The sequence below is a fragment of the Erinaceus europaeus genome, chromosome 6 (genome assembly GCF_950295315.1).
Source record: "Erinaceus europaeus chromosome 6, mEriEur2.1, whole genome shotgun sequence".
In the NCBI taxonomy this organism is placed as follows: Eukaryota; Metazoa; Chordata; class Mammalia; order Eulipotyphla; family Erinaceidae; genus Erinaceus; species Erinaceus europaeus.
In genome coordinates, this window is record NC_080167.1 from 67,620,471 (window position 1) to 67,691,313 (window position 70,843).

At 51.1% G+C, this 70,843-nt stretch overlaps 1 protein-coding gene across 1 annotated transcript; it reads right to left on the reverse strand.

Moving 5' to 3' along the window:
* Window positions 1-3,063: 3,063 nt before the first annotated feature.
* Window positions 3,064-57,043, reverse strand: CNIH3 (cornichon family AMPA receptor auxiliary protein 3). The gene is made up of 6 exons (XM_007526569.3): window positions 56,486-57,043; window positions 36,241-36,309; window positions 35,224-35,271; window positions 7,721-7,833; window positions 6,140-6,283; window positions 3,064-4,437 (listed from the first exon to the last, which is right to left on the reverse strand). Exons 1-6 carry the CDS (start codon window positions 56,564-56,566, stop codon window positions 4,410-4,412), a joined length of 483 nt encoding a protein of 160 aa, XP_007526631.1. The 5' UTR covers window positions 56,567-57,043; the 3' UTR covers window positions 3,064-4,409.
* Window positions 57,044-70,843: the final 13,800 nt, after the last annotated feature.

The following is a 70,843-nucleotide window of genomic DNA, read 5'->3' on the forward strand; positions in this document are numbered from 1 at the left end:
CTCAGAGTCCCCTCTCAGGAATAAAAATGCAGCAGAGGTCCTGGAGTTAACCCCGGGGGCTGGAGTGCAGGCCCCCTCAGCTATGTGGTACCGGATGGTTGGTTCAGCGTCTGTAAGATCTATAACAGCCCCACTGTGGTGGGCATGTTAAGTGAACACTCCCACTTCCTGGCATTGCTGCGGGGATGAAATGAGACCAGACGCCACATGTGGAGCATCTGCCGTGAGCATGACTGAGCAAAGAAGTTGGCATTAAGGAATCAGCCCTGCCCACCTGCCATTCAGGAGGAAACAAGGCAGGAGGGTGACACCCGGGCCCAGGGCCTGTCCCCTGCCTCCCCCGAGGTCACTTGACTTCCTTCCCTTTGGAAGCCCTCATCCTGGGCACAGGGCAGAATAAGGGGGAAACAGAACCTCGGCCCCACAGAGGGAGGCAGCACTTACCGTGAGTTAGCCTGAGTCCCTTTTGAACATGAGCTCACTTTGTCTTTGTAGCAAGTGCACATGGTGGGCGTGTGCTCTCAGCCCACTTTGTGAAAGGCAGATCAAACTCGAGTGAGTGCCCCCCAACCCTGTCCCACCCAGACCCTTCGGACAGAGTTGCGCCAGGCCCAGAGCACTGCTTCTCCAAGGAACCGGGCACCAGGCTTCCAACACCACCTTCACCTGCGTACTGCCCCCCCCGCACCCCAGGAAACTCCCCTTGGCACCCAGCGTGGCACATGTGGGGGTGAGTTCCCCATCACCCAAGGATGAGGATGTACACTGTGCAATTCACCCAGAGGTCACCGTCCCTCCCACTCCCTCTGGGCGTTACTGCAGGAGACACACTGACAGACAGAGGCAGTCCCAGTCTAGTGAGAAGAGGCAGGTCAGGAGCACAGCTTTGCTCTGCACACCCTGCCCACAGTGGGTCCCTCTGTGGGGCCTCTCCTCACCTCTGAGCAGAGATACTGACTCTGCGGTATTGAGGCCCAGACAAAAGAACAGGACACACAGAGAATTAAACAGCTGCTCTGGGCTGGCGGGGGTCACCTGGGGGAAACTCACCTTCCCTGAGAGTCACCTGTAAAGGGGGGGCAAGAGTGTGCAGTCTGGGAGCGGGGTGGTGGCACACCTGGTAGAGTGCACACTGCCATACACAGGGCCCCAAGGTCACAGCCCTCCCCCCACCCCACCCACAGGGTGGAGACTCCCTGAACAGTGGAGCAAGGCTGCCTCTACTCTCTGTCTCTCTTTCCTTCTTTCTCTGTGTCTTTCACTTCTAAAAAATAAAAATAGAAAACAAGGATCCCGGTTCGAGCCCCCGGCTCCCCACCTGCAGGGGAGTCGCTTCACAAGTGGTGAAGCAGGTCTGCAGGTGTCTGTCTTTCTCCCTCTCTATTTTCCCCTACCCCCTTAATTTCTCTCTGTCCTTTGTCCTATCAAAAAAAAAATCGTAAAAATGGCCACAGGAACAGTGGATTTGTAGTGCTTGCACCAAGCCCCAGCAATAAACCTGGAAGCAAATAAATAAATAATAGAAAAGATAAAAACGGGAAGCTGGGCAGTAGCGCAGCAGATAAAGCGCACATGGCACAAACTGCACAGACCGGCATAAGGTTCCCGGTTCGAGACCCCCGGTTCCCCACCTGCAGGGGAGTCGCTTCACAGGCGGTGAAGCAGGTCTGCAGATGTCTGTCTTTCTCTCCCCCTCTCTGTCTTCCCCTCCTCTCTCCAGTTCTCTCTGTTCTATCCAACAATGATGACATCAATAACAACAATAATAATAACTACAACAATAAAACAACCAGGGCAACAAAACGGAATAAATAGCCTCCAGGAGCAGTGGATTCACAGTGCAGGCACTGAGCCCCAGCAATAACCATGGAGACAAAAAAAAAAAAAAAAAAGAAACAAACAAACAAAGAAAGAAAGACAAAGAAATAAGAAGAAAAAGAAAAGATAAAAACAGTGACTCAAAAAGTTCATTCACATCAAACCTTAACAGGACCCTCAGTTGGGCCAGCCAGCACCCAGGTGTGACAGGAAGGCCGTGGGCTATTAGCATCAGACAGCTCGAGCCCAGGGGAGGTCGGTGATTGTTGTGTGATGGTCAGTCACTCAAGTACCCTCTCTGGGCTTCAACTGCCTCAACTTAGAATGTAAGGGTGGGTGGAGGGTGGAGGGGAGAGCGCCAGCTGCACAGGACAGTCAGGAGGGTCAAATGAGCACATTGGAAAAAACCTGTAAACATGAAGGGCTGAGATTTGAGGCTGAGAAAGACTGTACCCAACCCAATGCCCAGCCCCAGCTCACAGAGCTCTCCAGGGAGCTGCAGGCACTGTCACGTGACCTCCTCCTGTTTCCAGGATGGTGATTCTGGGGCAGCAGGACTATTATTATTATCATTATCATCATCATCGTTATTTTGTTTTATTGGTTAGAGGCAGTCAGAAATCTAGAGGGAAGGGGGAGACAGAGAGGGAGAGAGACAGCTGCATCACTGCTTTACCACCCGCAAAGCTTTCCCCCTATGGGTGGGGACAGGGGACTCGAACCTGGGTCCTTGCGCACTGTAACATGTGCGTTTAACCAGGTGTGTCAGCCCTACCCCCACCCCCACCCCAGACCCTGAGACCTGTTCTTAGAAGCCTCTGGGAATCTTTCTGGAAGGAGGCAAAGGATGAAAAGCAGCAAACAGAAGATTCTCCCTTCCCTCCCCACCCCACCCCCGGGGAGGCATGAAGGGACTCTCCCCCTTCGGTTTGGCACACAGCTGCGGGGAGAGCTTTGCTGTGGCAGCGGGCCTGCCTCTCTGTGCCAGGAGGAGGCCATCCATAGTCACCAGCCAGGGGTGCCTCCACCCAAGACAGTCTGCACCCCCAAATCTCACCTCCAAGTACCCAGTCTGTTTTTCTATCCCGCTTCAAAACAGCGAGCTGCATCTTGTTTTCTTTGGTGAAATGTTTTTAAGAAGCAAGATGCCTTTCTGAAAGCTCCCCTCTCCCCCTACCACATGCTGTCCATCTGTGGGGGGTGAGGGGCTGTAACAGAACAGAAATGAGACAGCCAGGCAGGGGCCACCATAGTCACTGCTGCCGTAATCATAGCACAGGGCGGGTTACAAGATGCCACTTATGAACCGAATCCAGGGCTGTGTCCAACAAAGGAATAAGGTCCAAACCAATGTGGCCACTTTCCACACAATACAAATCTTTACCTTGTCACCATGTACAAGGCCCTCCACATGCCTGGCCAATAGGGAGAAGCCACCAAGTGGCACATTTGACATCAGCAACTATCTCTGCCTTGAGCTGAACAATCCCAGTGGAGACGAAGCCACGTCACAGGATGAAGTCACCACCATGGCGGTTTCCCATCTCAAGGGGCCGTCAGGGTCCAGAGCAACCACTGCAGCATTTCCTGGCTTGTCCTGGCCTGGGGACTGTTCCAGAATTCTTAGAAAAAGGTGGCTTTGCCAAGTGTCCAGCAACAGATTTGCACCCAGTGGCTCTGTGGTGGCGACATTTGTAGGATTGCAGGACTGGCATGTCGAACATGTGGTCGGTGTTTGAAAAAACAATCCTTGTTCAGGGGGGCAGGTGGTGGGACACTTAATACCATGTGCAAAGACTTGGTTCGAGCTCCCAGTCACCCCTTCAGAAGGAAGCTTCACAAGCAGTGAAGCAGTGCTGCAGGTGTCTGACTCTCTCCATCTCAATCTTCCCTCCCTTCTCAATTTCTCTGTCCTAGCAAATAAAATATTATAAATAAATAAAGCAATTAAATTTTGTAATCTCTTTTTCTGTGGCCCCCACCCTCCACCGGCTCAGCACCCCCAGTTCCCATGACTCGGGACACAACTATTAGGAAGTACAGCCACCAGGCTGACTCGTGTCACCGGGCGAGTCCCACCAAGCTGAGCACATAGACAGACAGACAGATACTCCTGGGGCTCTCGGCTGGTCACAGGTAGCAGCTGATGAGAAACACAAGAGGTTTTGATGGGGGGTATAACATTCCAGAGGTCTGCAGTGACCCCCTGGACTCAGCCTTGACTGTGGGCTGGTCTGTTCCTTCCAGTGTCCGCCCTGGGGCCCGGAGCCAGGTGTGCACACGCAGAGTGCCTTCAGGAAGCAGCAATCATCACCACTCGCTCTGGAAAAATGCAGCATTTGGCCGGCAACTCTCCCCACACCTCTGCTCAGGGGCGTCTTCCACCCCAAAGTGTGGGGTGCGGATGCCACAGACTGACCCGCAGGGGAGCGGCATACGTGCACAGTTCACCAGGGCCAATGGCCATGGCATGGCTCAGCGTCCCCTTCCAAGCGTCTGCTGGCTCTCTGCTCCGGTCCCCTCCGGGCCTCCTCCAGCCCACAGCAGGAGTGGGCTCTGGGCTTTGTCTCTGTGGCTGCACAGGTCTCTGGTTAAGAGCTCACTAGAGTGTAGATCATGCTGAAGGTGAGGGAGAGACAGAGACAGGTCAGTGGATGTGCCCCCATGGTCCCGGCAGAGCACCAAGCAGAGAGCCCAAGCACATCTGATATTTACTACACCAGAGCTCAACTGCAGGAGCTGACCATCCTCAGCCTCCATCTCGACTGACATAGGACCCAGGTTATGAGGGTAGGAGCCAGGGGAAGCAGGTGCCACCCCGCCCCGGAGAGTTTGGGGCACCCACTGTAAGTTTCCCAAGACAGGAACCAGCTCGTGGGAGCCTTGCTTCACTGCACAATGCAGACCCTAAGGCTAAGAGGCTCTGATGCCCCTACTAGCATCGTAGAACTCTCCAGAGCTTTATCTTGTGGACCTGGGATGGAGGGAAGTGGGGAGTAACCTACACCCCATCTGGGTGATGGGCCCTGCTCTCAGGTCCCACGTTCAGGTGGGCGGCTTGCTGCAAAGCCTCACTCAGCACAGCTAAGCTCAGGCATCTCTTTTTGCAGAAGCACAGCCTGCCCACTGAGGCAGAGGGTCCAGAGATCACACTCTGATCAAGACTTCTCTAGAGGCTTCGGAGGATAAGACTTGAGTTGGGGCTTATCGCTGACAATTTGAACTGTGAAGGGGGGAGGAGGGTTTCGAACTTCCAGCTTCTCAGATACGGTTTTTCTCCTTTGATAACAAAGGACAAGCAGGTGGCTCTCAGCCAGTAGAGTGTACACGGCACCAAACACCAGGACTAGGGCCACCATATGGGGAGCCTTTGCTACATGGGTGGCATTGTGATGTCTCTCCTCTCTCTGCCTCTTCCCTCTCTGCCTCACACTCTTTTATCTAGAGCCAAAGGGAAGGAAAAAATGACTGCCAGGAGTGGTGAAGTTGTGCGGGCACTGAGCCCCCAGCAAAAGCCCTGCTGGCAAAAAAAAGAAAATAAAAAACACGTGGGCAGTGATAGCATTTGGCTCATAACTGAGTGATGCGTGTCAAGCTCTTAGCTGATGCCTGGCTCGTCTTCAAAGGCCTGGCAAACACAGTTCCTTCCCAGGCAACACCCGTCCATCAAGTGCCCTCACGTGCTTTTAAGGCCTAACACCCCACCTTCCTCTTTCTCCCCTGGCTACTGTCACCCCGTCCCTCCCGTCCCTTTGGAGACACTTGGAGATGCCGGCAGCCCTGCAACCGGCAGTGACAGGAGAACAAGGTGACCTGAGACACCCCAGAAGGGAGGCCACAGAGGGACCGAAGAAGGAAACTTATTCAGAGCAGTTCCTCTGCTGGGAGGTGGAGGAGCTGAGGGGGCTGCTGAGTCAGGCATAGATGGCTTCTTTCCAGCCACCTGCTTAGCTGGAATGTTCTCTGGGAGCTGAGAAGAGAGGGGATACCTGAACCCGATTGGCAAATCAGCACTTTTCTGCTTAATTAGGTGGCGGTTATGTAATATCAGGAGGCTCAGCAGCATTTAAGGGCCCAGCGTGCCCTGCTGTGGAGCATGGCTGCCCCAGTGGGCTCTTGACAACACCCAAGAGTGTGGCCACAGGTGAAGGCTGTGAGGAGGGGCTGCATTGGCAGGTAAGGCTTGATGGGACCTTCCGTCCTCTGATGGCCTGAACAACAAGCTGCCTTTATTCCAGAGCCCCTGAGCTGTCTGTCCAGAAGACCAGGATTCCCCACCTGCTGTGGGCTCTGGGCCCCCTGAGGAGGAGCCAAAACTCACCAGTAAAGGTAGTAGAAGAAGGAGAGGAGATAAAAGGCCAGCTTGCACCAGGCCTCCTTCTGGCAGTAGCTCAAGGTGTCCGCATTCATCACGGCCGGTGGGTCGTAGGCCAGTTCTGAGCTGTCGGCCGGACAGTGGAAGTACCTGCAGGGAGGCGGGGCTAGCATCACTGCCTCGGAGGTGAGGGTGACTGCTGATGCCCCCCAAAGCAGGGAACCCAGCTGCTCTGGCAACAGGAACAGCTTGTCACCTGGTCTCCCTGAGCCAAAGCAGGGAGCCTCTCCTGCAGGGGTGCAGGGAAGGGGTGGGCCCACACGTAGATGCCGCCCACTGCCTCAAGGGCTCCCCTGCCCATTCACTCTGGGTTAAGCCCACCCTTCAGACCCTCTTTCAAAACCCTGACTGCCTGGGGAGGCAATGGGGTGGTTTACAGATGCCTTGTGTCCTGCTAGAGGAATTCAGAGGAGCAGGAAGGGAAAGCTGGTGACTCCACAGACAGAGAGAAGCTGGAGGGGGTGGGCAGAGGGGAGGGGCAGTGGGTGTCCACTTCAGTGTCACCCAGCCCAAGGGGATTGGCCATGCCCAGGGGAAAATGTGAAGAAATGGGGGGCACAGAGAGGGGGTCTCTGCAATGGCTGTGAGTGGTAATACTGAGGACTGATTCTCTGGGATAGGACTCTGGCTCCAGGAAAGGTTAAGTCTCCTGATCATCTAAGAAATTTTCTGACTAGCGACAACTATCCTTATTAACTTGAATAAAGCATTTTACCTAAAGAGGGAAGGAAGAAAAGGGGGGAAGGAAGGCAGGCAGGCAGGCAGGCAGGCAGGAAGGAAGGAAGGAAGGGGAAGGGAGGGGAGGGGAGCCATTCTGGGAGCTGGTAATCAGCTTCCTGGCCCTAACCTCCGTCACTGGCTGTCCCTGCTGAGCCTCTCAGCCTGCTCCTCTGTGAACAGGGAGGGAACCACTGCCGGGCAGGGCTGCTATGACAATCCCACGAGGTGCCACGTGAGGGTATGAGGTGACAGGCGCAAACGAGTTGCCACAGAGCAGGTGCTGGAACAGTAAGTAGCAGACAAGGCCACTCAGACAGAGGACTGAGCAAGCAGCAGAAGGGGGTGGCTGTCATGCAGTCCTGTGGCTGCGTGAGACACTGACCTACCAGAGTTTGGGAGAAGGGCCGGGCCTCACCAGACAAGCTGGCAGAAACTGAGAAAGGGGGCTGGCTGGTGGCGCACCTGGGTAAGCACACGTTATAGTGTACAAGGACCCAGGTTCGAGCCCCCACTCCCCACCTGCAGGGGGAAAGCTTTGCGAGTGGTGCAGCAGTGCTGCAGGTGGCTCTCTGTCTCTCTCCTCTGATTTCTGGCTGTCTCTCTCTAATAAATAAATAAACAATACAAAAAAAAAAATAATGACAAAATTTTAAAAAGAAAGAAACTGGGAAGAAGGATCTAGGGGCTGGGGCGGTCCCCAGAGGGAAGGGCAAAAGGCAGGCACAAGGCGGCTGGGTTCCTGGGGGCAAGCTGCCCGAACAGGCAAGAGGACAGACAGACGCACAGCCCAGCCCCAGACAGACTCACCTCCAGAAGTGATAGAAGAGCAGTGGGACATTGAGGCCCAGGGTGAGCCACTCCTGGGCACACAGGAACATGACGCAGAAGAGGCTGTGGATGGAATATTCCGGCAGCACCAGCTGAGGGCAAAGCAAAGGCACAGGTACAGGCCAGGGTTAACAGGAGGGAAGGCCGCCCCAGCCTCTGTGAGCTGAGGCGTCACTGTGTGACACTGTGACCGCTTCTGGTCCTCTCTCTCTCTCTCTCTCTCTCTCTCTCTCTCTCTCTCCATTGTGATGCCTGACCCTCCATGGACATAAGCCCTCAGCACCCTACCTACCGGACTACTGAGCTTGCTGCAAGGGGTCACCCATGGGTCTGACCTGAGGCCAGAGCCTCCCCCCCCCACCTCAGAAGAGCCCACAGAGTCTCTCAGGGCTCCACACCCACCCTGCGCTGGCCCCTCTAGCACCTAAGGCCTGCCCACAGCACCTCTCCTGCCTGAAGCTAGTAGAGCTTATTTCAAATATAGGAGGAGGGGTGGCGCCCTGCTTGATGGTGGGGGATGGAGAGAGAATATACCAGAGGGTTCAGATGGAGACAAGGAAGGAAACCAGCCCTCACCAAGAAGGGGCAGATGGTGGACTGGGACTTAGCTCTATGCACCCACAATCTGCCCACTCGGGTAAATGGGAACAAGGAACTTCAAATAATCACGATCAAGGGCCAGGCATTGGGGCACCAGGTAGCGGGCACACATCATCAGGTACCTAGGTTCACGCCCCCACTCCCCACCTGCAGGGAGGAGGTTTCCTAAGTGATGAAGCAGGTCTACAGGTGTCTATCTCCCATCCCCCCTCAGGTTCTCTCTGTGCTCACCAAATGGAGTGCAATGGAGGAGCAATGGACGTTCTGCCCGCCCTACCCCACCTCACACCCCTTACCCCGCACCTCTGCGCCCCTGCATGTGCTCACTGGCCCCTCCCCCTGGATGCATCATGGAATCATTTTTTTTTTTCTCTGACAATCAGAGACTTGGACCATTTTTTCATGTGTTTCTCGGCCTTTTGGATCTCTTCTGTGGTGAATATTCTGTCCAAGTCCTCCCCCCATTTTTGGATGGGGTTATTTGTTGTCTTGTTGTTGAGTCTGGCAAGCTCTTTATATATGTTGGAGAATCATTTTTTAAAAACATTTATTTATTCATTCCCTTTTGTTGCCCTTGTTTTATTGTTGTAGTTGTTGTTGTTATTGATGTCATCGTTGTTGGATAGGACAGAGAGAAATGGAGAGAGGAGGGGAAGACAGAGGGGGAGAGAAAGACAGACACCTGCAGACCTGCTTCACCACCTGTGAAGCGACTCCCCTGCAGGTGGGGAACCGGGGGCTCGAACCGGGATCCTTATGCCGGTCTCTGTGCTTTGCACCACGCGCACTTAACCCGCTGCGCTACAGCCTGACTCCCCACATCATAACCCTCCCCCAACTCCAAAGTCCGAGAGTGCTCCACTGCCCCACAGACCAGAGTTGTAGGGGCTCGTTTGTGTTTGTTTGTTTCCTCCTCTCCACTTGCAAAGCACTTTGCCCAGAGCTGGAGCACTTAGAGCCTGACCAAGCATCTAGTAGCAGGAACGGCCCTGACCAAGGTCACTATCTGCAGCATAGGGAGGACAGACTGCAGCCACAAGCCAAGACTTGGGGGGAGGGTGCAGGGGCACACTCATTGAGCCCACCTGTTATCATGCACAAGGACCTGGGTTCAAGCTCCCAGTCCCCACCTGCAGGGGGGAAGCTCCGCAAGCAGTGAGGCAGGGCTGCAGTTCTCCCCCCTTCTCTCTCTCTCTCTCATCTCAATTTCTCCCTGTCTCTATTCAATAAATGAATAAATAAATATACTTGTAAAAGATTCCTCTAGGTGGGAGCTTTTCAAGCCCAGGCAGCAATGAGCTACACCCACCCACACTTCAGAATTCCCAGAGCATAGCTCCGGAATCCGAGCAAAAGAGTCATGGTTCTGCTAGCAGTGGCCCAGTGAGTGGCTGGGGCACAGCCAGGCCCTATGAGCCCCTCTCGGAAGGGGACGTCCCTGAGGCCTCACCCCATGCAGAGTTTTAGAGGTGCTCGCTGTGACTCCATGGCTCTCCTGGTTCTAATCACCAGCGGCAGCCACTGAGGCTGGGTAATTAACGTGTTCAGAGACGCCCCACCCTCTGGTGCCTGAGTCATCCCTGACAGCCCCAGCCTGGGGCAAGGCTGCATGATTACAGTCTAGATCCCAGCTCAGGATTAATCACCACCAACCACCCCAACCCTCCTGGGATGAATCTACAGTGGAAGCTGCGACCTCAGAGCAGGGAGGATTCATCGTTGTCACTGGGCTCAGGAAGGCTGCTTAGTGGGAGCCAGATGGCTCCTCGGACCCCCACACTTTGGAGGCCGGGGCGGGGGCGGGGGGAGCATGGAAAAAAAAGCTGAAGGAAACTCCGGGGCCAGCATGATGGCGGCAGAAGAGGAACAAGGATGGTTGCCCCTGCACCGCACACACTGACCCTGCTAATTCCCGGCTCTTGGCTTGTATCCAGCTCTGGCTTTCTCGGCAGCATGGTGCATGAGCCAGCGCAATGGCAGCATGTGGGCACAGGGTTCTTCCCGTGTGGGCAGGTCCACAAGCAGGTGTCCCTCCAACTCCGAGCTTCCCTTCCTGTAAAGGGCAAAGCCCTGACTCTCCCAGGCAGGCTACAGGAAACCCCACACACACACACACACCCAGCTCTGGGTCACCTGAGGGAAAGCTGCCAGCCTTGCAGAGGAGAAGCCTAGAGGGGAGAGGTACCAGGGCGCCAGCCTTGTTCCTTCACTCAACAAAAGGGCTGCTTCGCACACACGCACTCACAGGCCAGGCTACTGAATCCCCCTTCTTCTGCTAGCCTTTGTGAAGCTACAGTGACAGAGCAAGTGGTCTCACTATAGAAGGTGGAGAACTAGGGAGTCGGGCGGTAGCACAGCGGGTTAAGCGCATGTGGTGCAAAGCACAAGGACAGACTTAAGGATCCCAGTTCGAACCCCTGGCTCCCCACCTGCAGGGGAGTTGCTTTACAAGTGGTGAAGCAGGTCTGCAGGTGTCTATCTTTCTCTCCCCCTCTCTATCTTCCCCTCCTCCCTCCATTTCTCTCTGTCCTATCTAACAACAACAATAAAAAACAACAAGGGCAACAAAAGGGAAAATAAATAAATATTTAAAAATTTAGAAAAAAAAGAAGGTGGAGAACTGCTGAAAGGACTGTGGTTCAGCCTGATTTGGGGCAGAGGGACTCTTGGGAGAGGCTGTGGGACCAAGAGGCAAAGTGTGAGTCCCATCTCCTGAGATGGAGCCTCCTGCAGGAAGAGCCCAGGCAGGGAGAGGTGGCTGCTGGGAAGGGGAGGGGGCTAGTGCTGACCCTCCCAACAGGCTCATCTTGTCACCTTTAACTAGATTAGTTTTGCTCCTTTTTTTTTTTTGCCTCCAGGGTTATTGCTGGGGCTCAGTGCCTGCACCATGAATCCACTGCTCCTGGAGGCCATTCCCCCCCCACCTTTTGTTGCCCTTGTTGTTGTAGCCTTGTTGTGGTTATTATTGTTGTTGATGATGTCGCTCATTGTTGGATAGGACAGAGAGAAATCAAAAGAAGAGGGGAAGACAGAGAGGGGGAGAGAAAGATAGACACCTGCAGCCCTGCTTCACCGCCTGTGAAGTGACCTCCTGAAGGTGGGGAGCCGGAGGCTCAAGCTGGGATCCTTATACCGGTCCTTGAGCTTTGTGCCACGTGCACTTAACCTCTGCACTACCGCCCAACCCCCTATTCCTTTTTTTTTTTTTTATCAAAGCACTGCTTAGCTCCAGTTTATGGTAGTGCAAGGAATTGAACCAGCAACCTTAAAGCATCAGATATGAGATTCTTTATGCAGAACCACTATGCTATCTACCCTGCCCTCAGTTTTTTTGTTTGGTTGGTTGGTTTTTGGGTTTTTTGCCCCCCAGCTGGGGCTCAGTGCTGACACTACGAATCCACTGCTCCTGACGACCATTTCTTGTTTTATAGGATAGGGCAGAGAGATTGAGAGGGGAGAGGCAGACAGAGAAGGAAAAAGACAGAGACACATGCAGACCTGCTTCACTGCTTGGGAAGTGACCCCCTCCCACCCCCACTGCAGGTGGGGAGCTGGGGGCTAGAACTGGAATCCTTACATGTGTCCTTGTACTTTGTATTATGTGTGCTTAACCCAGTGTGCTACTGCCCCATTCATTCATTTGTTTGTTTTTCTTTTGCCTCCAGGGTTATTGCTGGGGCTCAGTGCCTGCACTAGGAATCCACTGCTCCTGGAGGTTATTTTTTTCCCTTTTGTTGCCCTTGTTGTTTATCGCTGTTGTTGTTATTATAATTGTTTTTGTTGTCATTGTTGTTGGATAGGACAGAGAGACATGGAGAAAGGAGGGGAAGACAGAAAAGGGGAGAGAAAGACAGACACCTGCAGACCTGCTTCACCACCTGTGAAGCGACTCCCCTGCAGGTGGGGAGCCGGGGGCTCAAACCCAGATCCTTACGCTGGTCCTTGTGCTTTGCTCCATGTATGCTTAACCCACTGTGCTACCGCCCGCCCCCTCCCCCCCACTAGTTTTTAAGATGTGCCCATTTTTCATGACAGAACAGGGCACTCACTGCTCACCTCCAGCAGATGGCGGTCCTGGGAACTGAACATGAGACTTCTGAACCCTCAACCCTGAAAGTCGAGTGAACTAGTTCTGCACTACCTCTCCTGGTCTTAATTCTTTTTTTTTTTTTTTTTTTGCCACCAAGATTATAGCTGGGGCTCAGTGCCTGCATGACTCTAACATTCCTGGAAGCCAGTCTGCCCTTCCTTCCTACCTTTCCTTCTTTCTTTAGTCCACTGTCCACCCCCCAGGCCTGTGCCGGGATCTGTCATGACCACGCCCTCCCCTGGCCCCACTGCTCTGACATATGTGAGGTCCAAGGTTACGCAAAGTCCTGAAAGCAAACCCTTGTCAGTGAACACCTCCTAAGGCTTGGCCCGCACCCCACTTCCCTGCCCACCCCACAGGAGCATGCACATGGCCTCTGGTGAGAAGCTGCTGCCCCGACTTCCTGCCCGGGGTTCAAGTCCTCACTTTCCATGTCCTGACAGATAGATGATCGAAAAGGGATAGTCCCCAGTCACTGTGGGCAGCACCCTCTCCCAGCATGCCCCACGCTGTCTCCTGAATTTCCAACAGCCATCTCAGACCCCATCTCCTCTGTTTCCATGTGGGTCTCTTGCCCAGTCTCCCTAATGTCTCCCTCCCTGCCACACCCATTCCTTCTCCCTTTCTACTTACACCTGCTTTCTACCCCCTGCTAATTCTCATGGAAGTCACCTGTTGCTGTCACCCTGGAAGGCAGTGACCTGGCCCAGAGCTGAATCTGGTTTCCTGAATCTCAATGCAGTCTTCTCTGACCTAATTCACACACACACACATACACACACACACACACACACACACACACACACACACACACACCATTATACCAAGCCCCCAGCTTCTGTGAGAGGAAAGAGAAAGCTGTGGTTAATGTCACAGACTGCCTCCCACGCCACGATCCACTTTCCCAAGTGTCTGCTCTAGTCTGGGGCTCGTCGGCCCACGGGGTCAGTGCGTCTGAAGAACAGGATGGTGCCTGTTTGATTTGCTCCCCCCCCGTTCCTGCTAGAACAGTCTCCAAATGGAGGCCTTCCTCCCTCGGGTGAGTGAGGGGAAGGCAATATTCACATCACTTGGAGCCCTTCTCCACCTGTCGCCAAATGGGTAAAGGTACATGTGCACCCAGTCAATTCCTGGTTAGCTCACACAGTGAGGAGGTCAGTGGAGAAGGACAGCTGGGATTTGGCTAAGGAGGACGCTTATGAGAAAAGTGTCCCCAAGCAACTTGGGTCTCAGTCCCTCTGCTGGACAGGAGCCTCTTTCTTGCCAGTCTCTGTCAGGCAGATGAGAGTCTTCACGTTGCAAGTCTCTGACCCCTTATGCTGGGGACTTGGTGTGTTGTCTCTCCCAGCATCCCCAATACGGAGCCCCTGCGAGCCCCCAGGCCCCCAGCTGCGGCTGCAGTGGCTAAGCTGAGTGTGTCCATCTTGGCGTGGCCCAGGAATGGTGGTCAGCCTCCGGGGTCCTAGCACCTCCCCCATCTTCTGCCTGGGCCCCAGCTGGCAAGCCACCCCAGCCCCTTCCTCTCGCAGGCTCCTCCTGGCTCTCACCTCCCAGGTGTCCCACTGGACACTTTTTGGCCCCGGGGAATAGCAGCTCCTTCAAGGACCAAACCTCTGGGCTCCAGCCCACAGCTCTGGGTCTCCCTTTTATCAGTTGTTTTTATGCAGTTTCAAGACACACTTGAATTTCAAAAGCCTCCCTGCCAGCCTCCTGGGGCTGCTGGTTAAATTACTGAACCCCCTCAGAGCCCCCACCCCCACCCCACCCCCTCAGGGAGGAGGTGAGAATCAAAGCGCTCTCTCAAATAACACCGCAAGTTCTACAACTTGCCGGCAATTCAGACACATCCTAACACTCGTAGCTGCCCACTCCTTTTCTGCTTTTCTTCAAGTCAGGGATGATGGGAGTAGGGATCATGCTCAGAATACAGGCAGCGATTAGACAAAAGTGCAGAGAGGGAGGCATGCGTCGAGGACGATCTTCTAGAAAGAGAAGGGCAGAGGGGGAAGGGTCCTACAAGCCTTCTGGTGCCTAACAGCCCCATTTGTGTTCTCGTTTCATGAGCCTTTATTACAGGTTATTAAAGCTGCTCTAGCAAAACTGAAGGGGTCCAAGACGGAGACAGAAGAGGTGCCGGCACTACGCTGTGCGGGAGAAGCGAGGGGAGAGAACACTCGTTCTGAGCAAGGGAGTACCAACAGGAGGACTCCGTGCAGGAAAGGTGCCTCTGAGACTTGGAGAATGAGCTGTATTAGAAAAAACAGAGAGAGGAGCCAGGAGACGGCTCCCCCAGGAGAGTACAGTCATTACAAAGGACCTGGGTCCAAGTCCCAGTCTCCCCCACATGAGAGCAGTGCTGTGGCATCTCACCTTCTCTCTCTCTGTGGAACACACTGTCTCTCTCTCTCCATATAGATGTATCTGCTTCTCACCTGGGAGCTGGGCAGTGGCACACCTGGTAGACCATGCATGTTACCATGTGCAAGGACACAGGTTCAAGAGCCCAGTCCCCACCTGCAGGGGGAAGCCTCATTAGTGGTTAAAGTAGTGCTGCAGATCTTTCTTTCTCTCTCTCTCTCCCTCTCCCTCTCACCACATGGCTGGGGGGACAAGAAGTGGCTGCTTTCAGAGTGAAGAGTTTTGTCCCTGCCACCACTGACCGGTCCTTGGCAGAGCAAGCCCAGTGCCGACCTGGACATAGAACAAAACACCTGCAGCACCAAACTCGAGCTTCTTCCAGGATGTGAGCTGATGATCACCCTGCCCCAGCTCTGAAGGGCTGCTAACTGCCTGTTCCATACAGCAGATAAGAAACTGGGCTCTTAGGGCACCAAAGTAAAAGCCCTGCGGTGAGGGGCAGACATGCAGCTTCCTGGGCCAGTGGGGGGTGGGAGTGGGTGGGAGGGATGGGTCATAGTCTTTTGGTGGTGGGAATGGTGTTTATGTACACTCCTAGCAAAATGTAGTCATATAAATCACTAGTTAATTAATATGAGAGGGGGAAAATCAATTGTATGTCTCAAAGTTTTTCAAAACACAAACTGAATCTTTTTAATATGTAGGCTGTGTAATTGATATGCGGACTCTCTCAAAAGCCTAGACCAAGTAGATCAGAAGCAACCAATAGCACAGCTATATACAAGATACTGGGTACTGTACAGCAAACCATAACAAAAGGACTTTTCAAAGTTAACCCAATTACCAAATAATGTGATGATAACATTAACTATCCATTGTCTTTTTGAACCCTAAGACTGCAGGAACCTCACATCTCTACTATAGAGCCCCTACTTCCCCCAGTCCTGGAACCCTTGGATAGGGCCCACTTTCCCGTATGCCTCTCCCAATCCATACCAAATAATATTGCATCCGCCGATCACAACCTAACCAACGCAACAATTGCCACCTCAACATGCTTCACCTCAGACTGTGTCCAGAGATTTCATGTGTGGAATGACAACCCTTCAGCTTCATTACCCAGGTAAGACCTTTCCTTTTATAGTATACTCTAATTTCATCTCAGGTGGTTCACTTTCTAACAAAGTCCCATAACCTAGATATACACCAGTTTCTGTGAGAGAGAGCTTATGTTCACACGTATCCATAAACTACTGCAAAATATATACCTGAAAGCAGAAGTACACTAGAGTTTGCACTCTAGTGTAAGTACCTCTCTAACACTTCCTCTCCACTATTCCAAGCTTTGGGTCCATGATTGCTCAACAATTTGTTTGGCTTCGTATGTTAACTCTCTTTTCAGTCACCAGGTTCCAGATGCCACCAGGATGCTGGCCAGGCTTCCCTGGATTGAAGACCCCACCAATGTGTCCTGGAGCTCCGCTTCCCCAGAGACCCACCCTACTAGGGAAAGAGAGAGGCAGACTGGGAGTATGGACCGACCAGTCAACGCCCATGTTCAGCGGGGAAGCAATTACAGAAGCCAGACCTTCTACCTTCTGCAACCCTCAATGACCCTGGGTCCATGCTCCCAGAGGGATAGAGAATGGGAAAGCTATCAGGGGAGGGGGTGGGTTATGGAGATTGGGTGGTGGGAATTGTGTGGAGTTGTACCCCTCCTATCTTATGGTTTTGTTAATTAATCCTTTCTTAAATTTAAAAAAGAAAAAAGAAACTGGGCTCAAAGAGAGCAAGAGAGTGGATGCCCAGGACAGGAAAGCAAACTGTCATCACCACCAGGGGCTGGTCATTTTTTGAGTGCCTGCTGCCTCCTATCCTGGGAGGCGGGCAGTTTGCTCACTATCAGGAGCTCAGACAAGAATGAAGACAGTGCCCCCAACTGGCCAGGTAGAGGAGGTGACTAGAATGTGAGCATAGCAGATGCCCCAGGCCAGCATGTGGCCAAGTCAGTGTTAACCAAGAGTCAGACTTAGCAGTGCTCTGAAGTAAAGACAATGTAGTATTATAGATTAGCCTTGCATGGCAGTGTCTTGGTAAAACCAGTATTCTATTTAGCGACGAGAGACCTGGGCCTGGCTGCAGTCCTCCCTGTCAGAAGCTACAGGAGACTATCAGAGGCAGGCAGATGGCTCCCCTCACAAATTAGAAAGAGCAACAACAACAACAAAAAAAATCACCTGGAAGCTCAACAAGCTGCAATGAACGGGATTTCTTGAGAAACTCACTTACGGCACAGGTGAATGCAGACATGTGTGGCCAGTGGGTGGAAAAGGGGTGAGGGAGAGACCCTCAGTACTCAAGAAGCCACGCTTAGTGAGGGCTGGCTCCCAACCAGGAGTGGAGCAGCGGGACACACTGCCATGGGGGGAAAGTAGGTCCGGGTGAAATGAGGGGGAAACACATCACGGTGCTGCCCACCAGGAATCACTAGTGACTAAGTGAAAAGTCTGCCTGTTGTTGAAGCCCTCAGATGGGCTCAGGCTAGAAAAAATGAATCCCAGACAATTTCCAGGTATCCCAGCAAAGGATTACCAACTACTGTACCTCACCTCAGAGACTGAGTTAAAGCAACAACAACTGTTTAAAAAAAAAAAATGGGGTAGTGCAGTGGGTTAAGCGCACATGGCACGAAGCACAAGGACTGGCCTAAGGATTCCGGTTTGAGCCCCCGGCTCCCCACCTGCAGGGGGGTCGCTTCACAAGCAGTGAAGCAGGTCTGCAGGTGTCTATCTTTCTCTCCCTCTCTCTGTCTTCCCCTCCTCTCTCAATTTCTCTCGGTCTTATCCAACAACAATAATAGCAATGGCAACAATAACAACAAGGGCAACAAAAGTTAGAAACACGGAAGCAGGCGAGGCTCAACTCAGGCGGGTCCAAACACTAGAGCAGACAGGTGTCGTCCTGGGGAGAAAATAGTTCTCACTTTTCTCTCCCTTCCAGCAGAGCCAGGCTGTCTGTGAGCCTGTGTGTTGGTTGGCTGGATAAGCATTTTGTTGCAAAGTAGAGAGCTCAGAGAAGTGAAGGCAACGTGCCCCAGGTCACCCAGCCCTCTGGTTACTCAGCCTGACCTCTGACCCCAGCAGCACACATGGGCCTAAGCTAGCAATGCCAGGGCCCACACGCCTCACATACCTGTGAGCACAAGAAACCATCAAAATAAGACAAGGACCATGTGCCAATCACGCTGCGAATTCTTAGCCTTGGCAATCAAAAATATCAAGTACTGCACAGCAGCTGTATGGTTTTCCCCCCCTCCCTTCTGTTTGTCTTTCACTAAACTCAGAGACATGTTCTGGAAGCCAGAGGTGCAATGACAAGAATGGAAACTACCAGACTGGGAAGAAGCGTCTCCCAGACGCTGTTTCATGCCTGTGTACTGCACCGAGGAAAACGCTCTTTCTGCAGATGTCCAGATTCAAATCAAGAAGGGGCCATGCAACAGTGGTGCTAAGGAAACTGGGACTTTCTCAGGGAGCTGGAGGAAGCTGTGAGTAAAGGAGGCTATTGAACGTTAACCTTTCAGACAGGGCACTGTTAAAAAAAAAAAAAAAAAAAGGTAGTGTGGCAGTTTGAAATCTTAGAGGTGCAGAAACTTGTGATGAAGCTTTTCTTAAGTTCTCAAGGTGGTTGCCAGAGCAACCTCAGGGACCAGATCCTGGAAGAGCTACAAAGTCTATTTTAAAAACACCCAGTTGATCATCAGAGAGGCAGAACTGAAACAAGCAAATAAAAGGATACGGATTGGCAAGGTTTAGAAAGATGAGCGTTCTCTCAAAGCTGGAACTTGTCAGGAGAAACAGGATACAGCTGGCCCTGGAAGCGAGCAGACCCACCTGCATGTTGCAGAGAAGATGGAATTCAAAGCTCCCTTTCCACCTGAACCTCCTCTCAACTAGCTCCTGCAACAAGCGCCCCCTACCCTTCAGGACACAGTTTTCCAAAAGAAGACTCTGGCACGGGCTCGCTGGCACACAGGCATCCCACCAACTCCAGCTGAGGGATGGAGAGTGCTGTCATAATCCTGCCCTTAGAAATAGAACACTCTAGAAGGAATGGCCAGCTGGACCCATATCCACACATTGAAGCACCCTGAGGTCATACTATATGATTGTAAGGTCCCAAAAGTCACTAGTTCCTAAAACAGCTGTACATCAGAATTTGAGGGTAAAGCTTTATAGAAAATGTAGCTCTTGGAAGTTGGGAGATATCTAAAGCACAGGTCTTACTAGCAGCCCAGGGTCCAAGCCCCGGCACCACATGGGAGCACCATGAAGGACACCCGAGGGGTTTCATGGATGGTGGAGAGGCGCTATTTCATGGATGGTGGGGAGGATTGGGCTGTAGCACAGCAGGTTAAGCACACGTGGCGCAAAGCTCAAAGACCGGCGTAAGGATCCGGGTTCGAGCTCCCGGCTCCCCACCTGCAGAGGAGTCGCTTCACAGGCGGTGAAGCAGGGCTGCAGGTGTCTGTCTTCCTCTCCCCCTCTCTGTCTTCCCCTCCTCTCTCGATTTCTGTCCTATCCAACAATGAACAACATCAACAACAACAATAATAACCACAACAAGGCTACAACAACAAGGGCAACAAAAGAGGGTAAAAATAGCTTCCAGGAGCAGTGGATTCATGTTGCAGGCACTGAGTCCCAGCAATAACCCTGGAAGCAAAAAAAAAAAAAAAAAAAAAAAAGGAGGGAGGGGCTGAGTGCACAAGGACTCAGGTTCAAGCTCCCAGGCAGGGGGCTTCTTCCTGCAAGGGGGGGAAGCCTCATGAGGGGTGAAGCAGGGCTGCAGGTATCTCTTTGACTTTCCCTCTCTAGATCCCCTTCCTCTCTCAATTTCTCACTGTCCTATCAAATTAAATGAATATTTTTAAAAGGCAGAAGAGGAGGAAGAGAAGGAGGAGGAGGAAGAAGGAGAGGAAGAGGAGGAGGAAGAGTGGCACTTGGCTGACCTGGGTTGAAGATGGGGAGAAGCAGGACCACAGCCTGGAAGAGGCCCCCGAGGAGAGCTACGAAGAACTGGAGAAGGTCTTCAGACTCGATGTGACCGCCAGCGAGGAGCCAAGGGCTGTGAGCTCCAGAGTCGCCCAGAGCAGTGCTAACAGTGACTGGGTGGTCCTGGCAGACTGCTTAAAGAAGGAGGCTGCTTCTGGAGAAACACACACTTCAGGCAACTTCCGTTCTCGAGAGCAGAGGGGGAGAAGTCTGGGCTGATTGTAGTAGGGAAGAACAGCCAGAGACGAAGAGATACTAGTTCACACTTTTATGTGCTGTTTTATTTCCACACAGGTTGTGGGCGGCTTGCAGACACATTGTTAATTAATCCCGCCGTGTCTGTCCCTGCACGGCTATGTTTAGCAATACCTAGGATCATGCTGAATTGATGTCTTTAAATACTAGATTTGTGTTTGTTTGTTTGTTTGTTTTACTTTGGAGAAAAAACACTGCTCTGAGGATTCCTCAGGGTCTCCCATCTAGCATGAGGTGCTGGCCCAGGGAAAGATGACCATTGACAAGAGGACTCAGACACACAGACAGGGTGGAGCTAAAAGCAAGAGGATACAGACCCAAGCTTTGAATACTAGTTTGGTCCAAGAGTTAGAAGCAGAGAAGGGGGAGGGAAGTAGACAGCAGAATGGTTCTGCAAAGAGACTCTCATGCCTGAGGCTGCCAAGTCCCAGGCTCAATCCCCTGCACCAACATAAGCTAGAGCTGAGCAGTGCTCTGGTAAAATAAATAAACTAATTTAATAAATAAAATTTTAAAAAGAAGAAGGCAAAGACAGACAAGAAAGAGGAAAAGGAGAAGAAGAATGGGGCTGGGGGTAGTGTTAGGAGATAGCTCATTTGGTAGAACACGGGGTATGAAGCCTCGGGTTCGAGTCCTGACACCACATGGAAGCACTGCACGAAAGCTCCACGGGTGTTGGTACAAAGCTATTGCTGATCTCTCTCTCTCTCTCTCTGTAATATAAAGAAGAAGAAATTGGCCCCGGAGTGATGGGGCTGCATGTGAGTGAGGCCCTGACCCCTGCAAAAGAGAGACAAGAGAAAGAAGGACTGGGCTGGCAGTTTGGTAATGTCCACTTTATATATCAACAGTGTGTGCCTTTCCAGTCACAAGGAGGACACACTACCTGTATAGTTAAAACCATAAAGAAACGCCCAGGGCTCAGCTCTGAGAGAAGCCAAGCTGGCTTCCCACGTGAACTTTGCAGGCCGGCCTTCTAGTCCCTCACCCGCTCCTCCAGCCTCCAGCCCCACCTCTGTCCCTGCATCGGTGCAAAGGGGCCTGGGATGACATACTGCTGGGGGGTGGGGGGGCGGGGAGGCTTCTCCTGCACCAGGAGGAGAAGGACTATGCTCCTCTCAGCTCAGGGAAGCCTCTGCCCACTGAATCAGCGTCTTCAACCTGCAGGGTGCGGTGGGTGGCCGGGCTTTTTCTTACCTCCTCTCTCCCGCCCCCAGAAAGGTGCCTGCTGTCCTGTCCTGCCAGCAAGTGACAGTTTCTGGGCACAGAAGTGCCTGGGGTCCCCTGGGAAGGACTGTCCTATAAACAAGAATAGCCATGCGTGCGGTGGGGTTACGTAAGGCCAGCACACTCCCTGTGGACCCGGGGTGGGTCCTGCCCTCTATCTGCAGGGGAGGCAGAAGCCAGGCTCATTAGAAGGATGAGTGACTGGCTGCTGACTCAGCGGTCCAGCCTGTGGGCCGGGCCTTGCACCCCGCTACCTGCAGGGGGCGTGAGTGAGAACAGGCAGGAAAAACAGTTTTTTGGTCGTTTTGTTTTTCTTTTTTTTTCTGCCCACATAGAACTTCATTTTTAATGGGAACAACAGTAAAAGACCAAAATGAAGTGTGGCAAGTCTAACGGGACAGGATACCAAGAAGTTCATAGCAAATCTACAGGAGGAATGGGAATAGATTTGCTGGAGTTACTGGCCACCCAGGACTATGGGTTAGGCTGACCTCCCTGGGAAGATGACATCACCAATGTGTCCCCAAGTTTCAACCTCCCCAGAGCCCTGCCCCACTAAAGAAAGACAGAAACAGGCTGGGGGTGTGAATCCACCTGCCAACATCCACATCCAGTGGAGAAGCAATTACAGAAGCCAGAACTCCCACCTTCTGCACCCCATAAAGAATTTATTCTATACTCCCAAATGGATAAAGAATAGGGAAGTTTCCAATGGAGGGGATGGGACACAGAACTCTGGTGGTGGGAACTGTGTGGAATTATACCGCTATTATATTATAATCATGTTAATCATTATTAGATCACTAATTAAAAAACAAGAATTTATCTCATGCTCCCAAAGGGATAAAGAATAGGGAAATTTCCAATGAAGGGGATGGGACGCAGAACTCTGGTGGTGGGAACTGTGTGGAATCATAACCCTAATATCTCACAGTCTTGTTAATCATTATTAAATCACTAACAAAAATTTTTTTAAAAAAAATAAGAAGAAGTCTGCCAAAGTCACTAGAGGTAAAGTGCTGCCTCCAAAGGTCAGGTAACATGTAAGAAACAGAACCCTGGATGGTCAAACTGGGAGTGTGGCGTTGCAGAGTCAGCATCTGGACTGCTTACAGCAGCCAACCTGTGAAGCCTGGGCTGGGCTTTGTTCTACTCATTTGACTTCTAGCATCCGACGGGATCTGAGGGGTTTATGACTAGTTAGTAGTTTATGACTAGTTAGTAGTTTATGACTAGTTAGTAGTATCTTATAACGTGGACTCTTTATCGGTGTCTTGCTTTCCTTAACAGTTTTTACATTCATTGAGAGTATAGAAACATGAGAAAATTGGTAAATATTTAATTAATTAATTAATTAATTGGATAGACAGAAGTTGAGCAGGGAGGGAGAGAGGGAGAGAGGGAAAGAGACAAAGAGACATGTCCAGCCCTGTTTCACCACTCGTAAAGATTTCCCCCTGCAGGTGGAAAACAGGGGCTTGACCCCAGTCTTTGTGCACCATAATGTGTGTGACTAACCAGGTGTGTCACTGCCTAGCCACCGAAGACATGAACCTTACAGCTTCATGTTACCTATGACCTCTAACACTGTGCTATCTAGGTAATGGCTACTTCTTAGACGTTTGTGGGGGCCAGGCGGTGATGCACTTGGTAAAGTACACCATGTGCAGGGACCCAGGTTCAAGCCCCAGCTCCCCACCTACAGCAGGGAAGCTTCATGAGTGATGAAGCAGGTCAGTGGGTGTCTCTCTGTCTCCTTGTCTTCCCCTTGCCCCTCAATTTCTCTCTGTCCTACCCAATTAAAAAATAGAATTTAAAAAAAAAGGAAAACAAACATCACTAAGCCTGAGTGATTAACACTGGAGGCAGGGGGAACAAAGGCTTTTTTCTCTTATAGGCTGAATTCTATCTTTCCCTGATTCCACACAGAGTAAGGTCTCACTGAACACTGTGGATAGGTGGAACTGGGGTGGGAGTAGGTAGCATAATGGTCTTGCAAAGAGACTCTCATGCCTGAGGCTCCAGGTTCAATCCTCTGCACTACCATAAACCAGAGCTGAGCAGTGCTCTAGTAAACAAAACAAGAAAGGAAGAAAGGGAGGGAGGGAGAGAGGGAAAGAGAGAGAGAGAGAGAGAGAGAGAGACGGGGGAAGGAAGGAAGGCAGGCATGAAGGAAGGGGGAAGAAAAAAGAAAAGTAACTGGAATTTTAAGGAAAAGACTCGAGAGCAGGGATGTCACTGCTGAGACTACAACAGCAGAGCTGTGTCCCACGTCCCTGGGCTGCCAGTGGTGATCACCAACCCTCTCCCCAGCCAGCATCCTCACCACGGTTTAAACCACTTGGCAGATGCAGACCTTTCTGTCCCCTTATAACAATGGCTCTTTGTCTTTGCATAGGAACCAGCTTACTCGGTGTGTTTTCTTATCTAGGGCCTGGTCTTGGCCTAAGACAGCACAGCTTTGTGTATTTTGTAATTGTCTGGGCTACAGAGACAGCTTAGGAGTCACCAGGACCAGAGAGAAACAGAGCTCCAGGAGAACCAGAGCCCCCAACTGCCTAGGGAACTGCAGCTGTCTTCAAAGTGGGGTATGGTAAGGCTCAGCTCGTCTGACGGCTGGGAGCCCAGGGGGACTCTCAGCACAGACTGAGGCGCCCCTGAGCCCGAGCCCTGAGCACAAGACAGCACTGGACTTGAACTTCAGGGAAGGTTGAGCTGGGGAAAGTGAGGGGGAGCCTGCATCTATCAAGGTCTAGTGCTTGGGGGCGGGGGGTGGCGGGGAGCACTAGCGCAGCGAGTTAAGCGGACATAACGCAAATCATAAGGACAGGCACAAGAATCTTGGTTCGAGCCCCCGGCTCTCCACCTGAGGGGGTCACTTCACAAGCACTGAAGCAGGTCTGCAGGTATCTTTCTCTCTCCCTCACAGTCTTCCCTTCCCTCTCAATTTCTCTCTGTCCTGTTCAACAACAGTAGCAACAATGGGAAAAAGATGGGCTCCAGGAGCAGTGGATTCCCAGCGATAACCCTGGAGACAAAAAAAAAAAAAAATCAAGTGCTATTGGCAGATCCTGTGGCCTAGAAACCTGACCCAGAAAGGCATCAGTAAGCGTGGAAGAGAACAAGAAAGAGCATGAGGGAGGCTGGGAAGCAGAGCCTCCCCTTCTGAGCACCTCTGGGAAGAGGCAGCAGTTGGAGGGCAAGTTCCAACCAGGAGAGCAAGTGTTTCCAGGAGGACAGGCACCACTGGACAAATTATCACCTTTGCCTTGGTGCCATTTGGAGAACCTTGCCCCCGGTGGTGGCACACCCAGGAGAGTGCACACATTACACTGAGCAAGGACCCAGGTTCAAGCGCCTGGTCCTCAATTGCAAGAAGTGGGAGAAGCTTCACAAGTGGTGAAGCAGGGCTGTAAGTGTCTTTCTCCCTCCTTATCTCCCTCTCCCTTCTCCCCTCTCAATTCCTCTCTGTCTCTATGCATAATAGATAGATAAATGATTTAAAGAAAATTCTGGGGTTTAGTGTGCAAGGACCCAGGTTCAAGGCCCCAGTCCACACCTGCAGGGAAGAAGCTTCATATGTGGTGAAGCAGGGCTGCAGGTGTCTCTCTGTCTCTCTCCCTCTCTATCTTCCCCCTTCACAATTTTCTGGTCATCTCTATCCAATAAAGAAAGATAATAGAAAATTGAAAGAGAGAAAGAAAGAAAGAAAGAAAGAAAGAAAGAAAGAAAGAAAGAAAGGAAGGAAGGAAGAAAATTCTGTCCTGTGAATCAAACACAGGAAACCAGTTCCCACCGGCTCTGCTGAAGCCCCCTCCCCATGTAGCGGCCCTCAGCTGGCCATGTGTGTTCCTGTCCCGTCAGCTTCTCTGGGTGGAAGCTTTCTCTCTCTTTCCCTCTCCCTACTTGGACCCTATTCTCCAGACCCCGAGGACTCCTGTGGGGAGCTGTTTATAAAGCAGTGACACACCCATAAGACACCACGGGCTTTGCAGGGGGTCACCCGGGTCCTGGAATGGTCCATCACTGCTCTCCTATCTCATCTGACACTGCACTGGTTGTCAAGCTCCCCCCCCCCCCATGATAAACTCTGAAGGTTCCACACAAATAAGCCTGTGTGTTCCCACTTCCTGGAGCACAGAAGCAATGGGAAGGCAGCTTCCGTCAGACATGACAACCCAGCGCCTCCCAGAGGGATCTGACCCCCCACACCTAGGAGTGTAAGCTGCCACCCCAAAGGGAAGCAGCTTCCAACCCCAAACCCTGGTCCCCCCTTCCACTGACGACGCCCAGGGCCTGCCTGTGTCTGCCAGGCGTTTGGCCTCTACCCAGCAGACCTTCCGTCCCAGGGGACCCTGGGCTTGGCCATAGGGTTCACTTTCCTCACCAGGACACTAACAGGTGGGCCGCAAAGTCAAACTTGAAAGGTGCTCATGCACGTCTAGTCTCTGACCTCTCTGTGACGCTGTGGCTGGTCGATGGAGGGTGAGACGTGTAACGGAAGCAACCACCCCAACTCCATGGCCGTCCTGGACTAATCCCTGATTCACTGATGGCTGGATGCAAACAGGGGTCTGGCTTGCTCCTTGAAGATAAAAGCCACAGAGAGCCAGCAGGGCCAAACACGGCCAGCCGCAAACCCAAGGAGGAGCCTGAGCCCCGATGCTGGGCACCTACCGCTGCCTCTACCGCTCCTTGGGCACAGAACACACCCAGGACCAGGCTCTTCCCAGTGCCCCCACCCCCGCGCCCCTCCGCCAGCTCCATCATTTACACATCCCAGCAAAGGTCCCTTCATGTCCTCTGCCTCACAAGGAGTTTGTCACAAAGAGTGCTGAGAAATAAATTATACATGAGGAACAGTTTCAGGACTCGTTCCAGGATATTTTTACCTTGCTTCAAGCACCCACTCCAGGGTGAAGTGCCCATCAGAGAAGCTACATGGGATTAGGAAAGAGCCGGAAAGGGGTCCACTCGGCGCCATCTCTGGTGAGCCAGGCATGTGTGGGGTCCCTGAGGCTCTAAAGGCTTCTGGAACCCTTATCTCCACATAAAACAAGCAGTATTCCTGCGGCCATGGTCCTTACTGACAGCGTTTTCCAGGGAGCTATTTCTCCCATAATATATATAGTTCTTAAAAATGCAGAGACGCAATTACAGAAGTCACACGTTGTACACCCCTAACCTGAATTTTGGTCCATTGCCCTCATCAAAAAAGGGCAATGATAGGGACTTTCCCAGTCTTCCAAGGGAGGTTGGGGTACCCTGCCCTGCCACTCGAGGAAGAAGTGGTCCTGCAATGAGTGCAGCCTGCAATGTTCCCAGCTGTGACCATGAGCTGCGAGCTCAGACCAGTAGGGACTCAGAGGCTACACAGGCTTTGGTGCTAAACATCTATGTGTCTTGGGTTGGATGAGTGGAGGTAAGTAGTTAATTTTACTCACAGAATTTTTTCAAGAATGGGAGCTACTCATTGTAATTCACCTTTCTAGCCCTTCTCTCTACTCTGACACCATTTTCTCAGACAATATTTTTATCCAACTTCATGCTAGCTATCAAACTCAAGCAAAAACTACCATAGTCATGGGCCCCTAGAAACATGCCTCGAATAAACTTCCTAGTTTTCTTCCACCCTAAGCTCCCTAATCTCATCTGCTCTGTTCCTACGTTTTGGTTCCTGTTTATTAACCATTTGTCTCAACTTTATGTCCTACCCACTTTGCAGACACCAAGTTACAGATGCTGCCATGATGCCATCCTGACTTCTCTGGGCAGACGACCTCACCAGTGTGTCCTGGAACCTAGCCTCTCCAGAGCTCTGCCCACTAGGGAAAGATAGAAACAGCGGGTATGAATCAACCTGCCAATGTCCATGTCCAGTGGAGAAGCAATTACAGAAGCCAGAATTCCTACCTTCTGCACCCCCCAAACAATTTTGATGCATACTCCCAGCAGGGGAGAAGTGATAGTGGGAAGAGGATCCAGCTCCATCAGCACCAAGAGAGAGAAGCGGAAAAGGAGAGGGACATCTAGAAGTAGTAATAGTGTCATGAGTGGCTCGGAGAGGAAGAGAAGATTGGATCAGGAAGAAAAGGGGGTACAATTATGTACAAATGTAGACAGATAGTTGTGGAGATGACAGCCCATGTCTGCAACCTTGGGAGACCACTATGGTTTGCAATGGAGGGACTGGGGATTCAGGACTGTGGTGGTGGGAACAGTATGGAGTTATAACCCTGTTGACATGTAACCTTGTAAATCAATATTAAATCACTAATTAAAAAAGAAGGAGGAGAAGGAGAAAGAGAAGGAGAAGAAGAAGGAGAAGGAGAAAGAGAAGGAGAAGGAGAAGGAGGAGGAGGAAGAGGATGAGGAAGAGGAGGAAGAGAAGAGTTTTGGTCCATAGTCCCAGAGGGGGAGAAATACTGCAGTTTCCAAGGGAGGGATTGGAGATACAGAACTCTGTTGGTATGAAAGGTGTGGAATTATACCCCTATTATCTTATAATTTTGAAAAGAAATATTAAATCACTAATAATTTTTTTTAAAAAAGGGGGACTTAGATCATGCAGACTTGCCTTCAAATCTCACCAGCTCTAGTGACATAGGAAACATGAGGCCTCAGGACCCTCAGTGCCTCAGTGTCTGCATCTGTGAAATGGGGTCCCTGTGAGCAACTGTCTCACAGAGCTGCTGTGGGGACTCACAGAGCAAAGACCTTTACCGGCACATAAAAGTCAGTCAAGAGCTGCAAATGGACACTGTCCCTGTGACACTGTGGAAATCCTCCGAGCCAGAGGGAATCTGACCTGACAGCTGCTCTCAGTTGGTTTCTAGAAGGCATTTCACACATCCGTCACAGAGTTTCTGTCCCTTCCCACTATGTCACCTCCCTCAGTTCAAACACGCCGTCCTCGCCAGGAGAGAGCTGCACTAACAGCCAGAAAGACTGGAGATTAAGTCTCTCCCTGGTGGCAGAGACTGCTGGGGATGAGAAAAAAGCAGTTGGGGTTGGGTGGGAAAGCACATATATTATACCATGCACAAGGCCCCTGGTTCAAGCCCCCGCCCCCACCTGCAGAGGGGAAGATTCATAATCAGAGGGCCAGATGGTGACGCACCTGGTTAAGTGCACACATTACAGAGTGCAAGGACCGAGGTTCAAGCCCCTGGTCCCCACCTGCAGGGGGAAAGCTTCATGAGTGGTGAAGCAAGGCTGCAGGTATCTCTCCCTCTCTATCTCCCCCTCCTTTCTCAGTTTATCTCTGTCTCTATCTAATAAATAAATATTTTTAAAAGATTCATAAATGGTGAAGCAGTGCTGCGGGTGTCTCTCTGTATCTTCCTTTTCCCCTCTCATTTTCTCTCTGTCTTATAAAATAAAACAAATAATAAATATTAAAAGATATATATATATATATATATATACTTTTTAAATCTTTATTTATTTTGGATAGAAACAGAGAGAAATTGAGAGGGAGGGGAGATAAAGAGGGAGAGAGACAGAGAGACACCTGCAGCCTTGTTTCACCACTTGTGAAGCTTCCCACCTGCAGGTGGGGACTGGGGGCTCGAACCTGGGTCCTTGCACGTTGTAATGCATGTGCTCTACCAGGTGTGCCACCATCCAGTCCCAAAAGATTTTTTTTTAAAGAAAGAAAAGCACTGTGTGTCATTCTTCCAGCATGACAGACACCATGCTCTAAAGTTGCATGGGCCTCTCCTATTCCACCCACCCCAGGCCCCCGTCTCTCTCTCTCTCTCTCTCTCTCTCTCTGTTCTCATGCACTTTGGAAGTTCCTCTTAGGTCACAGAAATTGGGGCAGAGCTTGAAATGGTCTGCTTGTAAATTCACAGAGTCAGCAAACGGCTGGACTCTAGCACAGAACAAAATAACTTAAAAACAAAAAACTCCCCTTGTCAAAGTGGCTGAGGCCCACAGCATCAGTCAGGGAGGGCCACCAAGTGCTGCGTGACAAAGGATGTTAGTGTCGTCTACGCTTGCTCATACCCCGGAAGATGGCCGTGGGGGGTGGGAGACCTGGTCTAGCAGATTGGGGTCCACACCAGATTGGAGTGACCTTGGCAGCGTCAGGGGTGCCAGAGGGAGCTCACATGGGCTCAGGACAGACTCGCAGGCCCAGCCCGCAGTCAGTGGAAGTGGACCGGCCTCTCCCTCCATCAGGTAGGGTGACAAGATGCCCCTGCAAAGTCATGGCTTGGTCTACCTGTTATCAGATTCCCAGTCAGAGAGCTGGGACACCCGAGGCTTAAAGGCAGGAGGCTGTGTCTATTCTGCTGGCAGCCCCAGCCGGACTCGTGTCCACTGGAGACTGGGCCTCAGCACAGTGGCTCTGGCCCTTAATACAGTCAGCAGCCTTCCCTCAGCCACTCAGCAACAAGCTTCACAGGTGACTGTTTCTTTTGTGTGCACAGAGAGTGCCACTTGTCTGGCTTGTCAGCAGATTCCTGGGCAGAAAGAGCAGATTGTAAGGCCACCGGCCAAGGCCACTTGGAGAAAGCCCTGTGTGTGCTGGGAGGAGGAGGGGAAGATGGCCGCCAACTACAGTTTTCTTTAACTAAGAAGTTACCCCTTGCTTTTCTCTTTACAAGTTAACCCTTGCTTGCTTCATACCAACATTGCAAAAGTCCCTGGTGTCCTGCCATGGCCTCTGTCACTGGACCCTGTGAATTGTGGCGTAGTGCCTGGCACTGGGGAGGGCAGAGCCTTGGGGACCATGGCGCCATCTTCTCATAAGAAAGGCTCATTTTGCTCCACTTCCCCAGAGACCCACCCTACTAGGGAAAGAGAGAGGCAGACTGGGAGTATGGACCGACCAGTCAACGCCCATGTTCAGCGGGGAAGCAATTACAGAAGCCAGACCTTCCACCTTCTGCAACCCACAATGACCCTGGGTCCATGCTCCCAGAGGGATAGAGAATGGGAAAGCTATCAGGGGAGGGGGTGGGATATGGAGATTGGGTGGTGGGAATTGTGTGGAATTGTACCCCTCCTACCCTATGGTTTTGTTAATTAATACTTTCTTAAATAAAAAAAAGAAAGGCTCATTCTGATAAAAGTCTGTCATCCTGTCCCCAGTCTCACTGGGGCCCGCTGTCAAGACCACAGGGAAGCCAGTCTCCACCACAGCCTCCTTCCAGAGGGGTTCTGACACTGTGACTGGGGGGGGGGGCACATAACAGGAAGGGCTGCGGGTGGGCACACCAGTGGGCATCGCACCACCATGTCCTCTCCAGACTTATCCCTGGAGCCCTGCATCCTCCCACTGGCCTGAAGATCCCCTACACCCGAGAGCCCAGCGCCCCACCTCTGCTCACTCATCCTCTCTCACGCCCCAGCACGAGCACCTAACAGAGAGAGCAGCTTCCCCCTCAGCAGACACTTCATCCAGATGCAGATGTCAGAATAGTACAAGCTGTGAGAAGACAGACACACTCCTAGCAAACTGGGGTTGAACCCAGGGTCACAGGGATATCTCAGGCAGACGGCTAAGTGGCGCTCTCTCAGGTAAGCTCGGTCTCTTGCAGAAGGAGGTGACAAGTCACAGACAAGCCTCTGGGACTACTGATGGCTGAGTGTGAAGAAACCTCTCCGTGAGGGACAGATAGCATAATGGTTATGCAAAGAGACTCACACCTGAGGCTCCAAAGTCCAGGTTCAATCCCCTGCACCTCCACAAGCCAGAGCTGGTATCTGGTGAAGAAGGACAAGGAGAAGTCTCTCCTTATTTTCCCAACAATTCCAGGCTCTCACTTGAGTTGGTGGATGCCCCCACAGCCTATCCCTCATATAGGGGCTCCCCCAGATGACCCTTTTTATGTACAGAGGTGGCAGACACACCAGCCTGGGCCCTGCTTGGGGCCACCCACTTCCCTGGCAGCCACACAGAGCCCTCGGAGCAAGGCCACAGGATGGCAAGTGGCTGCTGCCGTAAGAACTGAGTCACAGGCCTAAGCCGACGATGACTATACTCCTGCCTGCCACTCAGACAGCCAGCCCGGGTGTACGGTTCCTGGTAATTAGTGAGCTAAAAGCAGATCCCCTCTGAAAAGCCCTTCCTGCCCCCCCCAAGCCCCCCCCCCAGAAAGGAGGAGCAGCAAGTCAGCCGCTCAAATGCATCACAGGCGAGGCTGTTAGAAGAGACAAGTTCCAAGAAATTTCTTGGAAAGTACAGACCCCAGAAGGTGCTGAGGTGAACTAGACCCCAGAATACTCCCTCGGCCCCCGGCTGCTTGGAAAACTCAAGCCAGAGGCCCATTCAGCATGGAAGACAGGCAGGAGGAGGCCAGGCCATGTGGTTCTTAGTCCTTGGCTCAGAAAACAAGATGGGTGGGGCTGAAGAGAGAGCTGTGCTGTGTGGGGCCCCCAGTGTGAGCCCAGAACCACAGGGAAGCCCACAAAGGGCATAAGAGAAGCTCTGTGAACAGTGGGGTGTGTCTTTCTGTCTCTCTTTCTCTCTCTCTGAAGTTTAAGAAAAAATAAAGATCTACTAGAAGGTTTGAGGCCTTGGTGAGAAGAGAAAGAGAGGGAAAGATGGATGGATGGATAGATAGATGGATGGATGGATGGATGGACAGAATGGAGAAAGAAAGGAAAGAAGGAAAAGAAAAGGGGCCAGGTGGTGGTGGAAAATCCAATAAATTACACAAGTTTCCACGTTCAAGAACCCAGGTTCAAACACCTGGTTCCCACCTGCAGTGGAGAAACTTCATAAGCAGTGGAGTAGTGTTGTAGGTGCCATTTCTTTCTATCTTGCTCTTTATTTCTTTCCTTAGAGCAGATATAAAGGGAGGGTGGTGGGTAGATAGCATAATAGCTATATACAAAGAGATTCTCATGCCTGAAGCTCCAGAATCCCAGGTTCAATCCCCTGTACCACCATAAGCCAGAGCTGAACTGGTAAATAAAACAAAATAAATAAATATAAATATACATATTTAAACAAAAACATTAAAAAGGAAAAAAGGCTACTGGGAATGGTGGAGTCATGAATGTACCCAGTCCCAGAGATAATGCTAGTAGTAATAATAATAATTATTATTATTTTACTTAGCATCTCAATGTTTCCAACAAGAAGAACTTAATGAAAGAATCACCAGAAAACTAACATTCATTAATTTACTTGGCAAGTCTTTATCAGTCTCCATGAGCCACCTCAGCCCAGTTGTTGTGTTAGCATCGCTGGAGAGAGAGGAGACCAGGAACTTGTGGCTTATCGGGAATGCAATATGCCCTCTTTTATTGATCAGATACATCGCCTTTTATGCATCTCTTCACCGGAAGTGGCAAGGGGAAAGGAAATGACTAGGAGAGGGGGCAGAGCAAAAGAAGAGCTTGAACAGAACATAGAAAGCTTCCATCTAACCAGTGGGGATTAAACCAATACCCTGCAGGCAGGGCGGGTCTCAGGCAAGACAGTGATTATGTAAATAGACCACAGCATCAAGCAATGCAGCAGACCTGGCGTAATGACCAACACCCAGTGATGTGAGCAGGTCAGAGTCATCCATCCAGAACTTATGTCTGAGCAGGAGGCGGAACCAGCACCTACAATGTGTCTGTCAGAATACCGAGGTTGACCAAATCAAGCTAACCTGTGAGAGGTGAGGATGAGAGGTGGCAAGAATGTAGTTTCCAGAGAGTCAGAAACACCCAAAATCTGAATGAGAGAAACCACATCAGCACTTGGCAAAAAAGTAAGACGTGTGGGGCAGGAGGAAGGTGCCCAGAGCAGGAGCTATAAGGACAAAGAAACCCTCCTGCACTGCTTGTCGGAATGTCAGTGGGTCCAGTCCCTATGGAAAGCAGTCTGGAGAACCCTCAGAAAGCTAGAAGTGGACCTACCCTATGACCCTGCAATTCCTCTCTTGAGGACAGATCCTAAGGAACTAAACACACCCATCCAAAAAGATCTGTGTACACCTATGTTCACAGTAGCACAATTTATAACAGCCAAAACCTGGAAGTAACCCAGGTGTCCAACCACAGATGAGTGGCTGAGCGAGTTGTGGTCTATATACACAATGGAATACTGCTCAGCTATTAGAAATGGTGACTTCACCTTCTTCACCTCATCTTGTTATGCCATTTTCTTAGCCATTCTCTCTGCCTTGCATCACAGGTGTTTTCGTTTTCTCAGCATAATTCCCTGCTGGGACACCAAGATGTGAAACTTGAACACTGAGTTTCTTGTAAATCATTAAAAGACAAGTAATTAGCTAGAAAAAAAATAGCAGACATCTTGACTAAACTCTCTCTCCTAATAAATGAAATGGCTCATGGTGGAACTATGCAAATGCTTGGTAGAGCTTAGGGAAGCTCTCCCATCCTTGGATGGAGGTCTGGAAAGACACCCTGCTTGTCAGCCTCTCTCCTTATAGAGATGAGCCAAGAGGGAAAAGTCTCCCAGACTCAGTTTTTCGACTCAGTTTTTCCTTGTTAGTCTCTCAAGCTCACAGAAAGCCTACAAGCCTTTCACACTTAGTTCCCCTGCTAGCAGCAGGCCAAATGGCTGCCTGCTTTAGGGTTCACTCGAAGTTCACACATCCACTTCACCTTTTGATCACAAAGGAGAACACACTCTATCAAACACCTCCCCAACACCAGACAATGAAAACCCCAAGTCCTATTTCCTTGTGCTCTTTGATATCTGTGATTTACATCAAGTTTTGTTTTTCTTCTCCTCTACCTCACCTTACTGGTTTAACCCCTGTGCTTCTCTCAAATGCCTTTGGATAATTAAACTGCCTGCATCAGGAGACTAATTGTCTTGACCTTTATGTATCACATCAATTCTTGTCATACCAACCCCCTACCATAGGGGCAAGCTGACCTTTAAGAAACCTGTAATTTCTGACATATGTGAAAATGTTCTTTGTTAAACTCTCTATATAAACCTGTACCCTTCTCCAAATAAATGAGTGTTTGTACCAGAATACTCCCCAAGGCCTCCTTTCTGAATCGTGTGGTCCCTAGAGCCAGCGAGGGACGGTCAGTGGCTTACCCCCTGGTTGGAGCCACTCCACGTGAGTGCCGGAAACTCATTATTGAAAAATAGGGGGTAAAAGTCAAAGCATACACAGTTGCCTGCCTTCTCCACCTGCCACGGTGGCCTTTGTCCCCGTGTTAGTCACAAAGGCTCAGGATTCAGATGGCCTTCCTATGGCCGGCAGCCTTCTGCTCTGTACAAGTGACAGGGACGCCCTCAGCTCAAGGCTATGAGCACAGCTTACTTGACCTGCAAGCCGCTATCCTCTGTAAGTCACACAGATCAAGCACACACGTAGCTGTCCACAGAGTGACAGGCGTGTCCCTCTGCCCTGCCCCCTTGCCCCCCCTGCCTCTGAGTCTCAGAGTTCTACTAAACTCCAGGGCCGAGCAGCAGGTGCACATGTGCGCTGCCTGAAGACACTGCAGGCAGCTGAGACCTACCACCTGGCCACCCTGAGCACCCCTGAAAGCCCCGCCCCACCCCGCCCCCGCAGAGGCTGTCAGTCAAATGGACAAACTGAGTGGCAGGCCGCCGCCTCAAAGTAAATTGGCGCCCAGTGGAAAAAACTTCTCACAGTCCAGCGGGAGTGTTTCTGGGAGGAACAGAGGCCGTGTGACAGCAAGAGCTGTAGGTGATTTCCATCACAGAGCCAAGACAAAAGCCTCCAGACAGAACCCCATGGAACCTGTGGAAGGGTGGACACCGGGGCTGATGGGCTGCGTCTGACATGCTCCTCTGGTCTTAGCAGCTTTGACAGAGCCCTTGCCTGCGCTCCCCATCAACCCTCCCCCATGCCACTGGGCTCACGGGGCAGAGCCTGTGCCTCCCCCCAATGTCCCCCACTCCCCCAGGCGGGGCTGGGCACCCAGGACGGGGCAGTGAATACCTTGCGCAGAAGGAAGCAGATACGCTCGATATTCCTCAGTCGCTCTCTCTGGAAGGAGGCAGGAGGCAGGGGAGGAGAGGAAAGACAGAAGGGCAAGTCAGGAGCAAGGCAGGAGGCAGGGGAGGAGAGGAAAGACAGAAGGGCAAGTCAGGAGCATGGCTGGAGGTGTGAGGAGCCCCTCCCGCTGGCCCCACTCCACCCCACAGCTGGGGAAGGAAGCACAGGGGATGCTGGTCATGGGCAGGGGGACAGAGCTAGGCTGTGCTGTGTCAGGCCTGCCCACCCTGGGACCTGAGTGAGTACCCCCCCACACCAGGATTAGGCACAGCCACTTTAGCCAGGGGCATCACTAGGCTGTGTTTTAGGGCACTGGCTGGCTGCCAGCACTCACTCTGGACCCAGAACCCCTGCCCCTCCTAGGCAGAGGAGTCTCCGTCCTCCCACTCTAACCCGGCCCTGTGTTCTGCAGCTGTGGGCTGGAAATACTAGTCCTGGGGGCCTGACAGTGGCACACCCAGTTGAGTGCACCCATTACCAAGCACGAGGACCTGGGTTTGAGCCCCTACTCCCCACCTGCAGGGGGGATGCTTCATGAGCAGTCTCTCTGTCTCTCTCCCTCTTTATCGCCCCCTCCGCTCTCACTATCTCTCTGACCTATCAAATAAAACAAAAAAGGGGGGGATGCCAGGAGTGGTGAATTCAAAAAGCCAGCACTCAACTCCCAACAATAACCCTGGTGCAAAATACAAAAACAAACAGGCAAACAAAAAAGAAAGAAAGAATGTAGGAAAAAATTGAAAGATGTGCAGCTCTAGGGACAACCTTCCACAGGGGAGGGGGCCAAAGCTGGGTCCCACCCAACAGTCACTTGGAACCTTGCTGAACACCTGTCCTTCCTCAGAGGCCTGCAGGGAGTGGTAACAGGCTCCTCAGACCCTGACACTGAAATCAAGACATCGTTCCCTGCCTTCCAGGAGCGAGCGGAGGCTGACATCCACGCCAGCAGCGGCTACTCACCGCGTGCACAGGGTTGCACTGGTCTATGGGGCTCTTGAAATCCGTCCTTAACTCGTCAAAGGCAATTATCTGCAAGAGAGAGGACACATTATCTCACATGGGGGCAGATGCACAGGCCAGGGGCTTCGTGTGTTCTGCAAAGACATAGAGAGACTGTGTCAGGCTGGGGTGTGTGTGGCCCAAGGCATCTCTAAGACTTCAAACCCATGCGCACGTTCAGCTTCTCTCCTCCAGAAAGGGCTGCTTGCTCTCCCACTTTTAACTTGGAAGCGATGTCAGTTAGAAGCCAAACGGACAGAAACTGTGGTGGCTGGCTGGGTGGTGGCACATTTCCCCATACGCAAGGGCCTAGGGTCGAGCAGCAGGGAAGTTTCACGAGCAGTGAATGAGTCTGTCTAGTCACTACAGAATAGCACAGAGTGTTCTCTGGCAGGGCACCACTGTTTTGGAGATGCACAGCACACCCTTCCTCGAGGAACCCCTGCAAGTCGTCCACTGCTGGGACTCCATCACATTTCTGGCAAAGAAAAAAAAATTCTAATATTTTTATTGGGCCAGATGGTGATGCACCCCCAGTGGAGTGCACATGTTACAGCGTTCAAAGACCTGAGTTCAAACCCCCGGTCCCCTCCTGCAGGGGGAAAGCTTTGCAAGTGGTGAAGCAGGGCTTCAGGTGTCTCTCTGTCTCTCTCCCTATCTCTCTCTTCCCTCTAAATTTCTCTGTCTAAATCCAATAAATAAATTAAACAAATTAAAAATATTTTATTTATTTTAATGAGAGAGGTGGGGAGGTAGGGACGGCAGAATATACCTCAGCTCTGGCTTATGGTGGCACTGGGAATTAAATTCAAGATCCTGGTGCCGCCAGCAGGAAAGTCTTGCAGAAGCATCGTGCTGTCTCCCCAGCCCCAGGCTAAATTTCCAACACTGGTGTCCAGCTGCCTCTCCACCCTGGCAGAGCCCCACTGGCCTTGGCTGTGGGTTATAAATAGCTCTCCCTATTAGCTGGGTCCACACGCCTGAGCTGTTGAAACGTGACCTATCCTCCCCCCCCCCAACGAGAAGTCACAGTGAACACCATGCCCTCAGCATCTGCAGCCCACCCAGCCTGATCTAAAGGTCCACAGAGAGGACCTGGGGCAGAAGCAGAAGCTGGTCACTTTTGGCTCTTACACTGTAGGTGTCAGCAATTCTCTGGCAAAAAAGACAGAGAGGAGCATTGCTCCATCACCCACGAAGCCTCCCGTTGCTTGGTGTTCCCCTAAGGTGGCCAAGGGCTCAAACCCAGGTCCTCACGCATGGCCAAGTATGCACTCTACAGGGCAAGCTACCTCCCACCCCCTTAACTATTTCTTAGGACTCGAGTTTTGTAGTTTGTGATCTCAAGAAACTAAATGTTGAGGCCTGTCTTCATCCCCACTAGGTTCCTACTAACTCGCCCCAAAGATCCTGCCCCCACGCCACCCCACCACAGGGTCAGGGAGTAGAGGAGGGCCCATGTTATGAGCCTGCACCCAGCCCAGCCCCCTTCAGCCCGAGCCCCTAAACACTGGGCAGGTGGAGTGCCTTAGACCCACTTCAAAAGGTAGGGAGTCACAGAAAGGCTCTACTGGGGGCTGGTTGGTAGCGCAGCAGGTTAAGTGCACATGGCAAAAAGCACAAGGACCGGAGTAAGGGTCTTGTTTCGAGGCCCTGGCTCCCCACCTGCGGGATGGGGGAGCTTCACAAGCAGTGAAGTGGGTCTGCAGGTGTCTATCTTTCTCTCCCCTTCCTCTCTCAATTTCTTTCTGTCCTATCCAACAACAGTGACAATAGTGACAATAATAACAAGCACAACAACAATAATAAACAACAAAGGCAACAAAAAGGGAAAAAATGGCCTCCAGGAGCAGTGGATTTGTGGTACAGGCACCGAACCCCAGCAATAACCCTGGAGGCGAAGAAAGAAAGAAAGAAAGGAAGGAAGGAAGGAAGGAAGGAAGGAAGGAAGGAAGGAAGGAAGGAAGGAAGGAAGGAAGAAAGGCTCTACTAAAGCATCTCAGGGCAGAGGTGGGGCTGGGGCAGGTGGCAGTACCCCTGGCTGACTGCATGTTACAGTGCACGAGGACCCGGGTGGAGGCGAGGGGTTCAAGGCCCTGGCTTCCGTCTGCAGAAGGAAGCTTCATGAGCAGTGAAGCAGTGTTGCAGGTCTCTCTATCTCTGTCTCCCCTTCCCTTTTCTCTCAGTCTCTATCCAAAATAAATATCTAATAATATTTTTTAAAAAGCATCAGGGGGCTTCTAATCTAATCAGGAGGTCCTCACCTAAATGGTTTGTTAAAAATAAACACAAGGTGTTACAATGGTCACCTTCCACAAGAGTGGCAAATGACGGGGCATCTCGAGGTCATGGAGTTAATGAGTCCCTTGAGCTTAGTTAGAATCAGGGCCATCTGCTCGGTCTCTCTCTCTCTCTCTCTCTTTCCATCTCTCTCTCTCTCTCTCCTCCTTCCTCTCCCTGTGTCTGCCCCATGGTGCTTTCTGGCTTCTAAAGCAGCTGAAGCTCTCATCTGTGGTCTTACACTTACACCATATGATCTTGTCACCACAGTTGCTCTGCACCAGAGTTAAGCGCAGAGCACCCCTGACCTCCACCTAGCGCGAGCCCCAATGACACGCTCCAGCCTAGACTGCAGCTGGGGGAAGAGACAGCCCCCAACGGGACCAGAAGCTTCAGATCCTGAGTCAGAGCTGCTCCACCCAACACACTGTGTCGTCTCTCTGTGACTTGAACAGGCAGAAAGGGGACTGGGGAGACAGCACAGTGATTCGTGCCTGAAGCTCTGAGGCCCCAGGTTCAACCCCCAGCTCCACTATAAGGCAGGGAGGACAGAGTGAATGAAGGGAAATAACGCCCCCCACCCTCCCCTAAGCAGTTTCTCTTGACAAATTCATCTCCTCATGTGGGGCTGGAGGGGGTTCTCATTTCTAGACAGATAAACCCCCCCAGCAGGACAGCTTCACTCTCTGCCCCGCTCCAGACCTCCACCTCTACATGCCCAGGAAGGACTCATCAGTGCAGGGTCCCTAGAGCCCCATCCAGGTCTGGAACCCGTGTCCCCACCGGCAGAGACTCTGAACTCAACCTGCTCTGAGCTCCCTTCTCATCCACCTGCCAGAGACCAGGAAGCCAACTCACGCTGCAGTCAAGGCTCATCTGGGGACACCAGGGGACAGTCACCTCTGACACAATGCTCTCAGCCTGCTTTGTCTCTGTTCATTTTTTTAAATCTCTTTATTGGGGAATTGATGCTTTATATTCAACAATAAATACAATAGTTTGTACATGCATAACATTTCCCAGTTTTCCATTTAACAATACAACCCCCACTAGGTCCTGTATTCTCCCCCACCCACACAGCCCAGAGTCTTTTACTTTGGTGCAATACACCAATTCCAGTTCAGGTTCTACTTGTGTTTTCTCTTCTGATCTTGTTTTTCAACTTCTGCCTGAGAGTGAGATCATCCCATACTCATCCTTCTGTTTCTGACTTATTTCACTTAACATGAATTTTTCAAGGTCCATCCAAGATCAGCTGAAAATGGTGAAGTCACCATTTTTAATAGCTGAGTAGTATTCCATTGTGTATCTAGACCACAACTTGCTCAGCCACTCATCTGTTGTTGGACACCTGGATTGCTTCCAGGTTTTGGCTATTACACATTGTGCTGCTAAGAACTTATGTGTACACAGATCTTTTGGGATGGGTGTGTTGGGTTCCTTAGGATCTATCCCCAGGAGGCTTTGTCTCTGTTTAAAAACAGCCTTGTTCATTCTGATGTGAGAGACCACAGCACTGCTCAGCTCTGGCCACTGCTGGCGCTGGGACTCAGACCTGCGTACTGCCTCCCCAGCCCCACCCCCAGCTTGCTTTCTTTTATCTTATCTCTGGTACTGGTCACAATTTTTTGACCCTGGGATGTGGGGGTGTAAAATCTCAGCCCAATTTCAGCTTTTGTCAACTCCAGAAATAAAGTCAACACATACTTTTCTGAATTTTTTTTAAATAGACTTTGTTTTTTATATTCTGAGCTATTTTAGGTTCTCATCAAAATTGAGAGGAACATACAGAAATTTCTTTCTTTCTTTCTTCCTTTCTTTATCATTAGGGTTCAGTGCCTGCATTATGAATCCACTGCTCCTGGTGGCCTTTTTTTTTTTTTTTTCATTTTATTGGATAGGACAGAGAGAAACTGAAAAAGAATGGGAAAGGGTGGAGGGTAGATAGCATAATGGTTATGCAAACAGATTCTCATGCCTGAGGCTCTAAAGTCCCAGGTTCAATCCCCCGCACCACCATAAGCCAGAGCTGAACAGTGCTCTGGTTAAAAAACTAAATAATAATAATAATATAAGTTTTAAAAAAGAAAAAGGATGGGAGATAAATAGAGAGAGAGAGAAAGACCTGCAGACCTGCTTCATCACTTGTGAAGTGTCCCCCAGTGCAGGTGGGAGCCAGGGGCTCGAACCTGGATCCTTGTGTGGGTCCTAGCACTTAGTACTATGTGTGCTTAACCAGGCGCATCATCGCCTGGTCCCTGGAACATACAGACATTCCCACACGCCCCCAGCCCCCACAGAACAAGCTCTTCCACCATCAAAGCATTTGAGACAGAGAACACACATAGACACACTGTCAGCCAGGGTCCACAGCAGGCATCCCAGCTCACTCTTGGTGCTGTCTGTGCTCTCTGTTTTTGGACCAAGGGAGAGTGTCACGTGCACAGGATATCTGGGAAACCACACAGTTTCTCTGCCCCAGAAGCCCCTACTCCATCTGCTCACCCTTCCCCACTCCCCATCAAGTCTGGCTGCTGCCAATTTTTTTCACATTGCCACTGTTTTCCACTTTCCAGACTGTCATAGAAATGAGCCAGGGAGTCCAGCAGTAGTGCAGCAGGTTAAGCGCACATGGCGCCAGGCACAAGGACCGGCGTAAGGATCCCGGTTTGAGTCCCCAGCTCCCCACCTGCAGGGAAGTCGCTTCACAGGTGGTGAAGCAGGTCTGCAGGTGTCTTTCTCTCCCCCTCTCTGTCTTCCCCTCCTCTCTCCATTTCTCTCTCTCCTATCCAACAATGATGACATCAATAACTACAACAATAAAATAACAAGAGCAACTAAAGGGAATAAATAAATAAGAAATGAGCCAGTGGCCCTTTTCAAACTAGCTTCTTGGTCACACACACACACACACACATACACACGTTGTCATTGTTACTGTTGTTGTTATAAAGTGGTTCCTTCAGGTCTGTTCACCACTGGAAAGCTCATTTCTTTCTAGCCCTGGGTGTTGGGAGACTTTGTTTCCTCTCAGGGATCCTAGCAGGCTCTCTGCTTCGGTTCTTGGGCTCTTTTCTAAACCTTTGGCCCTTGGGTGAGAACTTACTGCCACAACCCTGACCACACAGACGCCACTTCCTGACCCACAGCCGCTCGGTCCACCTCTGTCTGTGCCCAGCCCGCAGGCCAGGCCTTGCTTCAACTCAGCATTCCCAACTCCAAGCTCAGGCCCCGTGGACCAGCCAAAGCCAGGCCACTGCAGACTTATCCCCCGAGGGAACAGGGTCCACATACCCTGCACTCCGCCCCAGGGAGAGACGATGCTGTTTCTGAATTAAGCAGGCTTGGAAGTAGGGCGGTGGTGCACCGGGTCAAGCCCACATAGTACTAAGCATAAGGAGCCACACGAGGATCCTGGTTCGAGCCCCCTGGCTCCCCACCTGCGCGGGGTGGGGGTGGGGGGGTGCTTCCCAAGCAGTAAAGCAGGTCTGTAGGTATCTACCTTTCTCTTTCTCCCTCTCTATCTCCTCCTCCTCTCTCAATTTCTCTTATCCAGTAAAACAGAAGGAAACAGCACCAGGAGCCGTAAATTTGTAGTGCTTGCACTGAGCCCCAGAGATAACCCTGGAAGAAAAAAAAAAAAAGTGAAGCCAGCTGTGTGTTTCTCTTCTGCCTCTCCCACATGGCGCCCAGCCCAGTGCTCCTCTGGTCTTCGTCAGCTTCCACAGAGGGGGAGGCTGGGGAGAAGAAGACTGGGCATAGCCCCCCCACCCCATGGAGAGGGGCGTTGTGGTAGGGAAGAGGACTGGGCATTGGCTCTGCTTGTCTTCTCCATGTCTAGACGGGGCTTCCTGTCACCACAGCAGAGCCTGGCAGACTGGGTCAGGTCCATGCTCTCGTCCAAAGCCAGAGGCCAAGCCAGGCACACGCCACAGCCAGACCTTGGAGCAAATGGCAAGCTGCACAGAGCACCGGGGTCATACCAAGCCTCTCACCTCACTTTCCGATTTCCCTTCCAGAGGTGGCCCAGCCACCCTTGGGGGTCTGAGTGCCCATAGCCACATGCCGGGCTAGCATGGGGAGGTGCCTCTTCCCTGGGCACGTGCTCTCTGGGTTGGAGAGAACTCCACTGGAGCCACCCTGGGCTGCTACTCACTCAGCAACTCGGGAGAGAGAGTCTTGAACTCGTGGCAGGGTGGTAATGCAATGGTAATGGAAATGGCTAGGAAAGGGGGGTGGAGAAAGGCAAAAGGGGGCTGTGAAGGTAGAAACTTCCTTAGCAACTGTTGAGAGGGTTTTAACTTGTGGGATTAATGTTACCCTGCAGGCAGGGCGGGTCTCAAAGAAGACAGATCAAAGGAATGGGATGGGTGGGGATCCTTCAGGCAAAACAATAATCATGTAGCTATGCCATAATATCAGCAATGCAGGGGGGGGGGTTGGCTTAATGCCCGACAACCACACCCATCCTGACCTGACACCCAGCTGTGCAAACCCCAAGAAAGTAACACAAGTGGGGGGAGCAGGGAGGACAAAGAAGCAGAGAAGAAGAGGCAGGGCAGGGAGAGAGGAGGTGAGAGGAGATTTTTTTTTTTAATGCATTTGTGGAGGCCGGGTGGTGGCACACCTTGGTTGAGCACACATGTTACAATGTAGGAGGACCCAGGTTCAAGTCCCTGGTCCCCACCTGCAGGGGAAAAGCTTTACAGTGGTGAAGCAGGGCTGCAGGTGTCTCTGTCCCTCTCCCTCTCTATTCCCCTTCCCTCTCAATTTCTCTCTGTCCTGTAAAATTAAATAAATAAGGTTAAAAAATTAAATGCACTTGTGGGAAGAGTGGTAATGCAAAGACTTTCATGCCTAAGACCCCAAGGTCCCAGGTTCAATCCCCAGCACCACCCTAAGCCAGAGCTGAGGTGTGGTCTAGTTTAATAAAATGGTCTAGTAAAATAAAAAACATTAAAATTTTTAATGGGGTTGTATTGTTATGTGGAAAACTGAGAAAGGTTATGCATGTACAAACTATTGTATTTACTGTTGAATGTAAAACATTAATCCTCCAATAAAGGAAAATAAATAAATAAATGTCAGGAGAAAAAAAAACAGGGAGAGACAGAAACTAAACTCTGAACCTCTCTCTTCAGTCAAAACCTCACTCCCTTCTCAATATTTCTGCTCCTTTAAAATGTAAAATGTCACAGAGGACCCGGCCCTACAGTCAGAGACCTGGGGGCTGTGCAAAGCCTCTGCCCTCTGGCGGCCACTGGGGAGCACTGCAGCTCATCAGAGAGGAAGACAAAACCTAGCAACAAAAGGTGTGATCTGTGCCCCACAGACAAGTCACTCGGGAAGGAAACGTGTCACTATGTCACTCTCCACTGTCGTCGGAGCTGCGGCTGGGGGGTGACACACTGACTGACGGCCTTGTCACACACACAGGCGCAGGCTGAGGAGAGCTCACTCACTGGCTGCTCAGCATTCAGACTGAAGAAGAAATGATTCAGCCCAGACACACACAGCGCTCAAGGGAGGGTGAGTCACCAAGCACAGGCCCTGGAACCCTCTGAGGGGAATGGGCAGTGCTTCTCCCCTCTAGGGCCAAGGTGCGAAAGGCCACCGGGCAGTGAAGTGACACATGGGGTGGTGTCTCTCTCAGGCACAAGGAGGGCTCCAGCCGTCAAAGCTGATTAGCACCCTTTGGCTGCGTCTCCCAAGGAGAACGGAGAGAGGACTGTCCTCTGCTGAGACCTGCATCACCTTGGAGGTGAAAGGGAGCCCCGAGTCGGAAGGGAAACCAGTGAGTTAGGGCCCTGGTGGCGGCACACCTGCTTAAGTGTACAAGTTACAGAGCCCAAGAACCTGGGTTCGAGCCTCCGTTCCCCACCTGTGGGGGGAAAAGCTTTGCAAGTGAAGCAGGACTGCAGATGTCTCTCTGTCTCTCAATCTCTCCCATCCTCAATTCCTTGCTGCCTCTATCCAATAAATAAAGATAACAAAGTAAAATTAAAAAAGAAAAGAAAAGAAAAGAAACTCAGTGAGTTAGAAGCAAATCCAGAAAGATTGCCCGGAGTCCCTTCTCCCACAGAGAAGGTCCTGATACCCCACTCTTTCTGGGTCCCCCCTCTACCCTCATGACAACCCTGATGGGCAGAGGGGCCCTCTGAGCAGAGGTGCTGCCGGGCACAGGCTGAGCCACCGCCTCCCCATCTGCCAGCCAAGCGTCTTCCTCATTCAGCACAGGTGCTGCCGGCTCTGCTGGCTGCAGTGGCCCCCTCTGGGCAGGCACAGGGGGCACAGAGCAGAGTTGGGGGGACGGATGGCCAGCTCCTTGGAGAGCAGGGGGTTGAAAGTGAGCACACCTGCTCTGCAGAGCCTCCCATGAGAGGACAGGGACTTGGGGGTCAGCGCGTGCCCTTCCAAGGGGCAGGATGCGCTGACTCACTTTCCCTCTGGAATCTGGTCCAGGCGCAGAGGCAGAAGATGCCCAGACACCAAGGCAACGTCTTCTCAGTCTTGGTTTGCGTGACAGGTGGAGGGGCGTGGGGGCAGGGGAGGCACGAAGGACCCAGAGACAGTGGAGACGTGCCTGGCTAAGGGACCGACCAGCAGTCAGCACTCCATGGGGAAGCAGGTGCCCGGCTGTGAGGCCAGCCAGGCCCGCCACCACTGTCCATGGTGCTGCTTCTGAGGCTCAATGGGACAGGACATGACAGTTTCTGTGGTGACAAGTGAGCCCTCAGGAAGAGAAACACGTGTTTCTCTGGCCTCAGTCCAGGCGGGTGACAGCTGCTTTTTATTCCTTGCTGAACACCTATACCCCCCTCCTAGGGCAGTCTGGTCTCTTCTGGGGGACTGTGTGCCCCCCACACCCAGGTGGAGAGTAGGTCCCCACGTCCCCAGGACACCATCAGGAGACCCCGCCTCAGCACCTGTGCACACCTCCGACCCATGCTCAGCCTACAAGACCCTCTGTCCTCAGAAAGGATGATTCAAGGACCGAGGGACAAGGGGAAGGGTGGTTAATCTAGGTTCCTCTGCCGTCTCCGGTGTCTCTTTTCAGACTTCTCCTCTGTTCCTTTGAGCACTCCGATTCCCTTTCACACACAAATCCCTTTTTCTCATCAAAGTGGCCAACACTGTTCTTGAAAAATTCTTAACTACTGCCTTCCCTAAACAGAAATCTGACCCAAAGTGCCCTGAAAGAAAAAATACACAGCAGGAGCCAGAGAGAGAGAGACAGAGAGAGACAGACAGAGAGAGAGAGAGCTCACAGGCAGGACACCTGCCTTGCTGCACGCACAAGCCGGGTCTGAGCCTCAGCACCACACAGGAGTGCCACAGTGCCGGGGGAAGCTCCAGGGCTGTGGTGTCTCTCTGTCTCTCTCTATGAGCGACACCGTGACCCAGGAGTGAAGTCACACATGGGACCCCAACTTCAGAAAGAAGGGAAGCAGGGATGGAGGAGATAGCATAATGGTTGTGCAAACACATTCTCTCATACCTGTGGCTCCCAGGGCTCAGGTTCAATCCCACCCCCACCCCACCCACCCCCACTACCAGCAGCCAGGGCTGAGCAGAGCTCTGATGAAAGAAGAAAGAAGAAAAGAAGGAGGGAAGGAAGGAATGGAAGAAGGGAGGGAGGATGGGAGGCAGGTAGGCAGGAAAGGAAGGAAGGAAGGAAGGAAGGAAGGAAGGAAGGAAGGAAGGAAGGAAGGAAGGAAGGAATGGGAGGGAAGGGGAAAAGAGGGCAGTGGGGTGCAGAGGGAAGGGAAGGAGAGATGAAGGGAAGCGGATTCCCAGTGGTCACCTGGTCCCACCCTGTGTGTCACAGGCCTGACGACAAAGACCCAGAGCTGCGGGCCTTGTGAGAGCAGAGGCCTCTGCTGGTGAGCCCCACTCGCTAGGCCACCAGCCCCACCCAGGGCCAGACTGTGGGCCCTGCGGCTGCCGGCAGCACAGGCACAAGCTGTCGGGGCTGAATCTCTTGCTCTCAGGCCTTGGGCCCCTCTCAGCCCACTCCTCACTCTCCAGAACCTGCAAGAGCAAAGGCTCCCAGGCTAAGTCGCAACCCCTCCTGGACCTCCTGGACGCCACTCTTGGCGTCCTCTCCCCTCCATCCTCACCAGGTGATCGATGTCCAGTTTGAACCCACCATGATTCTCAACCCCAGCCCCAGTCAGTGGCCTGCACAGCACCTGTGACAGTGAGAGCGGTGAATGTTCTAGAAAGGTTTTGGACGGGTCCTCGGGACATACCCACTGACCTGGGCCATTTCCTGATGGACACAGAAGAAGGAAGGAAGGAAGGAAGGAAGGAAGGAAGGAAGGAAGGAAGGAAGGAAGGTCGATGGGGGGTGTGTCTGATGGAGGACTTCAGAGACACTGACACAAGCTGGCTCTCTGAGGCCATGGTCAGCCTCCCGCGTGGCAGCATCTGGGGGACACAGAAACTGGAGGAGGGCTGGACAGCCACAGACATGTGCATCCCAGCTGCAGCCCTCTGTCCAGGATGTGTGGAGGGTGGAGGCTGGTCTGGGGGTGGGGGCTCAGATTCCTTCTCTTCCACAGGGCTCCCTCCCTGGGCCTGATACCCCTGGGTTCCTATTTCCCCAGCACTGCATTTTGGGAGGGGATGCTGATGGCCTGGCTATTTCCACACCACCTATAACCTCTGAATACTTATTCCCTGAATAAGGCCAACAGACACATCTATAGGTTTTTCTACCCAAGATACGATGTCTCTGTCACACAGGAGACCATCTGGGCAGCTCAGCTAGCTGGCTGTGCTGCTATCCGCTCCTTTTTTTAGGGTTCATGAATCATTTTCCAATAAGGAAAGAAATCTATATATTAAAAAAAAAAAAAAAAAAAGGAAGTCAGTTCCAAGACTCTGCTTCCTTCTCCTGCACTGTTCCCCAGGAGAAGAGTCACATCCCACTGTGAAGATGGACTGTGTGAATGTATACACACACCAAAAGAGAAAGAGAAGAACCCTAAAATTTGGGGCTGGGTGTGGGGCACCTGGTTGAGCACACGTTACAATGTTCAAGGACCCAGGTTCAATCCCCAGGCCCCACCTGCAGAGAGGAAGTTTCCCTAGAGATGAAGCAGGTGTCTCTCTTTCTCCCTTTCTATCTCTCTCGTCCTTTCTCAATGTCTCTCTGTATCTACCCAATCAATAAAGAAAAAAAAAAGATCCCTCAGACTGATGCTGTGGGAAAGCCAGCCCATAGCTCCAGCCACACTATGGGGGGGTGGGGGGGAGGTCAGCTAGCTCCACAGCCCATGGGCCCTGCACCCACCAGTGGGACAGGGTGACAGCATGCAGCCCTGGTGGGTCCAGGCCTGATACCAAGGAGGAGAGGCAGAAGGAGGTGGGAGGCAACAGAGAAAGAAGGACAGAAGGAGGAAGGAGAGCGAGCAAGCAGTCGTGAACACCAGGCTGGCCCAGCCTGCACCCAAAGGGCCACTGGGAGCTGAGCAGGAACTCTGTGGCAAGCAGGACACACAGTGGCCTCTGAGGAAACAGGAAGCCAACACCTGGAAAGAAGGGAAGGGGAGAGCCCAGGAGGACAGAGCAGGGGCACTTGGGGTTCACAGAGACCTGGAAGGTGACTCTTCCCTCTCTCCTTCAAGAAAAGGAGCCCAAAGAAGGAAGGTGGGAGGAGCCTGGGTTTGATGAATGAAGCCACCTTCTTCAGCTCACCTTGGATGGATGGAGTTTGAAGAATCATGTGACATGAGATCAGCCGGAAAGAGAAGGGTGAAGAGTTGAGGGTCTCGTTCACAGACAGAAGTGGAGAAATAAGAACAGAAGGGAAAACACAAAGCAGAACTTGGACTGGTTTGGTGGACTGCACCAAAGCAAAGGACCCTGGAGAAAGGGAGCAGGAAGGGGATGACGGAGCCAGCTTTCAGGTCCCGGTGCATGATGGTAGAAAAGGACCTACGTCAGGGGTGACAGTGTTTTTGCAGACACCTGTCACAGGAAGATGAGAAATTGTACCCACGTGTTAACAACCGTTAACCATTAACCCCTACCCCATAAAAGAAAAAAAAGAGAGAGAGAAGGGAAGGGAAGGGAAGGGAAGGGAAGGGAAGGGAAGGGAAGGGAAGGGAAGGGAAGGGAAGAGAAGGGAAGGGAAGGGAAGAGAAGGGAAGAGAAGGGAAGAGAAGGGAAGAGAAGAAGGGAGATGGGTGTGACATTGAACAGAAATGTTTGCAGGGTCACTGGTCACTGCTCAGGACCCGAGTGGGAGCCTGGATCTGTCAGACAGCATCGTGCAGCGCCCCCCCTCCCCACCCCACCCCCACAGGGCCAGCCCACCAGCACCATGCAGAGGGGCTCAGCCTGGACCACCAGGTCCCTGCAAGTGGTGAGAAGCAAAAGGGGGTTTGCACAGGAGACATCCAGTCTGAAGGCTCTGGGTTCAAGCCCTGTTTGCCACAGGTGGGCACGAAGGGGGCTCTGAGGGCTTTCCATCTTAGTCCTACCCCCATGTGGCAAAAGCAAAGCCTGTCTTCCCAAAACTGACGACCAGAACAGTATGAGCTTTGCACTGCTGTGGAGTTTCTGTTGTGGTAAAAACCGTGGGGAGTGTTATTAATTTTTAATATGTACATATTTATTAATAGAAGGGGTGAGGAGAAGGAGGGAATGAAGGAGAGAGAGAACCAGAGTATCACTTCAGCCACATGTGATGTTGGGGATCTAACTCAGGGCCTCATGCTTGAGAGTCCAAAGCTGTATCCACTGTGCTACCTCAAGACATTTCATTTCCACGAATCTGTTTTCTTCAACCACTTTTGTGACTCAAGACAGCTTAAGGGAACTAGGTAATGAAGTCACCCTCCAAAGTGTCTCCAAGAGAGGAGACAGCCTGCCTCCTCTGCCTGCCTCAGCAGTCCCCATCTCAGGCGGACGGGAAGCAGAAGTTTTCAGCTCCTGTGTGTTCCAGGCAGGGCTGCCCCTCTCCTGGGCAGAAAGCGCCCACCCCCACCCCTTCACCCCCGGCTTGAGAGCAGAGATGCAAGTGAAGTTTTAAAAACAACACTTTTTTTTTCTTTGTTCTTTTTTTTTTTTCTTTCAGGTTCCTCTGTTGTTCTGCCAGGTGTTTTTCTCAATTCTCACAGAAGAAAAACTCTCAAGTCTAAAAAAATCTCAAAATCCAAAACAAACCCTGCAAATTCTCCTCCTGATGAAAGAGGAGAATGCTGTTTCTGGGGAACACGGACTGGGGAGCTGGGGGGAGGCTGAAGGGTGAGGAACTGCAGCTGGACGACAGTGCTGAGTTTCTGTCCGGGAGGTTCACACAACCATGTGAGTGACTAGGGACCACTTCAGAAGGTTCAAAGGAGCTCATGTCAGCCTTCCTGCAGGGGGGAGGCTTCAAGAGCAGTGAAGCAGGGCTGCAGGTGTCTCTCTGTCTCTCTGTCTCTTTCCCTCTCTATTTCCCCCTCTCCTCTCAATTTCTCTCTGGCCTATCAAACAGAATTTAAAGAACAAATTTTTTAAAAAGCACGTTTCATGCAGAGTGTATTTTACCACCACAACCTTCTTTATTCAATAATTCTTTTAAAAAAATCTATTTTACTTTATCTCTTATTAGATATAGACAGAGAGAAATAATTGAGAGGGGAGGTGGAAATAGAGAGAGGAAAAGACAGAGAGACACCTGCAGCCCTGCTCCACCACTCGTGAAGCTTTCCCCCTGCAGGTGGGGACCAGGGGCTTGAACCTGGGTCCTTGTGCACTGTAATATGTGCGCTTAACCAGGAGTTAATCAGATCTTTTGTTTTGATGAGGAGAGCCAGACAGAGTCCTGACTAGCATCTGGGTGAAGTAACCTCCTATTCTCTCAGGGATCCAAGGGACCGCAGAGAAAGCTGGATAATAGGTAGCAGCTGGGAATATAGAGATATCCTGACCAGGTGGCCCAAGTCCAGTCTAGGGTTTGAGGAAATAAATGGAGGCTAGATGGACACACCCAACTCAGTTCAACACACAACCGGTGCCGGTACACATTCTGGTGGGATGGGGCTTCGATGACAGACAGCTCTCTCTATGCCTGGGAAACAGAAGCCCTCCCATATGCTCAGTGGGGCCCCCGAGGGGGCAGGTGGCACCGTGAGACTCTCCGAGGCAGGTGGCAGGAGTGGTTCTCAGTGCACAGCACTGCCAGATTACCCACAGTCGCCGACCAAGGTCCCCAAAGCCACAAGACCCCCACTTTCTCCAGGGAAAGCCCTGCCAACATCTGGACTCACGTGCCAAAGGCGAGGGGCTGCCAGGGAGGTGACTTCATTCCCCTCGAGGCTGGTCTCCGAGTGACAGTCACCAGCCACCTGCTCGAGGGGGTTCTTCCAAGCTACTCGGACGAGGGCCCTGCCCTGCACCAGCCTCCACCAGGGCCCAGGCCCACACAGGGACAGAGGAGTCATGGGACTTGTCTCAGCAGGCAGACAGGAACGAGTGGAGGTCATGAGAGTGAGTCACTGGGCAGAGTCACTGGGTACGAGACTGCCATCTGAGAGGCCAGGCTCCTAATGGGGAAATAATTACACACACACAGGGGGCCACAAAGTGTCCCCGGGAAGTTGGGGCCCGAGCAGGAGAAGGCAGAGACCTGCTACACACCCCTGTGAGGTGCCACCAACGGCCCCAGTCCCCTGTCCCTACATCCTATAGCCAGTGTCGCCCTGAGAGTCTAAAGTCTTTTGTTTTTAATTTATTTATTGGATAGAGACAGCCATAAATTGAGAGTGAAGATGGTGAGAGAGAGAGAGAGAGAGATGGGGAGAGACAGAGAGACCTACAGTATTGCTTCACCACAAGCAAAGCTTTCCCCCTGCAGGTGGGGACCGGAGGCTTGAACCCGGGTCCTTACACACAGTAACATGTGTGCCCAACCAAGTGTGCCACCACCCAGCCCCAAGTCTAAAGTCTTTGCCTCAGACAACACGAGATGCCAGAGGCTCTGCTACCGTCCACAGCTTAACCTTGACCTGGCTCTTTCCCCCGTGGTTCATACTGTGGCTTTATTTTAGCATCTGGAAGAATATTCCATCTTCACCTGTCTTTTCTACACCCCAGTGAGTGTGCGTGCCAGCCCCCGCAGGGTAAGTCCTGGACTGGTGTACAGGGACAATCAGGAGCTGACCACACACTGAAGAATTTTCAGGGAGCCTCATGGGTGATGAAACAAGTCTGCAGGTGTCTATCTTTTTCTCTCTATTTTCCCCCTCCTCTCTTAAATTTCCTTCTGTTCTAACAAATAAAAAATAGGGAGGAAAGTGGCTACCGGGATCTGTAGATTCATAGTCCCAGCACCAAGCCCCGGTGATAAGGGGGCGGGGGCAACAAGAAAGAGAGGGGGAGGAAAAAGGAAGGAAGGAAAGAAGGGAAGGAAAGGGAAGGGACGGAGGGAGAGAGGTGGGCACAGTGGGGAGACTTGTCCTCCAGGGAGAGGGGCCGAGTGGCAGCTGCAGGGCCTGGGGGCACAGGGCTGGCCTTTAGTCCAGCTCAGAACCCAGAGACCCCAGACTTCACCTGGGCAGTGGCTAAGGACAAAGGGAGAGGGAGCCGGGGTCAAACAAGCCCCTCCCGGGCTCAGTGCAGACAGGGGAGAGGTGGGTGTCTGCAGCACAGGGGCTCACAATGAGGAGAGCAAGGGGTAGCGTCTGAGGAGAAAGCAAGGGGAAACTTCTTAAAGAAGTTAAAGAAAACTGCAGTTGGCGGCCATCTTCCCCCTCCTCCGCCTCCCAGAACACACAGGGCTTTCTCCAAGTGGCCTTGGCTGGTGTCCTCAGAATCTGCTCCTCTGCCCAGGAGTCTGCTGATAACCCATACAAGTGGCACTCTCTGTACACACAAAAGAAACAGTCACCTGTGAAGCTTGTTGCTGAGTGGCTGAGGGAAAGCTGCTGACCGTATTAAGGGCCAGAGCCACTGTGCTGAGGCCCAGTATCCTGTGGACACGAGTCCAGCTGAGGCTGCCGGCAGAATAGACACGGCCTCCTGCATTCGAGCCTCAGGTGTCCCAGCTCTCTGCCTGGCAATCCAATAACAAGAAGAGAGACACAGGACCCAGCAACCAGGAGCCTTGCTCAGGGCCAGGCAATGGACACGGGCTCCAGGGCCAGCACAGGACCAAGAGAGTGAGCTCAGGACCCACAGGGAAAGGCAGAGCCAAGATTGGGGTGAAGGGGGTGTGGTCACTGGAGGTGCAGACAGATCAGCAAGTGCTCCTGGGATGGGGACCATGGACGTGACAGCAGGACACACCTTTGACCAGCCAATGAGCACTGGGCGACGCCTGGAAGTGGCCCTGGCAGGTGGCTGACGGGCACCAGTCCCGGTATCATGTCCAGAGGTGAATGAGGTAGTGGGGATAAGAGGGGGGCTGTTTGCAGATTCACAGGGTGGAAGGGAGCAGCCAAAAATAAGTGTGAGAAGTCAGCAGGGGATGGGGAGAGAGGGGACAGGCAGCTGGCCTGGACACTGGCAGGCTCCCCTGGGGACTGGCTCCCCCTAAAGTGGGGACTTAAGCCTCCAGCCTCCAGCTCCCAGCCCAGCTCAGCCCTGCCTAGCAAGCCTATCGACTATGACCTCCTTCAAGCCCCTCAGGTCATCCTGCCTGCAATCAACCACAAGGGGACACTGCCTGGCTGTGGCACCAGGGCAAGCAGAGAGGACACTTCAGTGACCATCAAAAGCCCAGCTACAACCACTGCCTAGAGGGGTCAGCGGGTCCAATGGTCACGTCAAGTGGAAAGCAAGCTGCGGGGATGGAGGCCAGCACCTACACAGGTCAGGTGACCTCTGAGCTCTGCCTCCGTCCCTCCTCCCTTCTCTCCTGACTGTGCTAAGAACCCAAGGATGGTGACATTTTGGTGCACAGCTTACCAAGCACCAAGCCCCGGGTACTGACCCTGACCCGGCATGGGAGCACCATGCACCTGGGGAAACTCCATGGATGGCTGAGTCTCATCGCTTACTCTCTCAATCTTAGTTTACAAAAAAAAAAAAAAAAAAAAAAAATGAAGAAACTGGCCCAGGATTTGATGGGGTAACACATACATAAGGCCATGTCAAAAGAAAGGAGAAAAAGGGAAAAAAAGGAGAGAGAAAGAAGGGGGGGCAGGTGGTGGCATACTCAGTTAAGCAGGCTACTATGTGTGTTCTACCATGCATGAGGACCTGGGTTCAAGCCCCCCACTCGCCTGTTCCCCACCTGCAGAGGAGAAGTTTCATAAGTGGTGAAACAACTCTGCAAGTGTCTATCTTTCTCTTTGTCTATCTCCCCTTCCCCTCTCAATCTCTCTCTATCCTATCAAATAAAGTAGGGAAAAGAGAGAGAGAAAAAAAAAAGAATAAGAAACAGGAGGAGGAGGGGAAGGAGAAGGAGAAGGTGAAGAAGAAGAAGAAGAAGAAGAAGAAGAAGAAGAAGAAGAAGAAGAAGAAGAAGAAGAAGAAGAAGAAGGAGGAGAAGAAGGAGGAGGAGGAGGAGGAGAAGGAGGAGGAGAATGAGAAGTAGAAGAAGAAGAAGAAAGGGGAGGAGGAGGGGAAGGAGGAGAAGGAGAAGGAGAAGAAAGAGGAAAGGAGAGAGAAGCTGGCAGACTGACAGGCAGGCATGGATGGTACGATCTCTTTCAGGGGTCTTTATGGAAAGGTATCTGATGCTCAGCGTCAGCATGAATCCATAGGCCTCCCTGCACCCACACACACCCCTAACCCAGGTGCTCCCTGCCAGCCCAGACTCTCAGCTTGGGGCCCTGCACCCCACAGTCAGGGCCAGTCTTGTACAACAACTGCTGTTTCCACAAACAGCACAAAGCACACACCACCAAACCAGCAAAGGAGCAGTGCCTGAGAAGGAGCCAGAAGCCAACTCAGAGACCTCAGCCCGCAACATGCCCAGCTAGAGGGGAGCCAGAATCCGCCCTGGTGCGAGGCGTCCCCACGCAGGTCCCCAACCCTGTGTGTGCTCTGGCCCTCTCTCTTTTAATATGTGGTTTCATGCTGGGTGTGTTTATACCAGGCACCATCCTAGGCTCTCGAGAAACACAGGTGACTAGTCAACCCACAAGCTCTCCCCATATCCTTTTGGAGAGTGGGGCACCAGGGTTTTTTTTTTCAAGGGGGAGTCCTCAAACAGAAAAAAAGTGACGACCAAGAATGGCCAGGCTCTGAGCCAGCACCCTGACCCAGGTGGGCCACAGCAGGCTTAAAGGGCAGGTGTCGCCAGTCCTCAGATGCCTGCCCTTCCAGATGGAGACTGTGCCAGACTGCAGGGTTCACTGAGCTACCAGACACAGGCTGGAACCTAATAAAAGGCTGGGGGGTGGGGTGGTTGTTGTTTTGACAGGAGAGGGGGATGTAGAGAGGGAAAGAGACAGAGACACCTGCAGTCCTGCTTCACCACTCGTAAAGCTTCTTCCTTCCCCACCCCTGCAGGTGGGGACCAGGGGCTTGAACCTGGGCCCTTGCACACTGTAGTGTGTAAGACTTGACCAGTTGCGCCACCGCCTGGCCACTTGTTGTTATGGTTTGAATCACAGCACACAGATCTGAGTGTCCTTAGCAACTGGCTCTGACTTGGGGAGCAGAGGGCAACTTTATGCAAACAATTCATTCACTCTCCTGGGGGAGAGGGAGAGCTGTTCTTCCTGCCACCTTGGGGCCAAGGCAAACCAGCTGGGGGAACAGTTAGTCCTGAATGGCCCTGAATCCAACTCCACCTTCTGCCCAGTTCTGAGGCAGGAAGTCTCACACCCCCACCCCATCAGCGCCAAGGTCCAGGCCGCCCCTTGTGAGAGAAAACTCGTCCCTGGGTGGAGAGAGAGTCCGCACTCGCCTGGGCATCAGGTGCTTCTCCTCAATCAACTGACTCTTCAGACTTAGAGAGAGGTTCAGGGGTCACTGCTCTGGCTCCCCAGATGTGGCAGGGCACCCAGCAAATGTCAGAAGCCCTCCTGCTCTGGGTGCCCCCCACCCCAATCCAGAAGTGACTTCAGAAACCATGCAGACAAAATGCCAGGGTCTCCTCCTCCCCACCCCCCAACACTGAAGCTTCATTCTCCAGGCTAATCTGTCACTGCACTGTTCAGCCAAAATGGGGGGACGGGCTCTGGGGTTCTTCCGCATCGCCCCAATTTATTTATTTATGGGGCAGGACGAGCCTGAACTCTGGGAGACTCCCCTGCCGTGCTCCCTCTCAAAGGCCTTTCCTGTCAGTCCTCGCATGGGGATGGGGATATGGAGGGAGGGGGCTCACAGCCCGAGAGCTGCGGGCTGAGGCTGACCCTCCCCCTGGCCGGCCGGCCCTGTCTCCTCTTCACAGCACCCACACCCCTCCTGGGCCTGTCTTTGGGGGTCTGCCCTCTGTGGCCTTAGACCCACCTGGCTCCCCCGGTAGCTCCCCTCGCCGGGTCCCTCTCTCCTCCGCTGGTCCCCAGTCCAGCCTGAGCCTGAGCGCAGCCCCCCACCCCCCGCAGACACCGACATCTGGAATGTTGAGTTGTTATAGTTACTTGACTAATTGAGGGCCACCCGCGAGCAGGGGCGGAGGGGACGGGGGAGGGGTGTTGGGGGGGAGGGAGGCCCGAGAGGAGGGGGACCCCGGCCGAGGGGACCTCCAGCCCGGGACCTGCGGGCCCTCAGGTGCCTCCCAGCAGCCCAGGACGCGGGCAGAGCGGGGAGGGGAGCCGGGAGGGGGAGGGGGCACCGGGGCGCAGAGGGGGCCGGGCGCGGGGTGGGCGGACAGCGCAGGGTAGAGGGGGCGGCGTGGGGTGGGGGGCACAGGGGTCCGAGCGGAGGGACCCGGGGGGCGGGGAGGGGGCCCAGGTGGAGGGAATAGGGGGGCCGGGGCAGGAGGGCGCGGGGCCCGGGGTCCGGGACGGGGGTCCGGGGTCGGGGTCCCGGTACTCACGTGCCAGATGGCGAAGAAGATGAGCGCGGCGCAGAGCACCAGGGACAGCATGTAGCAGAATGCCGCGAAGGTGAAGGCCATGGCCGGCGCCCCCAGACCCGCCTGGGGCAGAGACCCCCGGGCACAGCCACGCCCGCGGGCGCCTGGAGGCGGGCGGCTGGCAGACCCGCCACGCGGGGCCACCCGAGGGCCGGGCAGCTGGGTGGACAGGGTCCCCGGCCCGGGACGTCAGCCTCCCTCCCGCCACCACCACCACGACCCCCGGACAGGTGCGCGGAGAGTCGCGAGCGGTTCAGATCCAGAAGCAGCGCCCGAGTCCGGGGCGCCCCGGCCGGCAGACCGCGTGGAACCGGGGGAAGATCCTCCGCGCCCGCGCCGGTCGCCCCCGTTGCGAGTAGCAGAAGGCTCCTGCGGGGCGCGGGGTGCGGGGTGCGGGGCGGGGCTGGGGGCGCGCGGTCTCCTGCGCCCCCAGAGGACCAGCGCCCGGGAGGCTCCGCCCGGGACCACCGGGTCCCTCAGAACCGCGGAACCCAGAGCCCGGGCCGGGAGCGGCGGCCAGACTCCAGCCGGCCGCCTGCTCGCTCCACCTGCCGCCGCCCCCGCCGCGGGTGGAGCCAGGCTGGGGGTGGGAGTGGGGGTGGGCGGCACGGGGAGGGGGCTTGGGGCGCTCTGGGTACCGGGTCCGAGCCACGTGCGTCTGCGGAGTGGTGGGGGCCGTTGTACCAGGTACTGTCACCTAGCTGTGCCGCGCCCAAATGGAGGTGCGGGGACTGAGGGGGGGCCTGACCTGTAGCACCCGGCCTGCTCCCGACCCCCCCCCAATTACCCAGCCCCCCCCCACACACACACACACAGCCTCCTGACCTGGGGCTGGGGAGGCCAGATGTGGGCGTCTTGGACAGAGAGGGAGAGCCCATAGGCGCCTTGTAGCTGCAAGTGCTACTATTATTATTATTATTATTATTATTATTATTATTCATCTTTAAACCTCAGTTTCTATGTGTTGTGATTTTTTTTTAATTTCTTTATTGGGAGGTTAATGTTTTACAGACGACAGTAAATACAGTAGTTTGTACGTGCATAACATTTCTCAGTTTTCCACATAACAATACAACCCCCACTAGGTCCACTGCCATCCTTTCCCAGGACCTGTATTCTACACACACACACACACACACACACACACCAGTCTTTTACTGTGGTGCAATCTATCAGTCATTTTTTCTAACTGTCCTGACTATACTGTGTCTATTTTTGTTATGCCAAAGTAGTAAGATAACAGCCAAGGAAAAGTTTATAATTCAAACATTTTGAGTGCCCATGGAGCAGTCTTTCTGGATCCAAGAGCAGGTAAGTGGGTTATCAAGTCTCAAGTCCTGATGGTCTGAACAAGCACTAAACACAATGTCAGCCTCCCAGCCACCTTCTATTGATGAGGAATGCCCTTGGCTAAATTAGCGCAGTACTGAATAGATCTTTCTGGATCTCCAACCACTCAGAACTGGGCCCCAGTAACGTCTCTGTTAAAGTTTTGATGCTTTTAAGAAGATCACTTCTGGGAGTCGGGTGGTAGCACGGTGGTTAAGTGCAGGTGGAGCAAAGTGCAAGGACTGGCATAAGGATCCTGGTTCGAGCCCCCAGCTCCCCACCTGCAGGAGAGTCGCTTCACAGGCGGTGAAGCAGGTCTGCAGGTGTCTCTCTTTCTCTCCCCCTCTTTGACTTCCCCTCCTCTCTCCATTTCTCTCTGTCCTATCCAACAATAACAATAATAACTACAACAAAACAACAAGGGCAACAAAAAGGGAAAACGAATAAATATTTTTTTAATTTTTTTTTTAAAAAGAAGACTATCACTTCCACAGGGATGGGTAGTGGTGCACCTGGATGAATGCACATGTTACCATGCCCAAGGACCAGGGTTCAAGTCCTGATCCCCACCTATGAAGGTGGGGGAAGCTTCACAAGTGGTAATACAGAACTGGAGGGCTCTCTCTCTCTCTCTCTCTCTCTCTCTCTCTCTCTTTCCTCACCCCCCATCCTCTCAATTTCTCTCTCCCCCTATCCAATAGATAACAAATAAAATATTAACAAAAGAAGATCCCTTCTATTTCGTGAAGCTTTTTTAAATTGTGTGCAGCGGGGGGGGGGGGGGGGGAATGGTCTGTATCATCTAACCCCAGTCCACCCACAGGAAAAGCTCAGAAGCTACATTTAACACAGAACGCAAGGTTCTCTCCCAACCAGAACTTCCCCTTGTTGAAAAGAAAGAAAGGAAAAAGCATTAAGTTTATGGTACAGTATGGTCCTTCCGGTAACCCCCTCACATCCCAGTCAAGCCCCAGCAGAATTCCAGAAGGCTCTCCCCCGTCTCCAGCATGAGCCCAGTTCATGCATCATCTTCTGCACCATCGAACGTTCACTCCCTCAGCTGCCACCAGAGCTGAGCCATCTCCCCTAGCACTCTTGTTCTCTTGGATGTTAGAATGACCTGAGACATTTCTTTTAGTGATTTAATAATGATGAACAAGACCGTAAGATGACAGGGGGACAATTCCACACAGTTCCCACCACCAAAGTTCTATGTCCTATCCCCTCCATTGGAAGCTTCCCTAGTCTTTACCCCTCTGGGAGTATGGACCAAAGATCTTTATGGGATGTAGAAGTGGGAATTCTGACTTCTGTAATTGCTTCTCAGTCGGACATGGACATTGGCAGGAGGATGCATACCTCCAGCATGTTTCTATCTTTCCCTACTGGGGTAGAGCTCAGGACAGGTGAGGTTCTAGGATACACTGGTGAGGTCGTCTTCCCAGGGAGGTCGGGATGGCATCATGGTGGCATCTGCAACTTGGTGGCTGGAAGGCAGTAAGATATAAAGCAGGACAAAATGTTTAATAAACAGGAACCCAATGATAGGTAATAGAGATGAAATTAGGGGTCTTTGAGAAGAAGAAAGGAAGCTATTTTAGGTATGTTCTAAGGGGCCCTTCACTTCAGTAATTTTTGCCTGATCCTAATAGCTAACATACAGATGGATTAAAACTATTGTCTGGTGATCCCACCAATTTGTCCTGGAGCTCCACCTCCCCACATCCCTGCCCCACTAGGGAAAGAGAGAGAAAGGCTGGGAGTATGGATCAACCTGTCAATGCCCATGTTCAGCAGGGGAAGCAATTACAGAAGCCAGACCTTCCATTTTCTGCATCCCACAATGACCCTGGGTCCATGTTCCCAAAGGGTTAAAGACTAGGAAAGCTGGGGACAGCATAGTGGTTATGCAAAGACACTGTCTTGCCTGAGGCTCCAAAGTCCCAGGTTCAATCCCCTGCACCACCATAAGCCAGAGCTGAGCAGTGCTCTGGTAAAAATAATAATAATAATTAATAAATAAAAGAAAGAATAGGAAAGCTATCAGGGGAGGGGATGGGATATGGAGTTTCTGTGGTGGGAATTGTGTGGAATTGTATCCCTCTTATCCTATGGTCTTGTCAGTGTTTCCATTTTATAAATAAAAACTTAAAAGACCGGGTGGTAGTGCGCCTGGTTGAGCGCAAATGTTACATTACACAAGGACCTGGGTTCGAGCCCCTGGTCCCCACCTGCAGGGGGAAAGTTTTGTGAAGCAAGTCTGCAGGTGTCTCTTTGTCTCTCTCCTTCTCTATCTCCCCTTCCCCTCTCAATTTCTGGCTGTCTCTATCCAATAAATAAATAAAGATGATAAAAATTAAAAAATAAATTAATTTTAAAAAATAAAAACTTTAAAAAAAAGTATTGTCTGGGAAGATAGTGTCAGAGTTGAGAATAGGGCTAGAAAGCTGGATTAATTACAAAGAAACTAAGGCAAGTATAAACCTATGGGACTACATCAAATTAAAAAGCTTCTGCACAGCAAAAGAAACCACTACCCCCAGTCATAGAACCTTAGCATGGGGCCCACTTTCCTGCATGCTTCTCTCAATTCATACCAAATAACATTGCATCTGCCGATTACAACCTAATCAACGCAACGAGTACCACCTCAGCATGCTTCACTTCAGACTGTGTCCAGAGACTTCAGGTGTGGAATGACAACCCTTGAGCTTCATCACTCGGGTGAGACCTTTCCTTTCATAGTATACTCTAATTCCATCCCAGGTGGTTCACTTCCTAACAAAGTCCCAAAACCTAGATATACACCAGGTCCCCTGAGATAGAGCATATGTCCACACGTATCCATAAACTAGGGCAAAATATATACCTGAAAACAGAAGTACACAAGAGTCTACAGTGAGTACCCCCCAATACTTCATCTGCACTATTCCAGCCTTCAGGTCCATGATTGTTCAACAATTTGTTTGGCTTTGTGTGTTAACTCTCTTTTCAGCCACCAGGTTCCAGATGCCAGCATGATGCCGACCAGACTTCCCTGGACAGACAACCCCACCAATGTGTCCTGGAGCCCCGCTTCCCCAGAGACCCACCCTACTAGGGAAAGAGAGAGGCAGACTGGGAGTATGGACCGACCAGTCAACGCCCATGTTCAGCAGGGAAGCAATTACAGAAGCCAGACCTTCCACCTTCTGCATCCCACAATGACCTTGGGTCCATAATTCCAGAGGGATAAAGAATAGAAAAGCTACCAGTGGAGGGTACGGGATACGGAGATCTGGTGGTGGGAATTGTGTGGAGTTGTATCCCTCTTATCCTATGGTTTTGTTAATGTCTCCTTTTTTTTAATAAATAAAAATTTTAAAAAAGAAAAAGTGGGGGGAAAAAAGAAAGAAAATAACTTGTATCTATCTAGCTTTGCACCCCTTTCCTGCTGGAATGAAAGAGAAGTCAGTATCAGCTTGAACCAGGGCTGCCTACGAGGTTGGGGAGCTCCAAGAAGGTCCTCTTCGGCTATGGGCCGTGGGTCTCCAGTGGGCCCCCCTGGGACATTCCAGTTGGTCTAACCCTTGATCCTGTCACCTTCTGCTTTCTCCCAGTTCATGTGCCTGGGAGCCCCGATGTCTGCCTCCAGCCCATCACACACACACACACACACACACACACACACACACACACAGCATGTCAGTGAGGTCTTTCTCCTGCATGAGTCACTGAAGGAGAATCGTCTCACCCTGCAGAGCCCCAGCCTCAGTGCCTCTGTCTAGTCAGGAAGTTCTCCCTTTTTTCTCTTGCTGCTATCGGCCAAGTCACTTCTCTCACCTCTCCCAGAATCATTCCCAAGCCAGAGGGAAGACTTGGCTGTGAGAATCTCCTCCTCTCCACCTTGCAGTTTCCCCCGTCAGCATTCATTAGCCGAACCGCAGCGATCGTGATAATAGTATGTGATTATACTACGAGTGGATGGCAAATGGCATAATGGTTACCGCAGCAAGTTTCAAAAGTGATGAGAGTTTCTAAATTAAACTCATTCATTCCAGCAGACTGTCAGAGAATATCACCAAGGCCAGAGGAGCATCCCACGTATGATCGTAGATCACACACCACACCACACTGTTCAGACTGCGGGTTTATCACTGTGCTGGAGTCACATGGCTGTCACTGAGCCCAAACAGTCGTTATTTTTAGTAGCATCTGGGCATTGCAATTCTCGTGTCAAGTGCTAATCATGGTGTTTCAATATTTATACGGTGAAGGGTTTATAAATGAAATATTTCAAATGATCTCAGAAGAAAAGGGTAACAGTCGTGGCTATATTTTATAAATGGTCTACTTAAATATTAAACAGTCTCCAGAGTCAACGCAGGGCTAGCTGTGCCACTAATAATGAACATACAATTAAATAAAAAAGCATCCCCGCATGCCTCCTGTTACGATACAGAAATTCAAACAACCTGGAGGGGTTTTTTCCCCCACTAGGCAAGAATAAATACAAAATAATACACTTTCTATGTCATCAATACAAAATGGCCTGATTATCTTGACAGGCATCTAAAGGTTCTGCTTAGGTTAGGGATATAAATATAAGATGCAAATGGCGTGCAAAGTTGATTGTCAGAAGGCTTGCTGTCTTTTCAATATGACTCAGCTTTGAAGTTTTAAAAAAATGAATATTACAAGGAAAGGTAAGAAAGAAGAGGGTACAACAAGATTTAAAAAAAAAAAACCTTCAGGGGTATCAGTGAAGGCACTCAGGTGAACTTCCTGGGTAACAAGTCATTTTATTTATTTTTAAAAGAGTTTATTTATTTATTTTACAAGAGCACTGCTCAGATCTGACACACGGTGTTGTGGAGGATTGAACCGGAGAACTTGGAGCCTCAGGCATGGAAGTCTGTTTGCATAAACTTTATGCTGTCTTTCCCCACTGGACAGGTCATTTTAAGGGGGTGAGTTGGTTTGGTGAAAAAATAAAAAGATCATATGATCCACTCAAGAGATATAAAAATAAAGCATTAGAAACAAAATCCAGGGAGTTGGGCGGTAACACAGCAGGTTAAGCACACATGGTACAAAGCTCAAGGACCGGCGTAAAGATCCCGGTTCGAGCCCCCGGCCCCCCACCTACAAAGGAGTTGCTTCACAGTCGATAAAGCAGATCTGCAGGTGTCCGTCTTTCTCTCCCCCCTCTGTCTCCCCTCCTGTTTCTATTTCTCTCTGCCCTATCCAACAACTACAACATCAAGAACAACAACAATAATAGCTACAACAATAAAACAAGGGCAAGAAAAGGGAATAAATAAATAAATAATTTTTAAAAAAGAAACAAAGTCCAATATCCACTCAGAATTTTTTTAAAAACTTAGAAAGTTGTAAATAGGAAAACATTAATAAAGTTGTATTTCAACCTAATGAAGATTACCTATAACAAGCTCAGAAATCCCTTCACACTTACGTATGCAAGTGTCGGCTCTGAAGTCAGAGAGAATGCCAGGGTGCCCATCCTCACTTCTCATATTCAGCAAAGACTGAAAGCCAGCTCAATCAGGCAGGAAAAATAGATGAAAAACTCATCAGAATTAGAAGAAGTAAAATCGTCTCTGTTTGCAGTTGATAGGGATTTACGTACAGAAAATCTTGAAGATTTCACCAAAAACTGTGGACTGTAGTCAATGAATTCAGTAAAGTTGCAGGTGGAAAATTAACATACAAAGATTACTAGCAGGATCGGGCGGTAGCACAGTGGATTAAGCGCATGTGGTGCAAAGCACAAGGACCAGCAGAAGGATCCTGGTTCGAGCCCCCGGCTCCCCACCTGCAGGGGAGTCGCTTCACAGGCGGTGAAGCAGGTCTGCAGGTGTCTATTTTTCTCTCCCCCCTCTCTGTCTTCCCCTCCTCTCTCCATTTCTTTCTGTCCTATCCAACAACGATGACATCAATAACAACGATAATAATGACCACAACAATAGTAAAACAACCAGGGTAACAAAAGGGAAAAAAATGGCCTCCAGGGGCAGTAGATTCATGGTGCAGGCACCGAGCCCCGGCAATAACCCTGGAGGCAAAAAAAAAAAAAATTATTAGCTGGGGGCTGGGTGGTGGCACACCTGGTTGAGCATACATTACAATACAACAGGACCTGGGTTCAAGACCATTCCTTACCTGCAGGAGAAGCTTCACAAATGGTGAAGCAGGGCTGCAGATGTCTTATTCTCTCCCTCTCTCTCAATCTCCTTCCCTCTCGGTTTCTATCTCTACCCAGTAAATAAATAATAAAAATGAATAGCTTTATGATAGCAGTCTAAAAACGAAACAGTGTATGTAACCTCAAAAACAATAAAGTATGTACCTAGGAATTTAAAAAATAATGATAATAACCAGAAAGGTGAAAGAAATTTACACTGAAAACAGTGAAAGAAATTGAAGAAGATACCAATAAAATGGAAAGGTATTCCATGCTCATGGAATGGAAGAATTAGTATTGTTAAAATGTCTGTACTACCCTGTCATCTGTACATTCAAATGCAATCCCTATCAAGACTCCAGCCGCATTATTTTAGAAAAATAGAAGTAAAAAAAAAAAAAATCCTAACCACTACATAGAACCAGAAAGAACCCTGAGTAGCCAAAAAGATGCTGAGAAAAATGAACTAAGTTGACAGCACCATACTTCCTATTTCCGGCTGTATTATAAAGCTGTTTTTTATCAAAAACAGTTTGGGGTAGCATAAAAACAGGCCCATAAATAGACTAATGAAACAGGAGAGAGAGTCCAGAAACAAATCCGTGGATGTGGAATCAGCTAATATTTACAAGAAGGTCCTGGATTTTCACTCAATGGAGGAAACAAATTAAAAGGTGCTGGGGAAATGGGCTGTTCACATGTAAAAGGACGAAACGGGATTCCCGCTTGGCTCCACTAGCAAAAACTCCTTTGAAATGTATGAAAGGCGTAAATGCAAAAGGCATGACAATCCCAGAAGGAAGTAGAGGGAACTGAACTCTCCTACCTGGACCACCACAATAAAACTTTTGGATCTGACACCTCAAGCAGAAGCAGCAAGACTCAGAATAAGCCGGGAGGACCACACCCACAGAAACAGCTTCTGCGCCACGAAGTCGTCCTTGGGCAAACCGAAAAGACAAGCAAGAGAATCGGGGCAAATATTTGCAAACCTGCTCTCTGATGAGGGTCAAAAAACATGTAAATAATTCATATAATCTGGGAGTCGCAGTGGTTTAAGCGCAGGTGGCGCAAAGCGCAAGGACCAGCAACAGAAACCCAGTTCCAGCCCCCAGCTCCCCACCTGCAGGGGAGTCGCTTCCCAGGCGGTGAAGCAGGTCTGCAGGTGTCTGTCTTTCTCTCCCCCTCTCTGTCTTCCCTTCCTCTCTCCATTTCTCTCTGTCCTATCCAACAACGACGACATCAATAACAACAACAATAATAGCTACAACAATAAAAAACAATAAGGGCAGCAAAAGGAATAAATAAATTTTTTTTTAAAAAAAAAGGATTCATAAAATCCTACAGGTTTGAACCCCTGGCTCCACACCTGCAGAGGGGACGCTTCACAAGCAGTGAAGCGGGTCTGCAAATCAATCTCTCTCTCTCTCTCTCTCTCTCTCTCTGTCTCTCTATCTCTCTATCTCTCTCTATCTACTCCTCCTCTATCAATTCTGTCTTATCCAATAAAATGGAAAAAACGGCCACCAGGAGTAGTGAATTTGTAGTGCTGGCACTGAGCCCCAGTGATAGCCCTAAAGGCAAAAAATAAACATACAACAAAAAAAGAATTCATATAAGCCAATAACCATAATAATAATAGTAATCCAATGTTTAAATGGGCAAAAAACTTGAGTAGATATTTTTCCAGAGAAATTACACAAATGATCAACAGGCAAATGAAATCAGACTCGATATCTCTAGTCACGAAATTGCACATCAAAAGCATCTAGAGCGGAGTGGGGCGGTAGCGCAGCAGGTTAAGCGCACATGGTGCAAAGCGTAAGGACCGGCATAAGGATCCCGGTTCGAGCCCCCAGCTCTCCACCTGCAGGGGAGTCACCTCACAGGCGGTGAAGCAGGTCTGCAGGTGTCTCTCTTTCTCTCCCCCTCTCTGTCTTCCCCTCCTCTCTCCATTTCTTTCTGTCCTTATCCAACAATAACAACATCAATAACAACAGTAATAATAACTACAACAATAAAAAAACAACATGGGCAACAAAAGGGGAAATAAATAAATATAAAAAAGCGCATAGAGAAAGCACCTCACAGCTGGCCATCGTTAAAAAGATGAGCCACAGTGGGTACTGCTGTGGATGTGTGTACTGTCAGTGTACCTATAAATTGATATAGTCACTATGGAAACTGGTATGAAGCCTTCTCAAATAAAATTAAAATGTAGTGATTGCATTATTTTGCAATAGAGAGACCAGAGCACTACTCTGGCACATGGTGGGGTGGGGGTGCTAGTGATCAAATATAAAGCCTCAGGCGCCAGGTGGTGGCACACCTGGTTAGGCACACACATTACAGTGCACAAGGACCCAGGTTCAAGGCCCTGGTCCCCACCTACAGGGGGAAGCTTCACAAGTGGTGAAGAAGGGCTGTGGGTGTCTCTGTCTCTATCTCCCCCTCCCCTCTCAACTTCTCTCTGTCTCTATCCAATAATAAATAAATAAAATTATTTAAGAATGTATGAGGCCTCAAGCACAGGGGTCCTGTGCCCTACCCACTGAGCACCCACACACACACCCTGACAGCCCTCAAAAAGTCCTAAAGAGAAGTATCATCTTCCACTTCTGAGAATATAGCTTAAAAAAAAAAATGAAAGCCTACCTTGAAATGGTATCTGTACCCCAAACTCATAAAATTATTTAAAATGGGAGTCAGGCTGTAGCTCAGCGGGTTAAGCGCAGGTGGCGCAAAGCGCAAGGACCGGCATAAGGATCCCGGTTCGAACCCCGGCTCCCCACCTGCAGGGGAGTCGCTTCACAGGCGGTGAAGCAGGTCTGCAGGTGTCTGTCTTTCTCTCCCCCTCTCTGTCTTCCCCTCCTCTCTCCATTTCTCTCTGTCCTATCCAACAACGACGACAAGAACAATAATAACTACAACAATAAAACAACAAGGGCAACAAAAGGGAATAAATAAATAAAATAAAATATTTTTAAAAATTATTTAAAATAACCAAAGTAATGGTGGAATGCACCAAAGCAAAAGACTCTGGGGTGGGGGAAAGAGTTCAGGTCCTGGAATGTGAGGGCAGAGGAGGACCTAGGTGGGGGGTTGGATTATTAACCCCTAATTTCTCTGTCTCTATCCTATAAGAAATATAAATTTTGTCTCCAGGGTTATTGCTGGGGCTCAGTGCCTGCACTACAAATCCACAGCTCCTCAGCTTTTTTTTTTTCTGATTTATTGTATAGGACAGAGAGAAATTGAGACAGGAGTAGGAAGATGAAGAAGGAGAGACACCTGCAGACCTGCTTCACTGTTTGTGAAGTGAACCCGAATCCTCTCGTGGGTTCTTACACTTTGTACTATGTACACTTAACCCAGTGTACCACTACCCGGTGCCAGAAATAAATGAAAATTTTAAAAATATATCTACTGAAAGGAGGAAACAATTTATTTGAATGTTATAAATCAAGACAGCAAAATATCCATTTTCTAGGAAATATCACTGTTTCACATGAAACATTGCAATGATTTATCTTAAAATGTTATTGATCTTGTGGAGTCGGAAGGAGTAATATCTGATATAATATGCCTCGGTGCCTGTGCTTGAGAAAAATGGTTATCAGTGAGAAATATTTTCACAGAAACCTTTTATCCAGACAGTCCTCGTGCATGTATGCTAAGGAGAGAGTCTGGCACTGGCGCAAAAATTAAAAACCTTTTGAAATGGTTATTACTTGGCACTCAATCAGGATATTAAATTATCCTCCTGGTTGATGCAGTGAAAGACATAAGTTCAATAAATTACTTTCTATTTTTCCTGGATCTGTTTTCTATTTATTCTTGCATTAGTCTGCTCTGACTAGAGTAACAAAAGATCACAGGCTGGGTGGCTTATACAATAAAAATGAGTTTTCTCGTGGTTCTGGAGACGTGAAGTCTAGTATCAAGGTGCCAGAATGTCAGTTCTGATGAGAGTTCGCTTCTTGTCTGACAAATGACCGCCTGACAAAAGACCCGCTGTGTCTTTCTGCGGCATTTCCTCTGTGCATGTACAAGGAAGCAACAGGAAGATGGGTGTCTCCTCCTCTTACAAGGACACTCGTCAGTTCTACCGGCTGAGGCCTCCCACCACGGTCACACTTCTCCTCAGAGGGTTTCCCATAGGCCCTGTTTCCACACAGAGTCACAAGAGGGGCTGGGACACCAGCATGTGAATTTTGAGGGAATACCATTCAACCCACGACAACTACCATAGGTCGTATGGACAGAATGAAAGGATCCTGGAATTCACACTATCTGATGAGGGCGCGGTCCACTCAGTATAGTTACCAGGCACAAGGACCCAGGTCCCCACTTTGGGGCAGGGGGTGGGGCTTGGGGGGGTTGCAAGCTTCAAGAGCAGTGGAGCAGTGCTGCTTTCTCTCTGTCTCTCCATCTCTCTCTCTCCCCATCTCTCCTTTTTATATTCTTTTTTTCCAATTTATCTTACTTTATTTATTAGACAGAGACTAAGAAAGGTTAAGAGGGGAGGGGGAGATAGAGGGAGAGAGGCAGAGAGACACCTGCAGCCCTGCTTCACCACCTGTGAAGCTTCACACACACACACACACACACACACACACACACACACACACACACACACAGGTGGAGACCAGAGGCTTGAACCCAGGTCCTTGCACACTGTAATACGTACACTCAAGCAGGTGGGCCACCTGTTGACGCTCCCCCTCTCCCTCCCCCTCTCCCTCCCCCTCCTTCCACCTCTCACTCCTCCCCCTCCCCTACCCCTTCTCCTCTCCCTCTCCCTCCCCCTCATTCCACCCCCTCCCCTCACTCCTCCCCCTGCCCTCACCCCATCCCCTTCACTCCTCTCCCTTCCCTATCGCTCCCCCTCCCCTTCTCCCTCCCCCTCTCACTCCTCCCCTCCCCCCTCACTCCTCCCCCTTCCCCTATCCCTCTCTCTCCCCCCTCACTCCTCCCCCTCCCTCTCTTACTCCTCCCCCTCCCCCTCTCACTCCTCCCCTCCTCCTCCTCTCTCATTCCTCCCTTCCTCCTCCTCTCTCACTCCTCCCCTCCTCCTCCTCTCTCACTCCTCCCTTCCTCCTCCTCTCTCACTCCTCCCCTCCTCCTCCTCTCTCACTCCTCCCCTCCTCCTCTCTCACTCCTCCCCTCCTCCTCCTCTCTCACTCCTCCCCTCCTCCTCTCTCACTCCTCCCCCTCCCCCCTCACTCCTCCCCCTTCCCCTATTCCTCTCCCTCCCCCTCTCACCCCTCCCCCTCTCACTCCTCCCCTCCTCCTCCTCTCTCACTCCTCCCCTCCTCCTCCCCTCTCACTCCTCCCCCTTCCCCTCTCCCTCCTCCCCTCCCTCTCCCTCACTTTTTTTTCTGTTTCTTACCCTCTATTGAAAAGAGAAAGAGCAGGGAAGGACACCAAGAGCCGTGGAGTCAAACAGGCACTGAACCCCAGCACTAACCCTGGTAGCTAAACAATAATACTGATAATATTTGATGATCTAGAAACTGGGATAAAAAAATAGAAAAGTATTTGAACCTCAGCAGACAGCCTGTAGTGTGAACATGAGGGAAAAAATAGAAATGTTATATTCACTGTACATTACTCATAAAATGGGAGTAAACATTTTAAAGAAGAAAAAGTAACTTAGAGACTTTGCCTTAATTGCCACATTTGACTAATGATCTCTAGACTTCCTGTGGCTTTCCAAGAAGTAAATGTTTCTGTCCAATTTAATTCAACAATCCATGAGAGTAATTAAGCCCATAAGGTCAAGTAAAAGGAACGCTACATATAAAACACAACACTGTCACTTGAGACAAAGCAGTTTATAAATTCTAAGCGAGCTAATAGCATACATAGCAAGTAAATGGTGTAACATGACTAAGGACAAAAGTAAGAGGCATAATGGATTTTTAAATGGTTTCTTTTTAGTGAGTGTTGCATGCTTGCCAAATGATGTTTGTAAAGCTCTATGGATGGAAGGCGATCAAAAAAAAGTTTACTAAAAATGTAATCTGACTCCCTAAGCGCAAAGCGGTACCGTCAGATGCCAGGCCTGTTGCCGAGATGCTCTGTGTGCAGGATTCCATCTTGGTTCTGCCGGCTCTCAGTCATTGTGGCCAATAACACACACGACAGAGCGCCCAGCAGATGTTTGAACCTCAGCCCAGAGCAGAGCCCTGAGCAGAAAGGGGACTACTGACTTCAGCCAGCAACTAAGTTGGAGAGTTGTTGGCTGTGTGATGACAAATAACTTCAAAAACAAACTAGAATATTGCTCTTTATTCTCAAAGCGATTTTTTTATTAATTTATTATTGGATAGAAACAGCCAGAAATTGAGAGGGGAAGGGGGAGACAGAGAGGAGAGAGACAGAGAGACACCTGCAGCCTTGCTTCGCCACTTGTAAAGCCTCCCCCCCACAGGTGGGGACCAGGGGCTGGAATATTTATACCCTGTTTGCTCAGGATTTGCAGTAAAATACACATAACTTACAAGTTGCCATTTTGGTCAATTGAAAGTGTCCAATTCCAAGACACAATATGCATTCGCAACGGTGTGCGACCCTCACCACACACCCCCCAAAGCACTTCCCTCTTCCCACGCTGAAACACAGCCCTTACTAGGTAACAACCCCTCATGAAGACGCAGGCAACCACCATTCCCCCATCTGTGAATGTGACTCTGTGGTTATCTCATGGAAGTAAACTAACACTGTCTCATGACTCTGTTCAGAGACTCTGTCTTATTTGTCTTGAACTCACCATCGCCCTTCCCAGGGTCCAGCTTATAGTA

Coding starts and splice junctions, on each gene's coding strand:
- CNIH3 (XM_007526569.3), bottom strand. CDS start 56,566: ATGGCCTTCACCTTCGCGGCATTCTGCTACATGCTGTCCCTGGTGCTC. Junction 36,310..56,485: donor TCTTCTTCGCCATCTGGCAC/GTGAGTACCGGG, acceptor TCTCTCTTGCAG/ATAATTGCCTTTGACGAGTT. Junction 4,438..6,139: donor TTCTTCTACTACCTTTACTG/GTGAGTTTTGGC, acceptor CCTCACCTTCAG/CATGATCTACACTCTAGTGA.